This window comes from Podarcis melisellensis (genome assembly GCF_964234715.1).
Source record: "Podarcis melisellensis genome assembly, chromosome: 17".
In the NCBI taxonomy this organism is placed as follows: Eukaryota; Metazoa; Chordata; class Lepidosauria; order Squamata; family Lacertidae; genus Podarcis; species Podarcis melisellensis.
Window position 1 is genome coordinate 19,181,841 of NC_138534.1, and position 72,089 is coordinate 19,253,929.

Here is a 72,089-nt window from a genome sequence, read left to right on the forward strand (position 1 = left end):
GGAGGAGGAGGAGGAGGAGGAAGAGTAGTAGTTTGGATTTGATATCCCGCAAGGAGTCTCTACCCTAAGGAGTCTCAAAGCAGCTAACATTCTCCTTTCCCTTCCTCGCCCACAACAAACACTCTGTGAGGTGAGTGGGGCTGAGAGACTTCAAAGAAGTGTGACTAGCCCAAGGTCACCCAGCAGCTGCATGTGGAGGAGCGGGGAATCGAACCCGGTTCACTAGATTACAAGTCCACCGCTCTGAACCACTACACCACACTGGTGAGAAGAAGGTACAGTCATACCTTGGATCCAGAACACCCTGGAACTCAGATGTTTTGGCTCCCAAACAACACAAGCCCGGAAGTGACTGTTTCAGTTTGCAAACGTTCTTTTGGAACCTGAACAACTGACAGGGCTTCCACAGCTTCCTGCAGCCAATCAGAAGCCACGATTTGGTTTCCAAACATTTTGGAAGTAGAGCGGACTTCCGGAACGGATTCCGTTCGACTTCCAAGGTATGACTGTATATAAATATGTTTACTAAACAACAACAACAACTTGGGCTTAGTGTTTTGCATGAACTCGGATGGCATTTTGCTTCTTTGCTGCAAGAGGAAACTTCTATCCATTCTAGTTACAAAGAGAGACAACCAGAGCAGAGGAAAAAACAACTGAGAAAAATCTGGACGGGCTTCTGGTAGCTAATGGGTGGAACTCATTTGTGGGCCTCACCCATTCCATCTTGCTGAGACTATGTATCAGGCTACTTACGAGCGAGATAGGAAGTCAGATAAACATCCTTTCCTCTTAAGAAACAGACTTAAGCAGCAGAAATGCAGAATAATGCAGAATGCCTTACAATCTGTTCCGCTTCTGTTACAGTGGTATTCCAATTCTATTTGTGTATTTGAAAATAGGATACTCAGCTTTATTCATAAGTTTCCGGAAGGCTGACAAAAGCATACAATCAGTCAGCACCAAACTCCCCATCTAGCAATGCTACTATTATAAACAAGTAAAAAAATAAAATACTTATGAAGTCCTAACTGAACTGAACATCACTGAAATGCAAGATTGTTAGAAATGATCCGAAGCCTACAAGACCACAGATTCACTGAAGACTGGAGTAAATTTGTAGACTATTTGAAAAGTATATGCAATTTTTTTCCACAGAGCCTCTTGCAAACCTACAAACGTTATTTTGTAGGTTTGCAAGAGGCTCTGTGGAAAAAAAAAATATTAGAAATACTGTAAAAAAGGGAATAAGAGGGAGGAGGTTTTTAATAAAAGGCAATATTAAATTAAGAAATGCGGAAGAAGGATTAAAATGGAGGATTTGCAGAAGAGCTGAGGGAAGCCCCAAAAAATGTATTTGTGAAAAACTTTGTTGTGTGTTTTTATATTTTTGTATTGTAAAATGAATAAACATATTAAAGAAAGAAAGAAATGCAAAAGTTAAAAGTCTGCAGAGAAAGGAAAGTTCTTTTACCTCATTGCCTGAGATTTACATTTAGGTAAGCTTTGAGATGTATGGTTTGCAGTAAGATCAGAGAATGATAATGTCTAATTTGACCTAACTGTTTAGTGACTCTGTTATCGCAATAATAACAGAGACGAAGTCTTGGTTTTCATTTCATTCATTTAGGCAGAAGCTTCAACAGGCATTTAATCTAGCACCATATTTATGTTGTGAAATAGCACTAGCCACAGCGATCCAGCGTGCAAATACTGACACCCAGTTGGGTGTCTGTCATATGTGTTGAAAGAAGAGTGCGGCTCATTACAGTGGAGGGGACTGTATTTTGAAGTAGAGTCAAATTAATTGTTCTGCCAATGGAAAGCAAACACTGTCACCTTTCAAATGGGCATCATTTTTCCCTGCCAGTGTGCAGTAGCCGAGCAAATCAATTTTGCACTACCTTGAAGGAAAGTCAAAAGTTCAAACAGCATGCCATTGTTCTGGGGGAAAGGTCTGTTTTACATTTTCATAAAACAGCATAAAACGTGCAGGTGCCAAGACCAAGTTGTTCGGTTTTCTCTTGATATTGCAGCCAACAACTACAATGGGTAGAGTGATATATTATAGCTTTCTTTTAATAGCTCTTTTTTAAAAAGCACCGTTCATTTGTTTACTTTTTAGTTTTACTATTTCACTTCTCTCACTCTTCCTCACCCTCCTGGTCCTTATGTGCACTTTAAGGTGGTTTTTTTTATATTTACAATTGGTGCTCTTCATGGTTCCCCCTCCAGTACACACATGATGTCATGGGCATAAAAAAAAAAGCCAGCTCATATTTTCCTCCCATTTAATTGGGATTCAGTAAAAGGTAAAGATAAAGGGACCCCTGACCATTAGGTCCAGTCGTGACCGATTCTGGGGTTGCGAGCTCATCTCGGTCTATAGGCCGAAGGAGCCGGTGTTTGTCCGCAAACAGCTTCCGGGTCATGTGGCCAGCATGACTAAGCCGCTTCTGGCGAACCAGAGCAGCACACGGAAACACCGTTTACCCTCCCGCCGGAGTGGTACCTATTTATGTACTTGCACATGACGTGCTTTCAAACTGCTAGGTTGGCAGGAGCAGGGACCGAGCAACGGGAGCTCATGCTGTCATGGGGATTCAAACCGCCGACCTTCTGATTGGCAAGTCCTAGGCTCTGTGGTTTAACCCACAGCGCCACCCGCGTCCCTGGGATTTGGTAGGTCTGGGCAAAATCTGAGTTTTAAAAGAAAACAAACCTGTTGCCAGTGCAGTAGCTGAACAATCCAGTTGTGATATTAGGAGCCTTCTCATTATACCAAGTTCAATGAGGTTTACCTTCCAAGTATGTGGGCATACGATTGCAGCTGAGTGGCTTGTACCCTTGGAAATTAATCCACTGTTGCCATATCTATTGAGTATTGCAGGTATTAAAACTGTGCAGTTTGAAGTGACTGGAAGCATGAGAACTGACTCCTTTTGGAAAGAAATCATTGTCCGGACCCATGAAAATATTATGCAATTGCAGATCTCTTTGATACCAAACAGAAACATCAAATGAAACATCCAAAAATATGCTTACAATATATTGTGCTGTCCAGCACGAGCTCAGCATCTTAGAGAATATGAAATAATCCAAACAGACCTATAAGCAAAGCGCTCTCTCTCTCTCTCTCTCTCTCTCTCTCTCTCTCTCTCTCTCACACACACACACACACACACACACACACACACACAGCACCCATTTCACCTGGAGCTGTTTTCCTTGAGAGCTTTGTTTACATCTTCATGCCACACTGTCTTGAGACAAAAGACTCAAAGGCAACTCACTTCAAAATACCTTTGCAGCCCTCTATAGAGATTTTTTTTTTAATGTTGCATGTTTTATTATGTTTTTATATGTTGGAAGCTGCCCAGAATGTCTAGAGCAACCCTGTCAGATGGGAAGAGTATAAATAACATCATCATCATCATCATCATCATCATTTTTATTATTATTGAATAGGACATCCCTATTTTCATTGGATAAATGTTGGAGGGTTTGATGTTTTATCATTTTTAAAATATTCTGTTAAATATTCTGAACCGCCCAGAGTGGCTGGGGAAACCCTGCCAGGTGGGTGGGGTATAAGTATTTTATTTTATTTTTTTGCTGGTCCAGGGCTTGCAAGGCCTTGCCTGATGCAGATGTTATGGAGAAAAACAGCTGGGTGTCATCAGCATACAAGCGACACCTCACCCCAAATCTCCTAATGATGTGATTTAACCACTAACCTTCTTCCCAGGAAATGCTGAGAACAGGGGTCTCCGACCAGCTCTCAGCACCCTTAACAAACAACAGTTCTCAGGATTTTGGGGCGACACCATGACTGCTCAAAGTGGTATGTGCAGATGTGGCTGCAGCCCCAGGTCTCTTAGGCTTTAGGTCTCTTGACATCTCCCAGAGTTTGTGTTTACATCTCTTGTTTGTGATGAGTCCTTAAAGTTGAACAGAGGCATCTTGGCTTCACAGAAACCGCCCATGTGAAAGGAATGGCGATCGTTCTCCAGTACAGATTAAGCAATAGAGAGATGAGACCACAAAACAGACCTTGCTGCCTGACGTCAGAAGCCGCAATAGTCATTTCTGTACGGCTACAATTTCCATCCGAGTAAAGGGCAGCCAAGAGTATTTAAACATCTAAGACATAAATAATACTCATTTGCAGTATTGGAGGAAGTGTTTGTACGGAGAGGCAACCCTTAAAATAAAGAATGAGCCATGGATTTTAGCTATGTTAAGAGAGTCGATGCAAACATAATTACAGAGTACATGAACAACTTCCAGAAGTCAGTAGGTGGTTTCCTTTAAACTTGCTCTCCGTTTTCTTTTTCTGAGCCCCTTCCTCCTGCCGGTTGGCAATTTCCTTTTCTGTTTATGTATCTGTTCCTTTCCAGCTTGGTTTCTCTCATCCACTCACAAATGTGGGCTTTAAAAAAAAAAAAAACAACTGTGCCTGGCATCACCCCATGCCTTTTCCTTCTTGGTCTGAGCTCAAGATATGTGCCTTCTTCCTCTTGGCTCTGTGAGTTATATTGAGAACTGGCTCCCATTTGCTTGACTCCCTTTGTTCGGTGTCCCCTTCCTTAATTCCCCCTCCCCATTCTTCAAATGAAAAGATTCCCTCTCATGCTCTTGTCTCCTAGGGTTGCATTGCTTTGAAGTGAATGAATCAACCACAGAGACAAATGGATTAAGCCTCTAATGTCTTGGCATGGCAGTGGATTCCAGCAGCTGCCGCTGGATTCCATGGGCACAGCCTTCCCTAAGGTAGTGGAGCCAGCAGCGTCCGTAGCAGCCGCCTTCAAAAAATGCACAATTTGTCCATTCAAGTCAGTTTCTCAGCAACGGCATCACCCTACATCTCATTGCAGTCTTATTCGCAACCCACTTCCCAGTGTCCCCCTCCCCACCTCTGCTCCTTGAACAAGATTGTCTCAGCGGATGTACAAAGAAATATTCCTCAGCTAGTTCTCACAGATCCATAAAAATCAAATCAAGAGGTCTGTTAGATTGGGCCAAAGGTCCATCATACACACACACACACACACACACACACACACACACACACAGTGGTAACCCAGGTTAAGTACTTAATTCGTTCTGGAGGTCTGTTCTTAACCTGAAACTGTTCTTAACCTGAAGCACCACTTTAGCTAATGCCGCCGTGCCTCTGGAGCCCGATTTCTGTTCTCATCCTGAAGCAAAGTTCTTAACCTGAAGCACTATTTCTGGGTTAGCGGAGTGTGTAACCTGAAGCATATGTAACCTGAGGTACCACTGTATATTTCTTAGTTTTTTTAACATATCATTTTCAACAGTAATTAAACATACTTTTACATCTTACACAGTTTTTTTTACTTCCATCAATCACATATGAAAATTTTCCAATCTATTCACTTAATATACATTTCTTACTTTCACTATTACATCTAAATCTCATAACTAATATCTCTATTCTTTCTCTACTTTGCAATGTTTCATATATTTCTCCTTACAAAACTTCTTGTAGTCCTACTAGCTGTTGATTACAGTTGCTCTTCCCAAATGCCGAAAACCAAGAAGCAAGTGTTCAGCTTTTTGAACATTTTTTGGAAGCCAAGCATCCGATGCGGCCGTTGGCTATTGATCCCAGGGTGCCTGCATCAATCAGAAGCTGCGCCTTGGTTTTCTAATGTTTTGGGAGTCAAACAGACTTCTGGAACCAAGTTTGAGAACCAAGGTTCCACTGTCCAGGACTGCCTTCAGATGTTTTCTAAAGGTTGTATAGTTATTCATCTCCTTTGTTCAAGGGTTGCATAATTCCATGCCTTCCAACATTTGGGCGTTTCAATCAGATATCAAGGAAATAAACAACTACCTGACTTTTAGAAGACATCTGAAGGCAACCCTGTATTGGGAAACTTTTAGTGTCTAACATTTTACCATTTTTATGTGCTGTAAACCACCCAGAGTGGCTGGGGAAACCCAGCCAGATGTACAGTGGTGCCTCGCAAGATGAAAAGAATTCGTTCTGCGAGTCTCTTCGTCTAGCGGTTTTTTCGTCTTGCGAAGCAAGCCCATTGACGGATTAGCGGATTAGCGCTATTAGTGGCTTTTAGCGGCTTTTAGCGGCTTTTAGCGGCTTAGCGGATAAGCGGATAAGCGGCTTAGGGGCTTAGAAAAAGGGGGGGGGGGAAGGAAAAAAACCCGCAGGAACTCGCAATACATTTTCGTCTCGCAAAGCAAGCCCATAGGAAATTCGTTTTGCGAAGCACCTCCAAAACGGAAAACTCTTTCTTCTAGCGAGTTTTCCGTCTTGCGAGGCATTCGTCTTGTGGGGCACCACTGTATGGGGTATAAATATTACTACTACTACTACTACTACTCTGGTGAAAATAGGAACGTCCTAAGGAAAAGCGGGACACACCGGGATCAAATCAGAACTGGGGTGGCTTTTGTAAATCCAGGACTATCCCTGGAAAATAGGGACACTTGGAAGGCCTGAACTATGACTCCCATCGGTCCCATAAAGCATGGCCAATGACTAGGGAGGATGGATGGGAGATGTAGTTCAGCGACATCTGGAGGTTTGCCACCCTCGAGTGAGATACTTCTGAAAAGCTCAGGGCTTAAAGGCAGCGTTTCTTCTCTACCCCTTGTCTTCCAGCAACAGATGTTCCAAGGAACATGAGGTTCCACTGAGTCATCACGACAAATTCCTTGAGGATGAGGCTACAGCTCAGTGGTGGAGACCATGCCTCCATGCATTAGGTACCCTGGCACCAGGAAAGTTCAGCCTAGGACATTGTTAATTTGGGGAGATGGGGAATGTCTGACGGACTATTGTATTTTAATATTTTGTTAGAAGCCACCCAGAATGGCTGGGGAAACCCAGCCAGATAGGTGGGGTATAAATAAATCATCATCATCATCATTTGGTCCTTAGGCTACACCAGCTATCCCCTATACAGTATAATAAATGTTTTGGTATCATAAACATCTCCCCCTACATTTCCCAAAAAACATTGTGCAGCGTATAGGTTTCATGGCGTAAGATGCCTTTTAATTGTTCCACAAGCCAAGTGCTCTCTTTGCAAACATGTTTTCAAATAATACGTTTTTAATGTGTGCAGGTAAATTAGAATCAGCGCCATATAATATAATACAATAATATAAGAAGCCTTATTTCAGGTGACATTTCTATACTTCAAATTATAGCTGTTGATTTCCTCTGATTCAATGGCTTCCCTAAAACCAGTGCTTTCCCCAGAGGAAAATAGATGCCGGAACTCACCATAAAGTTGTTACAGTAAGTCGCCAGATGACTCAGGGTGACCCTGAACAGATGCCAGTTTGACAACAGCCACGTTCACCACCCGTGGAGGTACTAAAAACTATGCCAAGTGATCTCCCTAGTTGTTTTGTGGGTCGCCCTTGTTTCTGGTGCAGGTCAAATAAATGTACCCCTGCTCCCCTCATTCTCTTAGATTCAGGCAGATGACTAGGGCAGATCAGAAGCTTCAAGGCTGCCACTGCTACATGGGAGACAGTGAAGAAAAGAAAATATGAATCGGCCCTGCCCTGTAGCTTGACCAATCATGGCTAGGGGCAGCTGGGAGCTAGGTGGAGTCAAGAAACAGAGTGGGGGGCACCGGCCTACAATGGCGCCCACCTGAGAGGTGCCGGAACTGTGCTCCGGCTGAAAAAAAGCACTGCCTACCACCTAGTGAAGGAAATTAGTGGGATGACAAAGTTACATGGAAATTCGGTTGTTGGTGATTTGAATGCATGTGTCCTTCTCTTTATAAGAGACATCACCTTGCCAACAAAGGTCCGTATAGTAAAAGCTATGGTTTTCCCAGTAGTGATGTATGGAAGTGAGAGCTGGACCATAAAGAAGGCTGATCGCCAAAGAATGGATGCTTTTGAATTCTGGTGCTGAAGCCTTATGAGGCTTTGCCCTCGGGTGGGAAAAATATTGTGCCTGGGAAAGGGAAGTGGGAGTCAAAAGATACTCAAGGAATAGTTTCGGAGAAAAGGCTTTTATTTCTACCATCCATGAACTGGTAGAAGGAGCAAGTGTGATAAGTCACAAAAAGCATGCACGAGTTCACAGTCATGTGCACAAGCATATATGCCCCCTTCCAGTTCCCTCGTCCTTTCTCCTCCCTCAGGAGTCCTCTGAGCATGAACAGAAAGCTGTCTTGGGACTATTGGGACTCTTCCCAGGAAATGGTTTTCAGAGTTCAGATATGTTTCAATCTCTTGTTCTGGCATGGTTCCCAGACAGAAAGTAAGTTGCAATGTGGTTCTTTAGCAAGGCCAGAAGGCATCAGAAAGGCCTGAGAAACAATGGACTGTGTTCCCTACCTTTGTTGCAATCTTTTTAGTTACAGCAAGCGGAATATTTCTGATGCTTAGCTAATGCGTTTTAGCTGCTGAGAAAAATTATTTTGAAAAGGTCTGAGAAGCTTTGAGCCTGCTTTGGTGGGGGTGACTTTGGGCCTAGGTGAGGTCACCTGTCCTCACCTTCCTTCAGTGCTGGAGGAGACTTTGAGAGTCCCATGGACTGCAAGAAGATCAAACCTATCCATTCTGAAGGAAATCCATTCTGAAGGCAGCCCTGAGTGCTCGCTGGAAGGACAGATCCTGAAGCTGAGGCTCCAATACTTTGGCCACCTCATGAGAAGAGAAGACTCCCTGGAAAAGACCCTGATGTTGGGTAGGGAGAAGGGGACGACAGAGGACGAGATGGTTGGACAGTGTTCTTGAAGCTACCAGCATGAGTTTGACCAAACTGTGGGAGGCAGGGGAAGACAGGAGTGCCTGGCGTGCTCTGGTCCATGGGGTCACGAAGAGTCGGACAAGACTAAACGACTAAACAACAACAACCTGGGAGCAGAAACTTCTCAAATCTTCCTGCTGCTTTGTCGTGTCAGGTGCATGATGTGAACACATGGGAGTGACCTTTCAATGCTCTAAAGAAGAGAATGTCAGAAATCATGGCAGGCTGTGTGGTGGGGCGGTAGTTGATATAGCCCCCCTTCTCTTGATTGGCTGGTCATGGTGTCAATCTGGGCTTCCAAGGGTGGGGATTGGCCGAGGTCCAATAGTGGGTTTGTCCCTCCCTCGGCATCTCAGACCAGTTCTGTCTGTTAAACTGGGAAATTCAAAGAGAGCTTCCTCTTTGTCCAAAGAACGCTCAGATGCGGATGTTCTAACATCCGTTGATTTCTTGCTTTCCTACGTTTCTTTGTTCTGAGAGAGAGAGAGAGAGAGAGAGAGAGAGAGAGAGAGAGAGAGAGCGCATATGTGTATCTCTGCCTTTGGAAATGGGGATGACTCAAAGACCCATTACTGCAACCTGGTAAGCTGAGGGTGCTCTTGGACAAACAACATCATGGGCCAGGTAGTGTAGGAAGCTTTTTTTTAAAAAAAAAAGTATCAAATTTCGTTAAAGAAATATAAATTATTTTTTTAATTGTCTTCTATGCCATTCCCTCTCAGTCTGCCCATGACTACTTTAGCAAATATGCTACTGATTGGACAATGCATGAAACTCAGGGCTCTTTTTGGTTATTTTATAAAGACACATATCTCTAAATGTGTTTTTTATTCAGAAAACTGCTGTGTGCTGAGGTTCAAGCCTTGCAGCCAATCTCACAATTTAATTCCCAAAGGACATTACAGAAATATGGTGGGTCAGTGATGAGGCTTGCCTGACTTCTTGCCGAACCAAGTCCCATAAGTGGATATACCTATATATTTTAATTTTATGATACGCCGGCCATGCTGGGCAGCTTCCAACACATATAAAAGCATAATAAAACGCCAAGAATTAAAAACTTCCCTATACAGGGCTGCCTTCAGATGTCTTCTAAGAATTTGTAGTTATTTATCTCCTTGGGTAGTTATTTATCCCCTTGGCATTTATCCCCCTTGGCATCTGAAGAGAGGGTGTTCCACAGAGAGAGGGCCACTACAGAGAAGGCCCTCTGCCTGGTTCCCTGTAACTTCACTTCTTGCAGTGTGGGAACTGCCAGAAGACCCTCGGAGGAGAACCTCAATGTGTCCAGGCTGAATGATGGGGCTGGAGATGCTCCTTCAGGTATACAGGGTCAATGCCGTTTAGGGCTTCAAAAGTCAACACCAACACTTTGAATTGTGCTCGGAAACATACTGGGAGCCTGTGTACTGTAGATCCTTTAGGGCCAGTGTTACATGGTCCTGGCTTTCAATGCTTAGTAAAGTCCCTTCTGGTGGTGTGCCCATCCCAGCTGTGTAGCTCAGTCCCTGCTCCTGCCAACCTAGCAGTTTGAAAGCACACCAGTGCAAGTAGATAAATAGGTACCGCTGTGGCAGGAAGGTAAATGGCGTTTCCGTGTGCTCTGGTTTCCGTCATGGTGTCCTGTTGTGCCAGAAGCGGTTTAGTCATGCTGGCCACATGCTGGCCACTGGAAAGCTGTCTGTGGAAAAACGCCAGCTCCCTGGGCCTGAAAGCGAGATGGGCGCCACAACCCCATAGTCGCCTTTGACTGGACTTAACCTTTCAGGGGTCCTTTACCTTTTATCTATTTCATGACTGAGAGAACTGCAATGATGACCCACTGAGCGTTGTTACTGACATTCAATGCACAGGTCCCCTGCTAGCGTATCGTCAGAAGGGAAGTATATTCATGACAGCACAGAAACGGCTGCTGCTTAGCTAAGCACAGTGTCTTCTGGCAGACCGTGTTCTCCTTCATGTTGCAGTGGGTGCCGACAAGATACTCCAAAGTTGTGGGGCGGGCTAATTGATCATTGGCCACTGTTGTGATTGGGCTTCCCTTGTTGTTGGGAAGAAGTTAATGTCGCCATTATGTGATTGACAGCCAGAAATGTTAAAACTCCCTGCACGAAGCGTAGAGCTTCCTCTTTTCTCTCCGTGCATCGGATTGCCCCCCCCCCCAATATTTAGGGTTGTTCGCTTTGACCTTGCTATGCCTGTCATGGTCTGTCGTCTGCTCTTGGGGCAGGGGCCCGGTAGGAATTTTGTCCATCTGTCTGATTGGCTGGTGCCATTTGGTTTTTGCCTATTGCATAGCAAATCCTCACAACTTGTAAGGTTGCAGTTAGGCATTGGTTAATTTTTGGTTGGTGGAGGGGTATGGATTTGGCTGTGCCTGCCCCTCAAATTCTGCTGCTGCAGGGTATTCCGTTAAAGGAATACAGGGGCTCAACATTGCTTTTGTCCGAACCCTGTCAAGGGGCTAGGGCCACGCAAGAGACCCTGGTTGCATTTGGGGAGGGCTGAGGGCAGGTTCCCTGCTCCGTCGCTACCCCCAAATGTATTCCCCTTTTCTGACTTTTGCAGGCTTGCGAAATGTCAGTCTGTCCCCACTGGGGGCAGATAGTCGCAACCAATGCCTAAGCAACCACTCACATTTTTTTGTATTTTAATAAAGTTGTGACCAAAATTATGCCAAAAACCTTAAAGAAAAATTCTGTGTGATGTGTGAGTTATTTGGGGTGTCTTGGGGACCTCGACAAGCAAATGGCTTCCAGGTCTGGCGGAGTTTTGCACCGGAAAACTACTGTGCTCCTTCCAGCCAGCCCATTCATGCAGAGGGGGGCGGGAGGAGGAAAACAAGCTGTGTTCTGCAAGGATCCCACAGTGACTTCTGTTGTACTCTAGGCCTTGGGGGTGGGATGTCAGTCATCTTCATTATCAGATTGTTGTCATGTGGCCTGCTTTTCCACAAATGAGAAGGTAGCGCAGAATGTCATGCCCAGTCAGGGTCACGAGAGGACACCCCTTATCTGTACCCCCAGCTGCCTCAGCACTGGCTTCCTATATAGTCTTCTGAGAGGAATTTGAGTGGCTGGGTTTCACAGGCTCTTTCGAGGGATGAGTAAAGGGATCTCCAGCTGCATCTCTGCTGTCAGTGCCTTGCCGGTCTTGCAGCGGCCGTGGGGAAAACCTCCCCTCCCCCTGGAAGTTTGCTACTGAGCACTGGGCCTAGAGAACAAAAATGAAGCAGCGAAGATACTGGAAATGGCTCCTGGCTCTCTCTCTCTGTCTCTCTCTCTCTCTCTGTATTCCTTTTCCATTAAGTGGGAACGTGAAAGGATGAAATACTGCTGCATAGAGGAACCATGCGATCCTCAGACTAAACACAGCGGTCTGTCTCTCTTAATGGATTTGCCGGCTTTGTTTAAAGAACTTGAAAGCTCATTTGTTGCTGTAACCTAACCCCTCCACTTTTCATTTCCCTCTCTAAGTTTGGCAGAGGGAACCGGGTCCTTGAGGCTCTCCTCGATGCTGGAGAGAACAACCCATAGCCCTGCTACAGGCAGGTTGTGGTGTAAGTGGTTCAGAGCGGTGGACTCGTAATCTGGTGAACTGGGTTCGCTTCCCCGCTCCTCCACATGCAGCTGCTGGGTGACCTTGGGCCAGTCACACTTCACTGAAGTCTCTCAGCCCCACTCACCTCACAGAGTGTTTGTTGTGGGGGAAGAAGGGAAAGGAGATTGTGAGCCGCTTTGAGACTCCTTAGGGTAGTGATAAGGCGGGATATCAAATCCAAACTCCTCCTCCTCCTCCTCCTCCTCCTCCTCCTCCTCCTCCTCCTCCTCCTCCTCTTCTTCTTCTTCTTGGGAAGAACTAGGAGCACTAGCTCCTGGGGGGCTGAGCCCCTTTGCCCCCCAATATTTTTTGGGGTAGAGACCAGGACCCCCCAATATCCCAAAAGTGTGGAGGCAATGCGCAGAGCATAGCTGTCAATGTTTCCCTTTTTTAAAGGGAAATTCCCTTATTCCGAACAGGTTTCCTTGCAAGAAAAGGGAAAAGTTGACAGCTATGGCACAGAGTGGATACAGTGGCCAGCTTCTCCTCTTCCTCCTTCTGCCATGGAAGAGAAGGAGGGTGGAAGCAGCCCCCCCCCCCCCGCTGGTGGCAGCACCAAGAGGAGAAGAAGGAGGAGCCATTGAAGCTGTGCAACCATTGTGTTTGGCTCCACCCCGGCTCCTCCTGACATCTTGACATCACTCATGTGACGTTGGCCCTTCCAATTGCCCCTGGAAGCTGGTTCCTCTGAAAGGAACTCAATGTAAGCTGCCTGTTTCTCTTCAATTTCCAGTAGGCTGTTGTTGTTCTTACCAGTTTATGGAATGACCCTTAATGTTCTTGTATGGATATAATAAAGCTAACATACCCGTATACAGTTTCCATGACAGGTTATAAATTTAAAAAAAATATTTGAGGGGCCTCACAAGGACCAGGTGCAATGAATAGGATGGTCTTCTGTTCGAACATAAGACAAAACAGCCCCTAGTTTGTAGGATGAAGCAGAAGGCAGAATTAAAGAAAACAGGCCTATTCTTACTTGGAAAAGGAATATCTTAGCTCCAACCCATAGTAACTGGGAACAATGTTTAACTCTGTCATTACTCATTACTATACCAGGGTAGATGGTTTAAAAAATTAGACCTCACTGACATTGTTTGTGCATTTTGGAGTCCTACCTATTCACAGGACAAAATTAGAGGCGGTCTCTTTTAGGGCTGGGTGATATATCAACATATTGTCTAAAATCGGATTGAACTCCATATTGTGATATTGGTTTCATAATTTTTGACCTGGCAATATATTGTGTGAATCATGAGATGTGTGTGAATTTGTGCTATGCAGAAATCACGATGTGGGGGGAAATTGTGAAGCCGGCCAATGCCTCTACATAATTCTATCCTTATTTCAGACATTACAATATATCAGTATATCGCAATGTTTAGCTGGTGATGTATCACAATGTTGAAAACCAGATATCGCCCAGCTCTACGGTTTGCCTCTTATTCTTATTTTAGGCATCGTGGTATTTTGGTAGATCATGATGTTTAGTTGGTGATATATGGCAATGTTGAAAACCAGATCTTGCCCAGTCCTAGTCTCTTTAAAGGAGGAGGAGGAATTTGCAGTTAAAGCAGGGTGGGTGGGTTTCTTCCCATTCCCCTGTCCCCAGGACCTTTTCTGACACAGGTCTTAGCCAACTCTGCCTCCAGAGCAGATTGGAGATCCAGTGATGGCACAAGGAAACAAGGATCCAAAGGGCCAGAGGCAGATGGCAGGGTCCAAGGCAGTCCTTCCATACCAAGTTGGCAAGGTAAAGAAAGCAGATCCATCTTTGTAGCTCCTTATTGGAACTTTTTGCTCAGCTTCAACAGCTGAATGGACTTATAAGGGCTTATAAGACCTAGACAGCATCATAAAAAGCAGAGACATCACCTTGCCAACAAAGGTCCGTAGAATTAAAGCTATGGTTTTCCCAGTAGTGATGTATGGAAGTGAGAGCTGGACCATAAAGAAGGCTGATTGCCGAAGAACTGATGCTTTTGAATTATGGTGCTGGAGGAAACTCTTGAGAGTCCCATGGACTGCAAGAAGATCAAACCTCTCCATTCTGAAGGAAATCAGCCCTGAGTGCTCACTGGAAGGACAGATCGTGAAGCTGAGACTCCAATACTTTGGCCACTTCATGAGAAGAGAAGACTCCCTGGAAAAGACCCTGATGTTGGGAAACATGGAGGGCACAAGGAGTAGGGGACGACAGAGGATGAGATGGTTGGATAGTGTTCTCGAAGCTACCAGCATGAGTTTGACCAAACTGTGGGAGGCAGTGGAAGACAGGAGTGCCTGGCGTGCTCTGGTCCATGGGGTCACGAAGAGTCGGACACGACTAAACAACTAAACAACAACAAAGACCCTGTGTGTCTAATTGGCTTGTGGAAGCAGTTCTACCTGTACTTTTGAGGGAGAGTCGGCTAACTTGATTGACTAAGAAAATTTATCCTATACCCATTGAATGCTTTTGCATCAACGGGCGATTTAAGAACGACTGAAAACAAAATAAAACAGTCTAAGAGATTCTTGTACCATGGAAGGAGTGGCTTCTATAACAATTGGAGGAAATGTGCTCTGACAAAATCTGGAGATCAATCAAGACTCAAATGTCATATTGCGGTGTAATGTACCGTTCAATCCAGTGTGCCCCCCCCCCCGCCCCCATTAAACTAGGTGAGATAATTTCTGGACTCATTGAGTTTCAGTAGAAGACATGTGGCATTTAAATGCCTCTTCATTTCTGCATGGCGGCTTAAAATAATATTTGAGTAGGCTGAAAGCCTAGGGAGAAATGAGTAGTTTAGGCTGTTAATCTTCACTGAGGCTTGGTATTTGTCTATTTTGTTTGCCAACAGGTATTCTGATATTGCTTATTCTCTTAAAAGGGATTTTCTTTTGTGCATTGAACCCTACTCCCTCCTTCCACCTCTAGTGAGATATATATGATAGACGCGCTCGAGTGGATTCATTCCAGACACCTTGAGACGGATCTGACCAATAATCCTACTTCTCTAGAATCATGAGAAATTGGTTGGTTCAAAAGGATAGTTATCTTTCTTTAGGCTTCTATTTCACTCGGGTGACCTGATGCACTGTAGATTACCTGCTTCTGAAAAGCTCCGGCAGACTGTAAATAAGATTTTGGCGAGTGCTCTCGGGCATCTCAGTTTTCACAGAACACAGGCCCCCTTTTCAGAAATATCTGCCCTTCAAGTGACTGCAGTTTGGCATCATTTGGTTAGGGGGTAAAGAAAAGAAAAGAAAAGAACCACATGTTCACTTCTCCGGAGTGAGTGGTAAAGATATTCCAGAGGTAGCTGTTCCAGGCATAGTTCTTGGGGGAAGGGAAAAAATAATATTGGCGACAGATGATCTTTTTTCTCAAAGAAGTGCACTACATTTATAAATATAGAAATTGAGCATGAGGAAGCAGGCAAGCTAATCTGTAAAGTAGCCTTAATGCCTGCCAGACCAAATGTCCCACTTTTCCTCTGTTTTCATCAGGGAAATGTTCGAGCCTGTGGAGTTATGCAAGCCAAGGAGATAAGTAACTACACAACCTTTAGAAGACATCTGAAGGCAGCCCTGTCTAGGGAAGTTTTTTAATGTTTTATTATTATTATTATTATTATTATTATTATTATTATTATTATTATTAGTTGGATGCCTCCCAGGGTGGCTGGGGCAACCCAGTCAGATGGGTGGGGTAATAATAATAATAATAATAATAATAATAATAATAATAATAATAAATAAAAAAAATAAAATAGAATAGGATGTTCCTATTTTCTTCCAAGAAATCTTGGAGGCTATAATCTTGTATGATATATATACAGTGGTACCTCAGGTTAAGTACTTAATTCGTTCCGGAGGTCCGTACTTAACCTGAAACTGTTCTTAACCTGAAGCACCAATTTAGCTAATGGGGCCTCCTGCTGTCGCTGCGCCGCCGGAGCACGATTTTTGTTCTCATCCTGAAGCAAAGTTCTTAACCTGAAGCACTATTTCTGGGTTAGCGGAGTCTGTAACCTGAAGCGTATGTAACCTGAAGCGTATATAACCTGAGGTACCACTGCACCATGTTAAAAGTATCTTTAGAACACAAAGAATCCTGGGAACTGTGGTTTGTTTAGAGTGCTGGGAATTTTAGCTCTGTGAAGGGTAAGCTACAGTTCCCAGGATTATTATTTTTTGGGGGGAGCTGGGGGTTCTTGAAATGTTTGGTGTGTATACAGAGGTCCATTGAGCATCTGAACTGGGCCTAAGTAAGTTCTTTTCACCCCCAAAGCCACTGGTTTTCTTTACAGCCATGCTTGTGACCAAAACATTCAGTATTCAGCACTAGTTCTGTTTGCAATTTCATTTCAAGCCAAAATGGCAGGCTTTGAGGCAGAGGTGGAGTGAACAATGGAGGAGGAAGTTGGGAAGAAACGCAGAAAAATATGAGAAGGCAGAGGAATAAATACATTTAAGAACTCTGTGCCCAAAGAAGCAAAAAGTTTTCCATACACATTTTCGCGAAGTAACGTAGGATCTGGCTTTGCAGGCTTACAGCTGGCCTGTATTTAAACGATTAAGGAAAAAGCCGCTGATTAACCTCTCTTGGCTCAGAAGCTGACATACAAGCATATTTGTTACTTGTTTGAAAATGATCTAAAGTCCTGGCTCCGTGCAGAAGAAGCGCTACGGGGCGTGAGGCTAAGCTGGGGTCATGTGGAGTTACTGTTCCTCTTAGGACCGTAAGCAAAAACCGTGGCTGTGCATTCATCAGTGGAGAACGCTACTTGAGAGAGTTAGTCCAGGGGAAACCAGCCAATCTCTTAACGGGGTTGTGAGGGAAAGGAAAGGAGATATACTTTTTTACTATATATAGATAGTGATTTGCTAAAAGCAAGAGATACCCAGGTCCCTCCTCTGAATGCATAAAAACCACCTATATTTCCAGACCCTCCAAGGATCCCTGTTTTCCAGAGACAGTCCCAGATTTACAGAAGCCGTCCAGGTTTCTGATTTGATCCCAGAATGTCCTGCTTATCCTTAGGACATCCCTATTTTCATTGGAGAAACGTTGAAGGTTATGAAGTTATGCGACCCCTGAGCCAAGGAGATAAGTAACTATACAACTTTTAGAAGACATCCCCTGCAAAGGGGAATTTTTTATGTTTAATGTTTTATAGTGTTTTTATATCTGTTGGAAGCCACACAACAACAACAACAACAACAAGTTCCCAACAAGTTGTTGTTATTGTTGTTTAGGCCACTCCTATATTCACTTCATTATTATTTAAGGTGCTCCTCTTTCTCCCCCTTTCGATGGGAGAAGGATCCCGGTCCCTATACAGTGGTACCTTGGTTGTTGAACGGCTTGGCTCCTGAACAAATCAGCTCCCGAATGCCGCAAACCTGGAATAATAATAATAATTTATTATTTATACCCCACCCACTCTGGGTGGCTTCCAACAGAACACTAAAATACAACAACCTATTAAACATTAAAAGCTTCCCTAAACAGGGCTGCCTTCAGATGTCTTCTAAAAGTTTGTTACTATTTTTCTCTTTGGCATCTGGTGGGAGGGCGTTCCACAGGGCGGGTGCCACTACCGAGAAGGCCCTCTGCCTGATTCCCTGTAACTTGGCTTCTTTCAGTGAGGGAACCGCCAGAAGGCCCTTGGAGCTGGACCTCAGTGTCCGGGCAGAACGATGGAGGTGGAAACGCTCCTTCAGGTATAGTGGACCGAGGACATTTAGGGCTTTACAGGTCAGCACCAACACTTTGAATTGTGCTCGGAAATGTACTGGGAGCCAGTGTAGATCTTTCAAGACTGGTGTTATATGGTCTAGGCGGCTGCTCCCAGTTACCAGTCTGGCTGCTGCATTCTGGATTAGTCTTAGTTTCCCAGTCACCTTCAAAGGTAGCCCCACATAGAGCGCATTGCAGTAGTCCAAGCGAGAGATAACTAGAGCATGCACCACTCTGGCGAGACAGTCTGCGGGCAGATAGGATCTCAGCCTGCATACCAGATCTTCCAGTTTGCAAAAGTTTTTCAGAACCTGAATGTCCGACGCTGCTTCCGATTGAGTGCAGCCAATTGGAAGCTGTGCCTTGGTTTTTGAACTGTTTCGGGAGTTGAACGGACTCCCGGAATGGATAAAGTTAGACAACCAAGGTCCCACTGTTTCGTTCTCCCGGTGGCTGGAAATCAGATGAGAGGCACCCCAGTTTTTGAACAGCAAACAGCTGAAAGGGAGAGAATTGGACACCTTCTTCTCCTTGCTGTTGTGTCAGTCAAATTTGCAGCTTCCTTGCAAATTCAGGGGTGGGGGGAAGCTGAGAAGAGGCTGATAATGTAGCTCCTTGTAGCTCCTCTAGCCCGGCTCCTAGTTCCTGTTATAGTTACAGTTGTACTTATTGTTATTTCCTCAGGAGGTTAATAAAGGAACAACTCCCCCTGGCCTAAAAAGGTGATGATGCACACGGAGCCAAATGATTTGCTGCCTGTCTGAAATGCAGCAGCTGTCCAAAGCTGATCGACTCATCCTTCTCCAGCAGGTGCAGTCGCAGCTGGTAGAAATGGCAAGATATTCTTGGGTAAGGAAGCTCAGATACGTTGGAATAGGCTGTTCGTTCTTCCTCTGTGGGATATGCAGTGATCCAAGAATTTGTGCCTATTGAACAATTCTGTTCAAAATGATGTAGCATCAGGGAGAACTCCCCCCCCCCTCCGTCAAATACACTTTGGAAGCAATTGGGAAGGACCTTTTGAAAACGAGCTAGCAAGGCTTTTTCTTGTCTCTTTTGAACAGTTCATTGCTATGCATGTGTATTTGGACAAGAAACCCTCTGTGGGTACGTACTAGCAAATAATAATAATAATAATAATAATAATAATAATAATAATAATAATAATATATTATTTATACCCCGCCCATCTGGCTGAGTCTCCCCAGCCACTCTGGGCAGCTTCCAATCAAGTATTAAAACATGCAGAGGGTTAAAGCCTTAAATGCACTGTGTTTTCCACTTCCAGGAAAAGAATTCCCAGCAGTTTGGAAACTTTCCAGCTCTACTCTCACCTGAGTATTTCAGACACCTGTAGTAGGGACCCCCAATTCTCTGGGAAGATAATTCACTGTTTCTTGACTTTTAAAAACCATCCCCCTTGTTCGCCCAATCCCAGCCCCCAAACACAACCCCTTTCCCCTGTTATTCCCCCAAAGCCCAGCCGTAGCCATCTGTTTGGCAAATGAATGCACCTGAAAGGATATTACATAAGCACCTAGTTAGTTGCTAATCCTAGATTTTAAATTTCTTTTACAAGTGTCTTAAAATTACAAATTGTGCTTAAATAGGATTAGACCGGGGAGGGGGTGGGGAAATGAAGGAATACAGTTCTTTCCAAACACACTGTCATTGTATATTCATGCATGTAGCCCAAGTCATTGCATTTTTTTAACTTTTAAGTCCGGTTGATTCAATATCTTGGTGGATGAGTTACCCCAAGAGATGGACATTTGGGGAGTGCAACCCTGAATCTCTCCTTCTTGGTGTTGCATACCATCAACCATGGTATCCTTCTGGACCATCTCACAGGAGCATAAGAAGATACTTTGACAGATTTTGTCATTCCTGGGAGGCAGGTCCCAGATAGTGGTTCTCCTCCAGGGCTATTGACTTATGAGGTGCTGCAGGGTTCCATATTGTCCCCGTATGCTTTTCAGTCACTCTGCTGTCCAGAGATTTGGGCATCAGTAGACTGATGGCACTCATCTCTCTATCTCCCCTTTTCGCCAGAGCCTAAGGATGCATTAAAGCTATAGTTAAAGCTATGGTTTTCCCAGTAGTGATGTATGGAAGTGAGAGCTGGACCATAAGGAAGACTGGTCGCCGAAGAATTGATGCTTTTGAATTATGGTGCTGGAGGAGACTCTTGAGAGTCCCATGGACTGCAAGAAGATCAATCTATCCATTCTGAGAGAAATCAGCCCTGAGTGCTCATTGGAAGGACAGATCGTGAAGCTGAGGCTTCAATACTTTGGCCACTTCATGAGAAGACAAGACTCCCTGGAAAAGACCCTGATGTTGGGAAAGATGGAGGGCACAAGGAGAAGGGGACAACAGAGGACAAGATGGTTGGACAGTGTTCTCTCTTGAAGCTACCAGCATGAGTTTGACCAAACTGTGGGAGGCAGTGGAAGACAAGAGTGCCTGGTGTGCTCTGGTCCATGGGGTCACAAAGGATCGCACACGACTAAATGACTAAACAACAACAAGGATGCATTGGGAACCATAAACTAATTACCTATCAGCTGCGAGTGACTGGATGTGGGAAAACATAGGAAGTGAATCTGGTTTGAAAAAGGACTGCTGGATCATCAGGTAACCAGTTCTTCTGGCAATAGGTGTACAGCTTGTTTTTGACGTGGTCAGAGCCGCAGACTTGGGCTACAGATGTGGGTGCCCAGCGTGCATTTTGGGGCCTCTTCCTCTGCCACAGGGCCTCTGTTGGTTCCCGCCACCTTCTGCTGATGGCATTCTAACCTATTTATTTACTTTCATTTGGTTTTTCCATGTGCCTGTTTGCAACATTTATTGTTTGCTTCTGTTACTTCTTTGAACAAAACCATATAAAATTTAAAACATGCAAATAATAGGATTGCCGCCTTACTGCAAATCCCACAGGAGGAAAACACTCGGGTCCATCACCAATAGCCTAATTTTTCATCTAGTGGAAAGCAAGAAACAAACTTCTGCCCTGGCCAATGTGAGGAGACAGGGCCTGGGATGTGAATCTGCCACTCTGCTCTACACCAATTTCCTTGAGAATTGACTTCTCAGTTATTAATTTTTAAAAATTGTCACTATGCAAGTAACAGGTGTGCATATATAACAACAAAGTAAGGACTCAGCTACATTAGTGAAGAAACAGCAATTTTAATGCACTATAAACATTCAACATCAGATGGCGCAAGAGAACAGGAATTTTAAAATGTGTGATTTTCCATAGAGATTTTTTTTCTTTTGTTAAACTGATCAAATTTCTGACTTATTTATAGCAGGTTTTTCCCCTGTGTCTAGATCCACCCTAAGTTAGCAATCAATAGTAAAACAACAGCCATATCGAAAACCAGCAGGCCGTGCTGAGTGCAGTGATAAAAAACTTTTCACAAAGAGGCAGAGCTACCTGGCTCCCAAATGACAGCAGGGAGCAGGACTTTATGGATTTCTTTCAGCAGAGAGTCCTAGTATACCCGGGGCTGCTACTGAGAAGGACCTGTTTTATGTGGATGCTAATCGGGCCTCTCCATAAGAATTTGGAGCATGCCCTCACCAGATGTTTCTCAGATTTGGGGAAGGCAGAGGGGAGAGGATTTTGCCACAGAGCATACACTGAACTCTGGCCAACCCTGGCTCAGTGTTAAATGTCTGTGTATGTTAGATATGTTTCCAAATACCTGGACTGTCACATTGACACATTTAGGTGTATACCTAAAAACGCAGCACGTGAAGAGGCTTGGGATCAAACGGCGTATCACGGCAAGTTTCCTCAGAAATCATAATGCTCCTTCCCTCATCCCAGCAGTTCTCTGGCCTTCACCTAGCTTCACGAAGCTGAAATAGATATAAATACATACGAACAGCATGGCTCCAGCAGCAAGAAGCAAAAAGGCAGCTTCCAGAAAGCTTGGTTTAGACAGATTGGCAGATACTGTTCTGTAGTGAAGACCGTCTCCAGACGCCATCCATTCTGGAGCAGAGTTGAGTGCAGTCTCATTTTGCAGTGCTTTTTCAAAGAGCTGGTCTGGAGTTTGTGCCTTCCTTAAGAAGGGCGAGTGGCAGGACTCCTGAGGTTTTGTGAATTCACTTAGGAATGGGTTGTCTTTTGTAGGGTCCTTAGAAGGAGGAGGCAGGAGAGGTGTTTCCAAGTTGGGGCTGGGAGGAGCGGGGCGAGTGAGGCGATCTCCAGAACAGCAAGGTACAGAAGGACATTTTTTTGGGTGCTTTTTGGAACACAAGGAAGCATGTTTTCTTCTGTGGTGCTTTTTGGTGGGTGAAGAATCTCCTTTTGCGTTCCTTGGGGACGAGAGGTCTTCAGGGCGCCTTTTGAACTTTTTTGAGTGAAAAACAGAATGGAAAGGTTTCTTACAGCAAGGACATTCAGCCTTGGTTTCCAACAAGTCCTGTGTACAAGAAAAGCAGAAGCTATGTAAACAAGGGTTTACATATAGCATATTGCCAAAAGTTCTGAAACAGAGAGGGCACGTGGAATATTGAGACGCATCAGGCGCCTTTATTGTCTGGTGCAAATCCTTTGTGCCAGCTTTGGGCGAAGGGCTTTTGGCCTCTGCGATCTCCTCATTTAGTGACATTGGATCTGTAAGTGAGAAGAGGAACATTTTAGCATCAGCAGTGCTATTAAGAAGGTACAGAACAAGGGTGGGGAAACTGTGGCCCTCTGGTATGTTACTGCGTTGCAATTCCTGTCATTTCTGGACTTTAGCAATGCTGGCTGGGGCGGAGGGAAGAAGGAATCCAACATGGAGGGTCACAGGCTCCCTTCATGTGGTATTGAGCAATTTGGCATGTAACCTTTACAGTGACCTGCTGAACAACATCACTATTCCCAACTGAGGACCTGAAACTTAAAGATACAGTCATACCTCAGGTTGAATGTGCTTCAGGTTGAGCACTTTCAGGTTACGCTCCATGGCAACCCAGAAGTAACGGAGCGCGTTACTTCTGGGTTTTGCCGCTTACGCATGCGCAGATGCTCAAAATGATGTCGTGCGCATGCACGGAAGCGGCAAAACGCGACCCATGCACGCGCCATCGCATCTTACGTTCTATTCAGAATGTGAACGGGGCTCCGGAATGGATCCCCGTTCACATCCCAAGGTACCTCTGTAGTGGCTTGTTGAAGGGTGAGGCAAGATTTGAATCCAAAGCTCCCTGGTACATATTATTATTATTAATTAACAGAAATTAATTAATTTCAGTTGTTTTAAATGATAAAAAGTATCAAACCGGTTTGACAAAAGTAAAGCACAACAAACAAAAACAGTCTAAACCCAGAAAATTTTAAAACAGTGATAATACAGAAATAGAGTGGTACCTCTAGTTACGAACTTAATTCATTCCGGAGGTCCATTCTTAACCTGAAACTGCCCTTAACTAGAGGCGTGCTTTTGCTAGTGGGGCCTCTTGCTGCTGCTGTGCCACCGGCACATGATTTCCTTTCTCACCCTGGGGCAAAGTTCTCAGCTCGAGGTAACTCTTCCAGGTTAGCGGAGTTTGTAGCATTTGTAACCTGAGGCGTTTGTAGCTCAAGGTACCACTGTATACAAATGCTCACCCAGCAACATAACAATAAGGGCCAAGTCTTATCCACACCACTAAAAGGCAAGCGTCACCGTAGGAGGCATCATTTATTAACCAGTGGCCTGGATTAGTCTGGTGCCTAAAACTGACAAAGGTGTCACCAGGTGTGTCTCCCTGAGAGGACATCCCACAGATTGGGGAGCGCCAATGATAAGACTTGTTCTCAGATACTCACCCTTCATACCACTCTTGGACTAGACTCAAATCTCAATCTCTGAGAGGCTGCGCTACACTATTGCCACCCAACAGCATACCCTCCAACAATTCTCCAATGAAAATAGGGATGTCCCATTCCACAGTGATAATTTTACTATTTATACCCCACACATCTTACTAGGTTGCCCCAGCCACTCTGAGAAGCCTCCAACATATATAAAAACATTATAAACAGTAAACTTTAAATAAACTTCCCTATACAGTGGTACCTCGGGTTACATACGCTTCAGGTTACAGACTCCGCTAACCCAGAAATATTACCTGGGGTTAAGAACTTTGCTTCAGGATGAGAACAGAAATTGTGCAGCAGCGGCGCAGCGGCAGCAGGAAGCCCCATTAGCTAAAGTGGTGCTTCAGGTTAAGAACAGTTTCAGGTTAAGAATAGACCTCCAGAACGAATTAAGTTCTTAACCTGGGGTACCACTGTACAGGATTGCCTTCAGACGGCTTCGGGGTTGGATAACTCCATACCCTCTCACTTTTCCCCAAGGAAAACAGAGACATCCTAAGGAAAATCGGGACATTCCAGGATCAAATCAGAAACTGAGATGGCTTCCTTAAATTAGGGACATCCCTGGAAAATAGGGACACATGGAGGGTCTGCAATAGCACCCAGACAGAAATTCAGGACAAATGTTGACTTTTGTATAGGCAAAGCTTCTAAGGCCTTATTTAGCTTTATATGTTAATAGCAGCCTTCTGGAATTAGAGGAACGCAAAAACTCATTATAGTTTTGGAAGGTTCTGTCTGCCATCTTGATTCAAAATGCCATCTGATTGTATCCAAATATAGATGAAAAACAGCTCCTTGATCTCAGGAACCATCGAGCAAGATTTGGTTACAGTATCTTAAGAGCTGTCCGAACGCATAGAGAAGAAACAGCTTTCCAAAATGTACAGTAGGTTTGGTATTTAGTTGCTAACCATTACCATTGCAATTAAACAATTGCATGAATTAAACAATTCCTCCTCATGAGGCTGGAGGAACATTGCCTGGCTGTGAGTCGTGGAGGTCGCTCCCTGCAAGGCCCTTTCCACCTGGCCTAGAGGGTGAGGCCCACATTCACCAGCCCTACTAAAGAGGCTCCTCATGAGGCCAGAGGAACATTGCCTGGCTATTGTTTTATTGATTTAATGTGCTCTAAACCGCTTTGAGATTTTTATTAAAAATATAAAGCGATATAAAAGTAATGGTAAAGGGACCCCTGACTGTTAGGTCCAGTTGTGGCTGACTCTGGGGTTGCAGCCTTCATCTCACTTTATTGGCCGAGGGAGCCGGCGTACAGCTTCTGGGTCATGTGGCCAGCATGACTAAGCCGCTTCTGGCGAGCCAGAGCAGTGCACAGAAACGCCGTTTACCTTCCCGCCAGAGCGGTACCTATTTATCTACTTGCACTTTGACGTGCTTTCAAACTGCTAGGTTAGCAGGAGCAGGGACTGAGCAACAGGAGCTCATCCCGTCACAGGGATTCGAACCACCGACCTTCTGATCGGCAAGTCCTAAACTCTGTGGTTTAACCCACAGCGCCACCCGCATACCATAAAGCAGTATAGAAATTTTTAAAAATAAATATCAATAAATATCTTAAGAGCTGTCCAAATGCATAGAAAACAGACAACTTTCCAAAATGTACAATAGGTTTAGTACTTAGTTGCTAACCATTACCACTGCAATTAAACAACTTATCACATGTTCATTCATCCCAACTTAGTCTTCCATCCTCCCATCCCCTCCCCTTCAACACAACCCTTGAAATTTCAAACCCAACCTAAAATGTTCAGTTAAAACCTACATATTTGTTATTGAATCTGTTACACATTTAGGCCTCTACATATGCACAGCAAAGAAAGAAATCAGGAAAATTTGAATGAGAGGAAAAAAGCAGGGGGAGAAAGCATGTAAAGCGGGGAAGAGAGAAAGGACCAAATGTTTTTCAATAAAAACCTTTTCATTCTGCATATACCCCATAAGTCTTCTTTATAAGTCTCTTACATACAGTGGTACCTCAGGTTACATACGCTTCAGGTTACATACGCTTCAGGTTACAGACTCCGCTAACCCAGAAATAGTGCTTCAGGTTAAGAACTTTGCTTCTGGATGAGAACAGAAATCGTGCTCCAGCAGCACGGCAGCAGCAGGAGGCCCCATTAGCTAAATTGGTGCTTCAGGTTAAGAACAGTTTCAGGTTAAGTACGGTCCTCCGCAACGAATTAAGTACTTAACCTGAGGTACCACTGTACTTCGATTTTTATGTCACTGAAGTCTCATGAGATAAGCCAAGACAGTTTCATTAAGATCCAAACAAATTTATCGGGGAGTGGAATGGGGAAGGGGGAAAGTCATAAACCCTTAAGTCCCCAATGAATGATTTGAAAGCCCCATGACAGGTCCAGGAGTTCCAAAAGAATTTTGACCAAACAGGTGAAAATTTCCTTGGGGGTGGACAATGAGGGGACAAGGTGTTCAGGCCTACCTGAAAATAGCAAGGATTGTTCAAGGTGTTACATTAGAAATCTGGGCCTTACATGGAATAATATGTTCTTTAATTTTAAAATAAATAAGCAATCACAATATACACAATAATTTCTGCTACATTGGGGGGACTTCTGGCTGGGAAGGACAAACGTACATTTTAATGGTGAAGTGAGTTGCTCAGTGAGTCTCTCAGGAGATGCACATGAGATGATGGAGGAGGAAAGATGCTCTTCAAGGTTCCAAGACGGTTAGAGTTTGTGAAAGCTCCAACTGTCACTCCCAGTCCCGGCGTCCCTATTTTCCAGGGATGTCCCTGATTTAGAGAAGCTGTTTCCCAGATTCTGAATGTCCCTCTTTTCGTATTTTCATTGGAGAAATGTTGGAGGGTATGGAGTTATCTGACCCCCGAGCCGCCTGAAGGCCATCCTGTATAGGGAAGTTTATTTAATGTTTAATGTTTTATTATGTTTCCAAATATGTTGGAAGCTGCCCAGAGCGGCTGGGGAAACCCAGTCCAGGTGTGTGGGGGCATCAATAGTAAAATTATCGTTGTGGAATGGGACGTCCCTATTTTCATCGGAGAAATGTTGGAGGGCTCAGCGCTTTTTTTCAAAGAAGCCATCTCTCACTGCTTCTTGCTGGCTATCTCTCCTGACAGACCTTCGGGAGTAATGGCTTCCAAGCAAGGACAGCTATTAGAAGACAGCCTGGTCCTGATGCGGGCAGCATGAGAACTTTTTAAAGCAAATCAAACAAGTTTGGCAGGCTTGGGGAATGGAAAACTCTGGCCCTTTCAATAAAGTTCAGTAAGGTAAGTGGGCAACCTTCTCCCAAAAATTCAGAAGAAATATATTTTTCTCTCCCAGTATATATATATTTTGGGGAATCTGAGTATCATTTTGCTATCAACCAACCAAAGTTTGAGAGCTAAAAAATATCTGCACAGCTCTAAAAATTACATTTTTGGCTAATAGGTAAGAAAAGCCCTTCTCACTTTTATGAACGCAACCCTTATATAACCCAAAGGTTACGTTAGAATATTGTCCCAGTTACTTGAAAAATTGGGGAAATGACTTTCTTTTGAACCAGGAGCAGCCTTTTTCTGGCACTATCAAATCAGATAGAAGTTTAGAATTGATTATTATTATTATTATTATTATTATTATTATTATTAATAATACCATGCCCATCTGGCTGGGCTTTCCCAGCCACTCTGGGCGGCTCCCAATAGAATATTAAGAACATGATAAAACAGAAAGCATTAAAAACATTTTAAAAATTGGGCTCTGCACTTAAGAACTTAAAAACATAATAGGAACTATAACGATGTACCTCTCGGCTTATTGAAAGCATCAGTCAGATTAGGAAATGTTTGATTCAGGTATAAGATGAGACTAAGAAATCAAAAGAGACACATCTCTTATTTTTTTAGATTCTGTTAACATTTATGTAGATGTGGGAAATGTATTCCTTTGCCCCTCCCCCTTCCAAAGTATATTGAATTAATTAACATTATATCTCTGGCAATAGGCAAGAAATTCAGCTCTGGGAAACAGCAACGATGGTGCTTCATTGGAAACATATTGGTCACTGGAGGAACACAAAACCAAATTCAATAGATCATTAAAAACAAACAGCCAAGGAAACAAATGCATATTAAAAGCTTACTTCCCCAGGCTGGTAATGCTGATCAGAAGTGTATCCAGTGCCAGATTTATGCATAAGCTAAACAAGCTGTAGCTTAGGGCCCCACTCTCTTGGGGGCCCCAAAAAAACTTAAATGAAAAAAATCTGGATGTACATTTCCCAAATATAAGATAAAAAACAAATAAAATAAAACCTACATACAGCAGCAGTGTTTTGTGTTATGTAGGCTCCTATGATGTAAGTCATAGGCCCCGCCTGCTAGCCTGCTCCCTAAAATATCACTGGTTTGCTCATTTCTATATATAGGGTGCCTACATTCTGCATGGACTCGTTATTTTTTTATGTGCAAATGGCTTTAGATACCTGTTAGGTCCATAAACTGAAGGGACGTGGGTGGTGCTGCGGTCTAAACCACAGAGCCTAGGGCTTGCCAATCAGAAGGTCGGCGGTTCAAATCCCTGTGATGGGGTGAGCTCCTGTTGCTCGGTCCCTGATCCTGTCCACATAGCAGTTTGAAAGCACGCCAAAGTGCAAGTAGATAAATAGGTACCACTCTGGCGGGAAGGTAAACGGCGTTTCCGTGCGCTGCTCTGGTTCGCCAGAAGCAGCTTAGTCCTGCTGGCCACTTGACTTGGAAGCTATCTGCAGACAAACACCGGCTCCCTTGGCCAGTAGAGCAAGATGAGCGCCACAACCCCAGCCCAGAGTCGTCTGCAACTGGACCTAATGGTCAGGAGTCCCTTTACCTTTAGGTCCATAAATTACCATATAGCATATATTCAACACAAAAAACAGTGACAATTTGTTGTTGACAAAGGACAGCTGGACATATAAAGGGCCCCATTACCTTCAGTAGCTTAGGGCTTCATCAAACCTCAATCTGCCCCTGAGTGTATCCCCACGCACAATGTTGAGTTAAGACAAGGAAAGAAAAATGGGACTCTTCTGATTTTGCAGCTGCCATACCATGGGACTGAGGTGCAGAAGAGAAGCAGTGCAGATACAATGGGGTGGACCTGCGCTTTTAAGACGGGCCTGCTTTTCCAAGGCAACAATCCAATGCCAGCTAAATTCCACAAGGAGAGAGATCTTAATGGGCTTGAGTGAGCAGGAAATTAGACAGAAAGGTAATTTCAGAGCCTTTTTTAATGCATGTCATGTGCCAAGGAACTGCTCGCCTCCCTGTCTTTGAGTTGGTTGTTTTTAGATGTTAAGAGAACTTCCAGGCTGTCCTCGGTTTTGGGTCGGATTCAGCCACATCCTGGCAAATTCAGGCTGCTCAGTTAAAGGTGATTTCTCAAAGGAATAGACTTTTCACAACAAGGAGATTCATACCGGAAGGAGTGAGGCAACTCTTCTTCTTCTTCTTCTTCTTCTTCTTCTTCTTCTTCTTCTTCTTCTTCTTCTTCTTCTTCTTCTTCTTCTTCTTCTTCTTTAATTTTGTATACCTATACCTGTAGATCTTAGGGTGGTTCATAACACTTGCTTGACATGACATTATCTAATCTTCCCACAAACGAATCAGGACAAATCCTCCTTAAATAGCCAGTGGCATGTCTTCTTTCTCCAAATTGGCATATATTATCTCTGCAAACAAACCAGACTGTCAATTTAAGCTTTTGTGTTTCTCTCTCAAGTGATGTTTCTATATTTTGAAACGTTAACAATTCACAGGAAGTATTTTTTAAAATGTTGGTGTGTTCAAGGGGGCATTTCTTAATGAGAACCCATAGTAATATTTCTGAAATAGTATCTTTTGTATTGTGGGGTTAGGAGTGAGATGTATATTTATGACTGATATTGATTTAAAGGTATAAACCGAACATGGGTTTTTTGAGGGGGGAGGTTGCCTTAATTTTGATCTGAGCTGGAGAAGAATTTGGGGGAGAAGAATCTGAGCTGGAGAAGAATTTGGGGGCTTGTAAAGCTTGCTTTGAGGTGGGCTTCACAATCCCCTGAAACTAGGGCTTTTCCCCTGGCTGGAACTCAGTTCTGACACCTCTCAGGGGGGCACCATTGCCATTATAAGAGAACAAGGGAGGCATCCGTGGTGGGTTTTGGCACCTCTTTTCCTAGAAAAATAGGAAATAATGATTCTCCAATGCCGGGAACTTTGTTGACAATGGTGGTTGTCTGAGGACAAATATGTGTAGAGCAAGGAGAAGGCCTGAGGCAAAGGAGGAAACAAAGTACAGGAAGAATATGACTTAAGGAACCTTGAATTTGCTGTACAGAAAGGAATCTGTCCAGAGACCCAGAGCCAATCTCTGCTAAGAGCTAGCCTAAACAAACACTAGATCACATGGTAAAAATGTTCTTGGTCTGAATGACTTCAGGACGTAGGTGGGGGAATCACATGGTTGAATGTATTCCCACATTACCAGCAAAATCCCTTCAAGATCCAGGGGGAAGAGATTTTCTTGCCTAAAAGAAAATCTCTCTAGCATTATAATGTGCAGGATTGTTTATTTATTTATATCCATTGAGGGTCTCCAAGCCATTTGGCCCACCACCTGCAGATCGAAGGGGTGCACTCTCAGTACAGCTACTGTTTTGGAATCGAAGATGCTCTTTTGCCCTGGTCTGTGGTACCCCATCCACTGGAATCACAAGCCTTCCGAAATCCCCTTGTGTGACCTTGCAGACAGTGGAACCGGGGAATGCATTTCGCCAGGATAACGAGGTGAAGGGAGGATAATGCAGTCCTCACAAATTTCAACACGCAAATGAGGCCAGAGGGATGGGAAAGATTTGCGGAGCAGGTTGGATGCAGGGCGATGGTTTCTCTCTGTCTTTGTGGAGAAGCACCGCTTCGTAGCGACGTATCCTAGCAATGTCTGGTTAGTGCTAGGTATATGATTTAATTGACAACAGACAGAAATCTAATCCTGACCTCTTCCCACCCCCACCGCCTGCTTTTAAACAAATGGTTCTCTACAGTGAAGGTCTGTGAGGGTCAAAGGAGAGTTAAGGGGGTGATGGGAGCGAAATGATAGGTGCCATATGGTTTTCAAATGTGAAACAGATTGGAGGTGAAACATCAGCAGGAATGCCACATGCTAAGCCCTATTTGCATAGCAATTTGTTGACCACCATTGCAAGGCTTGTCTGGACCACGGACACTTTTCTGGCTTGCCACTATGATGCATCGGAGAATGCGATATCACAACTCAGAAGAAGAAAATCAAATATACACAATCAGTTAAAACTGGTGGCGCTGTCCCTTCTCTGGCATATTTTGTTGTTGTTTAGTCATGTCCGACTCTTCATGACCCCATGGACCAGAGCACGCCAGGCACTCCTGTCTTCCACTGCCTCCCACAGCTCGGTCAAACTCATGCTGGTAGCTTCGAGAACACTGTCCAACCATCTCATCCTCTTTCATCCCCTTCTCCTTGCGCCCTCCATCTTTACCAACATCAGGGTCTTTTCCAGGGAGTCTTCTCTTCTCATGAGGTGGCCAAAGTCTTGGAGCCTCACCTTCAGGATCTGTCCTTCCAGTAGTGCTCAGGGCTGATTTCCTTCAGAATGCAGAGGTTTGATCTTCTTGCAGTCTATGGGACTCTCAAGAGTCTCCTCCAGCACCATAATTCAAAAGCATCAATTCTTCTGCGATCAGCTTTTTTTATGGTCCAGCTCTCACTTCCATACATCACTACTGGGAAAACCATAGCTTTAACTATACAGACCTTTGTCAGCACGGTGATGTCTCTGCTTTTTATTTTTATTTTTTTAAAAAAGAATTTTTATTGATTTTTCAAACACATAATAAAAAACAAACAGATTACAAAACAACAACATACACAACATTAAACATATACCGACTTCCCCATACCTCCCTTTCGCTGCATCCTTATTCCAAAGTTCTTTAGCAACCCTTTGATCAGATTATCTGTTGATTCCCTTTCATTAGATTTCCTTAAACTTAATAGTTACCGCTGTATTTCTCTACTTCTTACCCCTTGGCATCTCAACACTCCTCAATTTTACAAGATGTCTCTGCTTTTTAAGATGCTGTCTAGGTTTCCCATTGCTTTTCTCCCAAGGAGCAGGCGTCTTTTAATTTCATGACTGCTGTCACCATCTGCAGTGATCATGGAGCCCAAGAAAGTAAAATCTTCCCCTTCTATTTGCCAGGAGGTGATGGGACCAGTGGCCACGATCTTAGTTTTTTTGATGTTGAGCTTCAGATCATATTTTGTGCTCTCCTCTTTCACCCTCATTAAGAGGTTCTTTAATTCCTCCTCACTTTCTGCCATCAGAGTTGTCTCATCTGCATATCTGAGGTTGTTGATCTTTCTTCCGGCAAACTTAATTCCGGCTTGGAATTCATCCAGTCCAGCCTTTTGCATGATGAATTCTGCATATAAGTTAAATAAGCAGGGAGACAATATACTTCACTATAAACATCGACGACTGTTGGCTCTGCTTACAGTTCCCCACAAAATGCCCACTGTAGTTGTTGACCAAGGGAAAACCAGAAAAGAGAAAATAAAACCAATTAAGTCAGGGGTAAATGTTTTTAATAGGTTGATCCTCTGTATTGTAGAAAGCTGAATTGACACAAAGGAGGTTTATCCAGAACTCATTATAGAACTCACGTTAATGAAGGATGGCCAAGAACTTAACATTTTAGAGCACAAACTTAAGCATGTCTACTCAGAAGTAACGTGAGATTTTCTCCTAGGCGAGTGCATGTAGAATTGTGAGATTTGTAGTATGGAAGCCACCAATCGAAGAGTACGAAATGTGAGCATTATATTTCTAGGGAGATTGGAGCCAGCAGAACTTAGAGCAAGCGAAGAGCAACAGCCACAAAAACCTGTAGATATTGCAGGCAGGATGGAGGTTGTAGCTCTCAAACATCCTCTGGGACCAAGCCAACCTTTCATGACTGAAAAAGTGTCTGCTTGCCTGCTTTTTTTCTTTACAGGCTGGAGTAGCAACGAACAAAGGACTGGCCTGTTCCCAATCATGATAGAAGCCAGCCCTGGATGCATGAACCTTTTCAACTACTGTAGGAATACGAACCCCTGTCTCTCTTTTCCCCGTCCCCTAGATAAACATTTTATCCAGCAGTACCAATTATGCACCCCAGAAATGCTTCTTTCAAAGAAACGCCCATTGTTTGGTGAGTTTGCCTTCCTACCCAGATCTTTCCATTGCTCCCTTGTCCCTCGTTGCTTGTTATTCCCCCCTCTTTCTCCCCCCTTCCCCCCCTCTCTCGAAGCTTTGAAACATGTTGTTTCCAGATGTAGGCCCCAAGTGCCCTGTCAAGAGCTTCCTGTCCTGTTGAGTTCAGAGCGGATGGAATTACACAAGACTTGGCTGAAAGAATCCAATGCTCCATCTCCTTAATTAAACCCTGGGATTGTACAGAGGCTGCCCTATTCCTGGCAAGGACCCTCGCGCACCCCCACGCCACAGCGTAGTAAACTAGTGGCTCATTAAAACCATGACATCCCTGCTGACGAGGTGTTCGAAACAAACATTTTCCCCTAAACAAATATACGGGCGACCTCCCCAATTAATTCTGCTGCCTTCTCAGAGCAGCCATTGAGGGCGGCTCACTGTTTGCACACTTGCTGAGTCAATGGGGCTTTCTTGTATGGCAGGACCTTAAGTTAGATGATAATAATAATAATAATAATAATAATAATAATAATAATAATAATAATAATAATTTATTACTTATACCTCGCCTGTCTGGCCAGGCCTCCCCAGCCATTCTGGGCAGCTCTCAACAGAATATTAAAAACACAATAAAACAACAAATGTTAAAAACCTCTGGAAACAGGGCTGCTTTCAGATGCCCTCTAAAAGTCAGGTAGTTGTTTATCTCCTTGACATCTGATGGGAGGGCGATCCATAGGGAACCACTCGGGCACCACTACCGAGAAGGGCCTCTGCCTGGTTCCCTGTAACCTCACTTCTCACAGTGAGGGAACCAGCAGAAGACCCTGGAAGGAGGACCTCAGTGTCTGAGCTGAACAGTGGGGGTGGAGATGCTCCTTCAGGTATACTGGGCCACGGCCATTTAGGGCTTTAAAGGTCAGCACCAAGACTTTGAATTGTGCTCAGAAACGTACTGGGAGCCAATGTAGGTCTTTCAAGACCGGTGTTATATGGTCTCGGCGGCCGCTCCCAGTCACCAGTCTACCTGCTGCATTCTGGATTAGTTGTAGTTTCTGTTTTACCTTCAAAGGTAGCTCCACATAGAGTGTGTTGCAGTAGTCCAAGCGGGAGATAACCAGAGCATGCACCACTCTGGGAAGACAGTCTGCGGGCAGGTAGGGTCTCAGCCTGTGTACCAGATGGAGCTGATAAACAGCTGCTCTGGACACAGATTTGACCTGTGCCTCCATGGACAGCTGTGAGTCCAAAATGACTCCCAGGCTGCGCAACTGGTCCTTCAGGGGCACAGTTACCCCATTCAGGACCAGAGAGTCCCACACACCTGCCCGCCCCCTGTCCCCCCAAAACAATACTTCTGTCTTGTCAGGATTCAACCTCAATCTGTTGGCCACTATCCATCCTCCAACCACCTCCAGAATAATAGGAGGTTTGATAGGCCCTGTGTTGTTGTGCCTTCTTCACAAGACAGCAATATCTCTCTGGGTAACCAAAGTAGATTCGGACAGCATTTCCCCCCAGGGACGTTCCTTGGTTCTTGCCTGGGGCACAAACCCATGTGGCGGAAAGATGCCTAAAATTTGCACGTGCTGGTTTACATGTATAGAGATGCTTCTGGGAATTTAAGACTGTGTGTGACAGGGGTGATGCCGCCCACCTTATAAACAAGATTTGGAAAAGCGTGTTAAGTTTTCAAAAGTGGGGGGTGGGGCGGGGGGAGAGACAGATGCAGATGACCTGGGCCCCTCTGAGCCATCGCCTAACAACACCCCTGATTTCTCATGCTGAATACCTTTTGGTATTTGTGGCCAAAATTAAGGGTTTGTGTGTCGGTCAGAGCTCAAGCCATATATAGTGTTGCAAAAGTTGGGTACCTCCCAGTGCCCCTAAAATTGGGTGGGTGTTGGTGGTCATGAGAACTTTGGGGAGAACGGGGGACTATCATTCTGTCTGGTTTCATAATCCCTCTGGTATAAATTCAGGTGTTGGTGAGGGATCCCCAAACCCTCTACCCCAGAAAAGGGTGCTTAAATTGCCCACAGACTATAATAGAGCAAAGCCACATCACTGGGATGTTTTGGCAACTTAAACCCTCTGAGCTCTGGGAAATGGATGTGGGCAGTAAGGTCCTTTTGCCCTGGCAGCCTGGTCCCCTATTGAAAGCAGCAGGTAGCAAAAATAACATGAAACGGAAAAAAATAAGCAGAAACAAATGAGTAATGAACTAAATGTGATTTTACCAAATGAGTAACGAAGCCATTCCCCCCTTTGATATTGTAAATGAATGGAGCAACAAACACATGCTGAGGACCAGCTGGGAAGGGGGAAAAGACAATTCCTCTGAGCCACATACCAGTTTCTCCCGGGATTTGCAGCTGTGCATGTGTGAGAATAGGTTGCCCCTTTGATTTTTAAATGTTTTGAGAGCTGCTTTTCAGCCCCTGTTAAAGGCCAGAAGGTGAGATAATAATTCACTAAATAAATAAATAGAGTGGGATTCACTTAAGGCGTCCCATCAGCGGAAGCCCTGTGCAAAGTTTTGTGCTTGCACAATGAGGATTCTCACTTCGGCAGTGTCCCCAAAATTGACTCAGTGGTGGTGGTCAAGAGAACCCCCAAAACAGCATATTGGGGGGAGGATGAGGGGCAGCATTCTGTCTGGCAAGCTGAAATCCTTGCGCTGACGGAACTTAGTGTGACATTGAATCCCTTCCATAATCTCCCCATTTCTGCCTTTTAATAGAAACCCGCTAAAACGTTTACACAGCTTCTACAATATGTATGTCCAGGCTTTGACTCGAATGCAGTTGTGAAGGAGAGGAAGTTTCTGATTTAGAGAGCAGCCATTGGGAATGTTTATCAATGCGTGTCTTTGTGAGTATAATATTATATAGAGGACTTTATCAAGAAGTCAGATGTGTTGCCTTTGAAAATGGCAACCAACAACTGATCTCGGTGATCTAAGAAGCAGTCCTTGGTTTTTATTATTTTCAAATCTTTGTGCATTGTGGCTACTTCTAGTTTAATTAAAGGTTTTTCATGAGATACCTGAAGCTCTAGAATTTTTATTATAATACATTCTAAGTTTTTAAACTGTGTGGTTGAGCACATTAGATAAGTAGAAAAATATTAGATAATTACCTTTTAAATGCATTGGGCGCATTGTATAAACCTCTTTCGTGCCCAGTAAATGTGGGATGCCTTTGCCTGGTGGCGCTGTGGTCCATGGATTGTAGCAAAATACTGGGCAAGGTTTTGCCCAGTATCTTCTCTGTGTGATGGGTTCATGGGAAAAAGCTGTCCCATGAGCCCTTGCAAAGGGGAGGTGAAAACCTATATAAGGCTGCTTCCCCTAGAACTCATGGCTATTTTGCTTGAGAGCTTCCTGCCTTCCCACCCACAGGATAGAGGCTTCACTGAGCAATTTTGGGTCGCTGGTTGACCTCATTGGGTCATCCCCCCCCCGCCTTTCCCTCAGTGAAATTATGGCCTTCCTTTGTTAGGCAAATGACGTTTGTACAAGGGTGAAAATGGTATTGGGCAGGATCAACATAGTATGGGGGGGCCCCATAAGGGACCTGAGAGAAGGATTGACCACAGCACCCCCAGGCTTGAGGTATCGGCCTGGTAGGAATCTGCACCTGGGTCACCCAGTGAGAGCTTGCTTGGCTTGCACCACGGCAACGTTCAACCTTGGTTGACTCCCACCTCACAAGCTTGAAGCGGTCCAAACCCAGTGGATCCATTCCATTAACATTCTAGAATGATCAACTGATCCTGGCTCCAATGCCATGCCAACCCATGCCCTGCCCACTGTTGTTGTCAATGAAGATTTGGCCTGATTTTACTCTATCACTGTTATACAGTCTGCTTATTTTGCTTCTCTCAGGGGTCACATAATGTGTCTGCCTGGGCAAATAAAGATCCTGTCCCTTTGGGGGCACTTATGAGATCTGTTTCTTTCCCTTTTTGCATGCCAGAAATGGCTTAAGCTTGCTGTTTTTGTTGTTTTGCAGCTGATATTTGTATTTTAATCTTTTATTAATACTGTAAGTAACTTATCTAGAGATCAATGTAGTTGATGGTGACATATGACTGTCGTAAATAAATCAATATAGCCACATGTGATGGGGACTGATGGGAAAGGAAGTGATCCCTAAAGAACAAAGGCATTGATCCATTTAGGATTCTGTGCTGCTATGACCTGTTTTGCAACATAGCAACTTCAAAAGTTGCCTTTGATTATTTTTTGTGCAGACATCTACTCTCCATACAGAAGGAAATGTACTGAATGTTCCTCCACAATTATTGTTCCACTAGGAAATCATTCACAGTAATACCCTGCAAGGAGAGTAATTACTATTTACAAAGATCTGATAAAGATGCACCGGTCTTATATTTTCCATTAGTACTGGACTATAGTAATTTCCCGTCTTTTTATAGTGTAGGCACTTGGGATTCCAACTCATTCTCAGAACTCTAAAACCATGAGTGGTGAAGAGGAAAAACACCCTTTTTTCTAGGATAGATGGTGGCTCACACTTCATCACAGGAAATTCCAGGGCGATGGAGGCAGGCCATTATAAAGCTTGGCTACCCGGTCCCAAAATTCTAGACTCAGCAGTGCCCTGGAAAATGCTGGGAAATAACTGGGGAATACCAGTTAATCCTGAAGTCCCACGTGCGTGGGGAAGTACAAAGAAGAAATGGCTGCCTGCCTGAATTCAAGTAACCATGCAGGGCTTGACTCACTCTTCAGCCAAAACAGCTCCCAGCTGAGTGTAAAACACAGATCTATGCAGCAAGGCACGGGAAATATAGATTGTTAGACCTTTAACGTTCCAGTGTTAAGGGCTTAAAACGCTGCTTCTCCTGCCTTTACTCCTCTCAAATAGATCACAAACTTAAGTAAGTTTAAATGGTTTACTTACAGTAGCCATAGGCATCTCACTCATGTATCGTTCAATGCTTACAGCAGAAACAACGCAGGCAAGATACTCTTGGTTACAAAATACAGAGGTTGGTCTCAGACACGTGGTCTGAGTCTGAGGTCCCAGCCGTGTGCTCAGCTTACACGGTTCAAAGCGGGGTGGGGGGTGGGGGGAGAGATGAGAGAGGAACCGGAAACAAACAACACTTCCTCCCTAAAGGTAAAGCTCCTGCCAACCTAGCAGTTCGAAAGCACGTCAAAGTGCAAGTAGATAAATAGGTACTGCTCCGGTGGGAAAGTAAACAGCATTTCCATGCGCTGCTCTGGTTCGCCAGAAGCGGCTTAGTCATGCTGGCCACATAACCCGGAAGCTGTATGCCGGCTCCCTCGGCCTATAAAGCGAGATGAGCGCCGCAACCCCAGAGTCGGTCACGACTGGACCTAACTGTCAGGGGTCCCTTTACCTTTACCTTTAAAGGTAAGGCGCCTAGCTGCGCCTTCTTTAACAATTTACAGCTCTGTGGTCCTTAAACCCTTTCTTATTGGCAAACACAGTTGTGTTTGACGGCATGAAATCTCCCACAGAAAGGGGAGGTGAAAGCCATCAACAAAATCAATCCTAAGGGATGGGATGAGAATGATCTTACATAGAAGACTGAACAGGAGTGAATGAAGTGGCAGATCTTCCTTTCTGCCACCCGTTTCTCACTCAGTGGCTCCTAGATGAAAGATGCCCGCAGGGCTGCCGTTTTAGCAGTCCTTGTGTTATTAGTAACCAACGTCCCACCGGCAGGAATTGGCTATGAATTATCCACAAATAAGCTTAAATGTGACTGAACACCATTGTTTGTTTCTTTTGATGATGGGAGAATTCTGTGAAAACAAAAAGATCAGAAGACAGGACTGAATTGCAATTTCCAAACTGGTTGATTTCCGTTTAAATGGGAAGTCAAAATCCCACTGTCCCGAGGGGAACAAGATCTAAAAAGCAAAAAGTTCAGAATTACCTCCTTTTGTGATGGTTTTGAGCTTTCCCACAGGTAGTGATTACCAGTGACTCAGTAGACAGAGGCCTCCGGTCTGAATTCTTTATTACATGTTGCTCAAGCAGTCCAAACAAACTCATCAGTTCTGGTAATATTACCTCTTCTGAAGAGCTAAGCTTTTTGGAATCATGCAAATTGAGGCTTTTAAGAGAGAGATCAACAGACCCTTGCTTCTGAGTGGGATTTCTTCTTTCAGAATGCCGTTTTTATTCATTAATTTCCAACTACATTCACATATTATAGGGATCAGAGGGGGAAGACATCTGAGTACACATAATATCCAAGTAATTGAAAAAGCAAATGATTCCACCCATCTTTAAAATAGAGCATATATTGTCACATGTATAAGAACCTTCAAGACAAGTTTTCTCTTTATTTCTTGGGAAATGAGGTATCTATTTTAGACGGAAAGGAAGGGTATCAATATGTGTTTGCATCAATAGGAAATAGCAAAGGAGTGTCATAGGGCTTCTTTATGCTGATGACAACGTAGTGTGTGCGCACTCGGAGGATGACCTCCAGAGCATCCTAAATATCTTCAAAGAAGCTTACGGAAAGCTTGGCCTATTGCTCAGTATCCAAAAAACCAATGTGCTGCATCAACAAACACAAAACAACCTCTTTGCAGCACCACAAATCCAACTTAATGGTGTAATGTTGGAAACAAGGGCCGGCAATGATGCCGAAATCCAGCAATGCCTGAGCTCTGCGAGTGCAGCTTTCTCCCAATTGAAGTGCAGAGTGTTTGAGGACTGGGACATTTGCAGGGAAACCAAAATGCTTGCTTACAAAGCTGTTGTACTATTAATTTTACTGTGTACTTGTGAAACATGGACCACTTATAAACTCCATCTCCAACTCCTTGAAAGATTGTGGGCCCCCACAGTCACTTACAGATTCACTGTTAAAACTGTGTTCGTGGAAGACAATCTTCCTCGACTATGAAGAAGAAGAAGAAGAAGAAGAAGAAGAAGAAGAAGAAGAAGAAGAAGAAGAAGAAGAACCCAAGAGGTTAGCACTCATGATTTTGGTGCAACTCTAGCAGGGACTTGGAATGAACAGCAAGAGCTTACGCTTTGAACATACTCAAACCCCACAATATTCTGTTACCTTCTTTCCTCTAGTTCAGCGTAATGTACTTCTGGTTGTAAGGTAGAACAGTGAACCAGGAGTTTCCTGCGCAGACATTCGCTTAGACAAGATTTATAGGGTCTGGTTTTCCTGCTTTCAATCATTCATTTCCTTTCTAAAGGGTCCATTCCCCTTCCTAGTCAGTTGCTTAAATTAGGGCCAGTTTGTACCCTAATATAACACTACTTTTCTCCTCTTGCCTGTGACCTGAGTGTTTCAGTGCTGTTTTCTTTCCTGAGTCAGGAAGAAAGGGGCAGCTGGTTGCTGCCTTCCACTCATCGCTGTTATTTAACATCCAGTATGTTTGCTTTCCTTCCACAGCTGCAGTTCTGTTCTGCCTGCATTCAGTCTCTGACACCTTTGCTGGGAGCCAAATCCTGCTCATTTGCATGTGGGCAGCTCCATCAAGCTTTGAGATTTCCCAGGCATCCACAGAATTTCTCGGTGTCCCTCCACCATAATTTCTCTTGTTGGGCAGCCTCATTCCATGAACACATATTATTGGCACCCTCAGTTGAAAACAAACAAACTTTGCTGCAGAAAGATTAGCCATTTCATTTTAGGACCATACGTTTGGTTGAGATGAAACCACAAGGTATAAAGTCAATTTATCAGGATTCTCCTGGCTTCAGCTAACCTCACATTGCACCAGTTGTGCAATGCTGGCTTTGTGCTGGTTCACAGCACACATGTATGTGCTCACAGTGGTGCTAAATGGATCGTCCGTGCCATAGATTCATGTTCCCAGGGTTGGCCTTGGATAGACAAAAGTGGTCATAGATGCAGGTAAAGTGCCCCTTTGCCATTTGACCAACTTTTAAATACCTTTGTTTTTATTGCATTTGTAGCCCATTTTACAGCTTAGATGCATGATCCCACCCCCACCCCCGTCATATAAGACAGTAAATTAGAATCAATGGATTTGTTAATAACCATTCACATATGTGCTGTTTAATGGATAAGAACATATGTTTTGAATTTTCTCACGGAGAAAAAGAAATGAAGAAATGTGAACATAATGCTGGCCTCTCAGATCAGTCTTGCCAGTTTTCAAGTGAAGATGCAGTATTATTTGTATGCCGCCCATCTATCTGGGTTCCCCCAGCCACTCTGGGCGGCTCCCAACAGAATATTAAAAACATGATAGATGCAGACAACGACCGTCAGCAAATGAAATACGGTTGCCTGACGTTTAGACCTGGAGCTGTTGCACTGAGAAAAGACAGCTGGGGGGCCCTCTTTCCTACCCTTCTCCCGTGTCTTCCTCATCCAAGCTCCAGGAGAAAGGCAAGAACCTTTAGAACAAGGAAAGAATGACTTTTGAAAACAATGGCGTATGTGGAACTGGCAAGATTAACAGCAAAGATTGGAGACAAAAGTGACGAAACATTCCTTGAGGACTTTACAGTACAGTACTTTAATAAAGTACTGTATTTTTTGCTCCATAAGACGCACTTTTTTCCTCCTAAAAAGTAAGGGGAAACGTCTGTGCGTCTTATGGAGCGAATGCATGGTCCTTGGAGCCGAATTGCCCGGGGGCAAAAAGCAGATTGTGTTTTTGTTTTTTTAAGAAAGAAGGAAGGGGGTGTTGAAATGAAGCCGCTGAGCAGCTGATCTGCAAGCGATTGGGAGGGAGATAAGGGACACTAGAGAGGGAGAGGTAAAAGCACATGGATCCTCAGGATTTTTGCATTGGGTCACCCCAATTTCACCATCAGATCACATACCATGTCCATGACTATAGCCTGCACCAAAAAAATCACACATCCACTGTTTCGTGGGGCTGCAATGGCACAAAAATGTGGTTACAAAGCACGGGTCCACATGGATTCTCATGATTTTTGTATTGGGCTACCCCAAACTCACCGTCAAATCACATATCATGTCTGTGGCCACAGCATGAACCACAAAAATCATACATCCACTGTTTCATTCAGAATATTTTTTTTGTTTTGTTTTCCTCCTATAAAAACATTACAAATGTCCTTACATCCCCACCAAAGATTTTAACTGTTTACAGTGGTCTTTTAAGTAAATTACAAATTTACTCCAGTCTTTAGAAAAAACTTGATCTTCCTGGTTTTGGATCTTCCCCATAATTTTCACCATTTCTGCATATTCCATCAATTTTGTCTGCCATTCTTCTTTTGTTGGTATTTCTCCTTCCTTCCATCTCTGGGCTAGTAGCATTCTCACTGCCATTGTTGCATACATAAAAAGTATTTAATTTTCTCTTGGAAACGCTTCACCTATAATGCCTAGTAAAAAGGCTTCTGGTTTTTTTTAACAAATGTATTTTAAAACATTTTCTTTAATTCATTATATATCATTTCCCAGAAAGACTATACCAATGTACATGCCCACCATATATGGTAAAAAGTGCCCTCTTTCTCTTTACATTTCCAACACAATTTAGAACTTGTTTTGTACATTTTGGCAATTTTACTCGGTGATAGATACCAATGGTACATCATTTTCAGCAAACAGCATGCAGTAAATTTTATTTCCTTTTCCCATAATTTTTCCCAAGATGAAAGTTGGATATTATAGCCAAAGTTTCTAGCCCTATGTATCACCTATGTTTCACCTATGTATCACCACCGTCTTAACTTCTTCATCTTTTGTATGCCATTCTAAAAGTAATTTGTACATTTTTAATAAGACTTTCACGTGGTTTTCCAACAGATCAATATCAAACCTTGATTTCGTGTCAAAACCTTTCTTTCTGTCAACCTTAAAAACATCATTTAATTGGTGATACTGCAACAAATCCATTAACAATTCTCTAAAATCCTCAATTCCCCCCCCCCCCCCAGTTTTAATTGGTCTCCTGCCTCTTTTATTGAAGGGCATTCTCTGCAAAGGAAAACAAGACACATATGTGGCTGGCTGAACAAATCCAGCTGAATAAAGGTCTATGTTGAAATTTTTCAAAGGTTTTTTATGGGTGAAAAATCAGTAAGATTTATTTTTTATTTTTTTAAGGAATTAGAATAAGGAAAACGTCTATTCTGGCAAAAAAGCGGCATGACAGCAATGGGGAATTTAGATGTGAGGCCTTTGCGTCCAGCCTCCTCGCAAGGGGATGAAGAAACTGTGCCAGTTCATGGCCTTCTGTAGCTCATCATGTTATGAAATGCAAATTGGCAGAGGCGATGAAGAAAAGGACTGACACGCTGGCAGGAATCTCCTTGTTCGTACCTCTTCTCCTCCCTTCCACCGTTCTTTTTCCATTCTCTCTCCAGAAATGATTTCCCACCCCCTCTCCCCAGCCGCATGTCTGGAGGTACCTTTCGTCTTTCGTTTGAGCAAAGGGCTTGTGGCGTTATTCATATCCCAGAAAGTCCGGGAGGGGGGTGGAAGAGGTTGGAACATCTGGATTGCAAGACGTCTCTCTTGCAGCACGGGCCTTTGAAGAGGGAAACATTCTGTTTTCATTTTGCCCCCCCCCCGGCGTCATGTGACGTGCTGCTCTTTGTTAAACTTTCTAGCTTCTCTATTGGCTGAAAGTGTTGTTTCGCTTGGAGGTGGAGAGGGACAACCTCAAAAGGCAGTCGTGGGCCATTTGGTTAGAAAACTAAAACAAAGAGCTTCAGCCGATGGTTTTCTTGGGTCCAGATCCAGATGTGAGGCCGTTGCATATGCAAAGCACAAACACAGAAACCCCTGAGATGCACTTAGCATCTCATCAGAAAATAAATCAAGTGTAGGAAGGGAAGTGAAAAAGGACATTTGTAAGGCTATCGAGCAAAAACCTGAACTATCTAAGCTTAAGGTAGGGAGAAAAGATATGAATGTGAACCAGCTATTCACCATAAAATGTCTTAATGTGGTATGAATTATCACCATCTATCAGATGCAAACGCACACACCAATCAAAGTTAAGCACATTTAAGGGCCTTTGAGTTCAATAGTGGGAATCTAAGCCCTTTTGAAACTTCTGTTTAAATCATTGGACTTCAAGGTACTAAACTTTAATTGGATTGTGCCGGTAGGCAGGAATCCTGTGTAAGGAAATAGGGTGGTTTAGTTATGCGGGATTCATGACTCATTTTAACTCTTACAAATTCCATGAGTCACTCTATTAAGACCAGTGAATTAGTAACAGACAAAAGCATTAGTCAGTACACATGTGGCTATTAATTTCTGGTCATTAAAATGTGTCATATTGCTTAAATGTGTGTGTATCAGTCATCTGAATAGTGTGCCATGATGCCGAATACCTGTATCTCAGATGAGTGTTTGATGATGTTTAATGCTCATTGTGAGTTGATTGCCAAACTGGACTTAAAAAAAAAGTCTGCTTTTCACTGTGTGAGTTTGTCCTTATTCCTTTTTATTTATAAGAGAGAATTCGATCATGACACAGAAATTTGCATTTTACACTATCACTGTCATCATTGGCATCATTTATTAGACTTGCTATCCTCTTGTATCGTAGAGGCCTCCAAGTGACTTAACCATCATACTAGTCCTTATGAAGTCTGAGGTGTGTGTGTGAATCTTCTGAAAAGATATCAGTGAAAGTACTGTGCAGCCCCCACTGGGGAGATTTTCCCACAGATTCATCCGCAACTGAAATAGTCCTGTCTTATCTTCCTCTAAGTTTCCCTTGAAGAATTGCCTGGCCTCAGATGATGATCTAAGAATCTGGGCAGGTTAATATGAAGAGAGGCATTCCAGAAGATCTTTCTATCATAAAGAGCTTTATACTTCAAAATCGGCACTTGCAACGGGACCTGGAAGATAATATTAATTTTGCAGTGCTTCCCTTCTTCATTAACTTTCTGGCTCAGGAATGCTGCTTTTAGCCACTCGCCTGCACTGGGAATCAGGCTTTATTTATTAGCTCAGGATTTTCCACGGCACTTCAGGGGAACAAGGATTGTGGTCTCCAAAGGTTTTTCTTCGGAGAGCCAGTGAGAGAGAGCCAGTGTGGTGTAGAGAGCCAGTGTGGTGTAGTGGTTAAGAGCGGTAGTCTTGTAATCTGGGGAACCGGGTTCGCGTCTCCGCTCCTCCACATGCAGCTGCTGGGTGACCTTGGGCCAGTCACACTTCTTTGAAGTCTCTCAGCCCCACTCACCTCACAGAGTGTTTGTTGTGGGGGAGGAAGGGAAAGGAGATTGTTAGCCGCTTTGAGACTCCTTAAAGGGAGTGAAAGGCGGGATATCAAATCCAAACTCTTCTTCTTTTCTCAGCATGCTAGCTTTGTGATGGAGGACTTACAGGGACTTAGGCAAATTGATCCTTTCCTTTGTTCACTGAGCCAGAACAGGAGGGTACACGATCAGGCACATTTTCTGCCTTTGTCCTAACCAATGAGTCTCACTCGTTTTTATTTGCTTGTTTTCACATAACAGAAGCTCATTAGCATTACAAGACCCCATGGTTCGTGTTTCCAACCCAGCAAATTCAGAAGCACCTTTTGCTGCAAAAACCGACAAATGGCACATCCACACCACAACCAGCTTGAACAATAAGTTCTTCTTTCTGGGGTGATTCTGCAAATTGCAGTTGTGTGAGGATGATAGCAGGAGTCTACCAGCCATTCTCAACACCCTTAGCAAACTACAGTTCCCAGGATTGGCGTAGTGCTGAAACTGTTTGCACGTTTGCAAAGCTAAACAGGGTCTGGTCTGGTTTCAAACTGGATGGGGGACCGGGTGTTAAGATTCCTGCATTGCAAGGGGCTGGACTAGGTCCTTCCAACTCTAGAATTCTATGATTCTTTGTGGAGGGAGCCCTGATTCTTAAAGTTGTATAAAAATTATAGATTCAGGTAGGTAGCCGTGTTGGTATGACGGAGTCGAAATATATATAAAAAATAAAAGAATTTGTTCAGTAGCAACTTAGAAACCAACTAATTTTGTTCTTGGTATAAGCTTTCATGTGCATGCACACTTCTTCAGATACCAGTGTGGGTATCCCTCTATCACGAACCATGAGTTTTCCTAATATAGTCCTCCTCCTAGCTGTAAAATCTTCACAGTTAATGGACCCCAGCATAGCATTACATGCAAATATGTGTGGACACTTATATCTTGTTAAATAATAAAAAATATACTTATACCCCGCCCATCTGGCTGGGTTTCCCCAGCAACGCTGGGCGGCTTCCAACCGAATATTAAAAACAATACAGCATCATACATTAAAAACTTCCCTAAACAGGGCCACCTTCAGCTGTCTTTTAAAAGTAGAATAGTTGATTATTGCCTTGACATCTGCTGGGAGGGCATTCCACAAGGCAGGTGCCACTACCGAGAAGACCCTCTGCCTGGTTCCCTGTAACCTCACTTCTCACAGTGAGGGAACCGCCAGAAGACCCTCGGCGCTGGACCTCAGTGTCTGGGCTGAACAATGGGGGTGGAGATGCTCCTTAAGGTATACAGGACTGAGGCTGTTTAGGGCTTTAAAGGTCAGCACCAATACTTTGAATTGTGCTCGGAAACATACTGGGAGCCAATGATCTTTCAGGACCAGTGTTATATGGTCTCAGCTACCACTCCCAGTCACCAGTTTAGCTGCCACATTCTGGATTAATTGCAGTTTCTGAGTCACCTTCAAAGGTAGCCCCACATAGAGTGCATTGCAGTAGTCCAAGCAGGAGATAACCAGGGCATGCACCACTCTGGTGAGACAGTCCGCGGGCAGGTAGGGTCTCAGCCTGGGTACCAAATGGAGCTGGTAAACAGCTGACCTGGACACAGAATTGTGTGAAATGATAGGCAAATGACATGTTGGGGCACCTGAAACCAGAGAAAATGGTTTGGGGGCTGAATTTGGTCCACGGGGCTCCTGGTTATCCCTTCCTGCATTGATAAATGTCTCGCGTGCTTCCTTGGGGTTCGACCCCAGGGGAAGCGGCGCAAGTTATTGGTGTTCCATTTCTGCTCACGTCTCCCTTGAGTTTGCGCAGATTTCAATTTCCTTTTGGTGCTTCTCGCACCTGATTAAACATTCACAAGGAGGGGGAAGTGTGCTTGCAACCCCTCTGGGTTTCTACAGGATGGGTGATTGGTGGAAAGAGAGGCTAGGTGAAAGCATCGAGGTGCTGAGCAATTTCCATCACACTTCATTTCGGGACTGGGTTGCTAGCGATTAAATGTGACCCTTCAGCACGGCAGCATGCGAGCTAAGTGAAAATATTGCACTTTTCTTTTAACAGGCAGGCTTCATTTCCTGTAGCTTGCGGAAAGATGCCCGTAGCTGCCCAGCTGTGACTTTAAAGGAATCCAAGAGCTCTGGGTGTCTTAGTCCCCTGGTCGTAAATGTGCTAACGTTTAATGGAGGCATAGAGCAGAGCTAAGAATTTTCTCAATGGTTCCTTCCCTTCCCCTCTGTGGGCTATGGCTGAGAGGCACCAGGAACATGCATCTCTAATGAGAACATGAGAACATTTTGAAAAAGGAAAAGGAAAAGAGCAGCCGGCCTTCTCATTGTTGAGATAGCAGCTAGGCTGGCCAGGTCTGCCTTCCATCTGAGCTTGACATGGGTTGTTCTCATTTCCCTGCTCTCCTTTCTCTACTAATCCTTTCTAAAATTTCCCCCCTCTGTTGAATAAATTGAACCTGGTGTTTCTAATTGGTATCTTCCTGCTTTCCCCATTCATAAACATGCATTAAAGGGGGGGGACCCTACAGAGCCAACTGGTTTTTACATCTCTTTGCTGTCAACGAGCATCATATTAATACAGAACGAAATGAAGAGCACTCAAAGCGTGCTTCATAAAGTACTTCATAAAGTATTTCAGGACCAGACTCTCTGCAGTGGGCCTCTCGCTAGCATAGCTGAGCGTGTTGTTTCAGGATTAGGGTGGGAATCAAAAGAAGCACATTACATCTTCTGTTTTTCTTCCTTTCTGTTTTTCCTTCCTTCCCTCATACTGAGGGAAGAGCATGATTCAAATTTAGCATTCAGATTTGGGTATGATTATTGAGGGAGAAAGGAACGCCATTCCTCGGTGGCGCTGTGGCTCATAGATTACAGCAAAATGCTGGGCAACATTTTGCCTGGTATTCTCTCTGTATGATGGACTCACTGGGAGAGCCAGTGTGGTGTAATGGTTAAGAGCGGTGGACTCATAATCTGGTGAACCGGGTTCACTTCCCCGCTCCTCCACATGCAGCTGCTGGGTGACCTTGGGCTAGTCACACTTCTCTGAAGTCTCTCAGCCCCACTCACCTCACAGAGTGTTTGTTGTGGGGGAGGAAGGGAAAGGAGAATGTTAGCTGCTTTGAGACTCCTCCGGGTAGTGATAAAGTGGGATATCCAATCCAAACTCTTCTTCTTCTGTATGATGGACTCGTGGGAAACAGCTGTTCCATGAGCCCTTGCAAAGCGCAGAGCCGTCTTTCCCATAGGGCTTAGTGGTGCATCACGCCAGGGCGCCGGCCTCTCAGGGGCGCCCCAGCAAGTGGAGGAGCTACATGGCTTTGCCGGTGGCCTCCCCTTTCCCTGCACGCCCGCCAGCTGTGCCCCACCAACCATAAGGCTGGCAGGCGTGCAGCTTCCCTCCCAAGCCTCATTGGGAGGAGAGCGATCCCCGCAGAGACTTAGGATGGAAGCTTCGCTCTGCCAACCATATGGCTGGTGGGTGCGCATCTTGCCTCCCAAGCCTCTGCAGGGATCGCTCTCATCCCAAGGAGGTGGGGGAGGGAAGCTGCATTTTCCTCCCAAGGAGGTGTGCTAGTCCCATGGGTTAACCATGAGGCGAGGTCTGAGTCCAGTCCGAGGTCGAGGGTGCAGGATGGAGGCAGTCCGTCAAAGCTGAAGCTGGGTCCAAGGCAGGGAGTCGGGTGAGCTTAGGAGCTCCGGCAGAAGAGCAGGACAGGGTGCACGCAGGAACAGGCTACCAACAATGTTGCTCCTGCAACCTGGGACTGGGGCTGGCTGGCTTTTATCTGCCCCAAGACATAGGGCGGCCCCAGTCCACAGGTGACTCACCTCTCCTGGCCTGGAGGCGAGCACTCCTCCTGCGGGAACTTAGTTCCCTCCGCCTCTCTGCCCTAAGCCTCTGCAGCTCAGGAGAGGCTGGAGGGTTACCGGACCCAGAGGCAACCTCACCTTCCCCTGACGGGGCTGAGAGTGGAGCACATGCAGGCAATGGGTCCTCCATCACCTCAGGAGCCAGAGCAGACTCAGCTGGTGCCTGCACCTGAGGATCCAGCACAGGTGAGGATCCTTCGGCCTCATGCCCCAGCCCCGGCTCAGCTGGTTCTGGAGGCGGGGAATCCTGTGCAGGCTGGGATTCTTCAGGTTCAGCCTCCGAGTCCGAATCCCAGGCCTTCACAGGAGGCTTGGGAAGGGCACAACTTCACTCCCGAGCCTCTGCGGGGATCACTCTGCCGCAGCGACATGGGGGAGATTTGCGCGCCCCCAATGGCTGGCAGTGCGTAGCTACGGCCACCCCAACACTATCTGTGGTAATTTGGGGGCGTTGGGCTGATACTTGCACCCTGGCACCGCATCTGCTAAAGATGGCCCTGGGGAGAGGAAAGCCTATCTAAGGCTGCTTCCCCATGAGCTCGCGGCATTTTGCCCTGAGAACTGCTCACCCGCCCACCTCTAGGTTAGAGCCTTCGCTGAGCAAATCTGGGTCGCTGGTTGACAGGACCAGAAAGGATTTCCCCATCCTCTCAACCTGATTGGCACTTGGTTGGGTTTCCCCCCACCTTTCACTCCGTGAAATTATGGCCTTTCCTTTTTTAGGCCAAGAACATTGTTTGTATGAGTGCGGAAATGGCATTGGGGAGGATCAACATAGTAAAGGGGGCTCCCCATAAGGACTGACCACAGCACTCCCAAGCTCAGTATTGGGGCATCTGCCCGGTGGGAATCTGCACCCTTCCGTTCTTTCTAGTCATAAAAGGTAAAGGGGTCCCTGACCATTAGGTCCAGTCGCGGATGACTCTGGGGTTGTGGTGCTCATCTCGCTTTATTGGCAGAGGGAGCCGGCGTACAGCTTCCGGGTCATGTGGCCAGTATGTCTAAGCCGCTTCTGGCGAACCAGAGCAGCTCACGGAAATGCCGTTTACCTTCCCACCAGAGCGGTACCTATTTATCTACTTGCACCTTTCAAACTGCTAGGTTGGCAGGAGCAGGGACCGAGCAATGGGAGTTCACCCGGTCGCAGGGATTCGAACCGCCGACCTTCTGATTGGCAAGTCCTAGGCTCTGTGGTTTAACCCAAATCCACACCAAATATGCAATTTAAGATCTGGGAGAGCAAAACCACCTCTTTCTTTTGTATCTGTGAGTATCTTATGTTTCATTTTTGGCCTTTTGCCCCCCCCCCCAACAAACTTAGAGATATCCTTTTGCCATCTTTTGAGGCAATCATCTTTAACCATTACTGGGACTGTCTGAAAAAGGAAGAGCATTTTTTGCAATACATTCATTTTTATCGCTGCTATTTTTCCTAATAGGGAAAGGTTCATTCTGCTCCATATTTCGAAAACCCTTTTTATCTCAGACCACACTTTTTCATAATTGTCTTTGTACACATTTATATTTCTTGATGTTAACCATATCCCTAAATATTTTACTTTTTTATGAATTTCTATCTCGATGCTTTTCATCAACTCTTTTTTTCTCTTCTTCCTTCAAATTTTTAACTAATAACTTAGTTTTGCCCCACTGGGGCAAACTGGGCGTAAATGAGTAGGCCATGAAACTTGCTAGGAATTCCACCTTCATTGTCACCTAAGCCCAGCATGGCACACTTAAAATGACGAAGAAAGCTTCACCAGCTTAATTTCTGTGTGACAGGCTAATGTTACAGGCCCAGAAAAGAAGTTGAAACTGTTTTCTATGCAGCTCTTCAGGAAGGAACAAGGGCTCAGCATCCAGGGTTCGTCTGCTGAAAATATCTTTCGGGCAGAATTTTCGAACATTTGTTAAAATGTCCGGGGGAACCCTGGTGCATGGTAGCCCATATTGGAAGTGTTGGGGTGTTTTGGGGTGCTTTTCCCTAAAAAGTAGCTTTAAAAGTTCATTATTATTTTTTAGATTTTGCAGAAAAAGCTCAACAAGTTTGCTGCCCAACCCCCGATTTTTACCTTTTGAAATATGACAACCCTTATCTGGAAGTAAGTTGTGAAAAACAGCTCCTTTCAATAGTTCTACGCCCCTTATTTAAAGGGGCAGGGGCCCGGACATCTTTTGCATCTGTCCACCCTCTTTGAAATAGTGTATTGCTTAATTTCTCCTTGCCTGGCAGAAAGAAGCCGGAGAGCCTGAAATATATTTTCCTTTGGCATAAAACAATCTGAAAGTAACCGAGTGCTCAGGAAGCCCTCTGCCCTGAACCAACGAAGGCAATCATTCTCTTGAAGAAAACGAAGGGAAAAAAGGCAGGCATTTTTGGAATCGCTGTTGCGATGCTCATTTTCGTAGGATCATTAAATTGCCCTCTTCCTGAGACCCTCTTTCAACAAAATGTCAGTCGGCGGCACTTGTAGCTAAATGTCTCATTAGCATTCCCTGACCTTCTTGTGTGGAGGGGATCCGTCAGGGTCCCTGCTGTCACAGAGCAGCTGGCCTTGACTTTTCGGAGGCCATCGAAATAGGACTCTGTTTCACTGTATTCATTGTAAACATTAGCATATTTATACAGTACATGCGGTTGGGAAATAGATTATTTTATTGTTCACATGCAATACACAACAAACACGGGACTGTCTATTGTTAATCACCATCCCTTAACACAGGAAATTCCTCCATGGCGCAAATTTTGTTGAACCCATTAGCAATGTGAGAAACCTTTGGCAAATCGCTATGCCTTTCTAATGCTGGATCTAAGACTACTGGGGCTCCTTTGTTTGTTGGTAGTAAAGAAATTAATGCCAGACCAGGAATGCACTGCAAATGTCATATATGCACTTAGTATTCATTTGTTTAATTCACTGCATCTTCATTTCTACTTTGGGAGCCAGAACAGCTAAGATTAAGGTTACTGGGGGTGGGGGGCAGGTGGGGGCAGAGTTTAGCTATTGTAAACCAGGGGTCAGCAAACTTTTTCAACATGGGGCTGGTCCACTGTCCCTCAGACCTTGTGGGGGACCAGACTAGATTTTTTTGGGGGGGGGATGAACGAATTCCTATGCCCCACAAATAACCCAGAGATGCATTTTAAATAAAAGGACACATTCTACTCATGTAAAAATACCAGCAGGCCCCACAAATAACCCAGAGATGCATTTTAAATAAAAGGACACATTCTACTTATGTAAAAACACACTGATTCCCAGACCATTCGCGGGCCGGATTGAGAAGGCGATTGGGCCGGATCTGGCCCCCGGGCCTTAGTTTGCCTACCCATGTTGTAAACAGTCCTAGGGGTGCCATAAGTCTGGGAAAACCTGGACATGTCCTCTTTCGGAGGACCAACATGCCCATCCGTCAGATTTTTACATTTTAAAGGAAATGTCAGGTTTTTCGGGCTTGGGATGGTCTGAATGCCAGCGTGAGCCAGGGAAAGAGGCATACATGTGCAGTTGCCTGTGCCCACATGCCTCTCCCTAGCCCAGGCTGGCAGCAGGCTTGGGCTGTTCTCTTTTTTTTTGCTCTTCAAGATATGGCAACCCTAAACCGTCCAGTCATCAACTCAGACACATTTCAATAAAAGTGTCCAACATTTTGATATCTTTAATGTTGTATTATTTTTATTATTATATGTTGCAAGCAGCCCAGAGTGACTGGAGCAAGCCAGTCTGATGGATGGGATATAATAATAATAATAATAATAATAATAATAATAATAATAATAATGGAATAGGATGCCCCTATTTTCATCGGAGAAATGTTGGAGGGCATGCCACATCCTTCGGTGAACAGAAGCCAGGGCTGATGGCCATCCATTGAGTTTCAAGACTAGAATGTAAATCTAGGTCTTCTTTGTTCAAGCCAAACACTGTCCACTAGTCTAGACCACACCAACTCTCTGACTTGGCCTTATTTATCAACTTAGGCAGCTGTTTTTATCACCTAATGAAACAGAGGCTCTCTTCTGAATTCCATGTGATGGCATGTCAGCATCTAAATTGGTTTGCATACTGATCCCAAACACATTTTTGAAAGTCTTGTTGATTTCACGGCCATAATTCAGAAGGGCTTTTGAATTGGGAAATGATCCATGTGTACAGTAGGGAATCCCAGAGCTGACACAGCACACTTGCATTTGCAGAAGAGAACAAGTAATCTCTCTGTCTGCTGGGCTCTGGGTCATTTCCAATATATTTCAGATGTCTCACTAACTAACTGCAGGAAGAAGAAAGGTTTTTGGGGAAATATATCAGGTTAGAAGTATTACTGGAAGGCTTTCAAGTTCTGTTCATATTTGGAAAATACTTTTTTATCCTATTAATATAAATGCTATGCTTATTTTGTTTGTTATACTGCTCACCAAAGTCCTTTCCCACTTATAATAGGGAAAGGAAATGAAAATGTCCCATTGTGGTTAAGATTCTCATCACAAGTCCAATTCATTTTATATGGGCTTTGCAGCCATTTTGTTTTCAGATCAGGGCCCTCAAGTCTTATACCTAGTTTATATTAGGCCATAAGATGAAAGCTAATACCTTTTTTGTAATATCTAGGCAGCTATGGATGGAGTATTGATGACCACACTTTATGGATGGTTTGTTTTTACTGCCAGCTTGACCCTTGCCTTTCCAGGTCAATGATAAAAGAGCTAGTATTTAAACAGAAAATTGGTTTGGGGGCAGGTTGCAGAGGAAACGATAATAAGCATAAGCATCAGAATAAGTTATTAATTATACCCCGCCCATCTGGCTGGGCCTCCCCAGCCACTCTGGGCAGCTTCCAACAGAATATTAAAAACACAATAAAATATCAAACATGAAAAACTTCCCTAAACAGGGCTGCCTTCAGATGTCTTCTTAAAGTCAGATAGTTGTTTTATTTCCTTGACATCTGATGAGAGGGCGTTCCACAGGGCGGGCACCACTACCAAGGAGGCCCTCTGACTGGTTCCCTGTAACTTTGCTTCTTATAGGGAGGGAACCACCAGAAGGCCCTCGGCCCTGGACCTCAATGTCTGGGCAGAACAATAGGGATGGAGACGCTCCTTCAGGTATACTGGACCGAGACCATTTAAGACTTTCAAGGTCAGCACCAACACTTTGAAATGTGCTCGGAAATGTACCGGGAACCAATGTAGGTCTTTCAGAACCGGTGTTATATGGTCTTGGTCCCAGTCACCAGTCTAGCTGCCACATTCTGGATTAGTTGTAGTTTCCGGGTCACCAAGATTGGCCCTCTGAGTTCTTGAAGAAATGTAAACTTCTTCAAGCTCCTCGCCATTGGAGCAGAGGTCACACGGCAAGATGACACATTCCAAAAATGAGATCATGAATCGCCTCATCTGAAAGGGAGGATGAAAGCTAATGGGTGAGGTGAGCCAAAGGGCGGACAGATGTGAGTCAGTGAGAGGAAAAACAGTGAGAGGAAAAATGATGGAAGGAAGCCTGAGATGGGCATTGATCACAAAACCCCTGAAAAATGCTCTTCAGAACTGCCAGGCTGGGGGGTGGTTCCTCACATATCGTTAGCGCAAAATACACCTCTCATCCAGTATGAAGGAAATATGGGGGAGCAATTTGGAGTTGTGTCCCTTAAAAATCTTTAGAAGACTTGTGGTGATAGGAATGTTGAAAATGTTAAAGGAGAAATGTGCTGGATGTGACATAAGGACCTCTTCAGATCTTGACGAGATAGTTGTGCCTTGGGATCTATATCAAAGTACAGAATCTGAAATCAGAATTAAGAGACTCTTATGAAATTATCCTCCTCGCCATTTCTCCCCAGATTTATAGCGTTCTGTGATCTCATCTTGCTTTGGGAGTGCTGTCAGTATTTTAGTGATCTGCCTGTTTTCTGCTTTTCATCCCATACTTTGTTCACTCAGCTGTACATGTACGGTTTGCCACAGAGATTTCTCTTTCTTTCTGCTCCCCCTCCCCACCACAATAGTGGATGTGTGTATGGATTAAATCACAGCACATCAAGGAATCGTGATGTGATCGCATCAATATTTTGGATTGCACCGATTTAATCTGTATTCACCTTGGCAGCCTGTCAAGCGTCAAGCTTTCAATTAACTCCGAAATTAATTCTAGAAATTCCCCAAAGTAGAACTGTAAGGTACACTGAGCAGAACATGAAGCAAAGTGAACAGACAGAATCATAATGGAATGTGCTGGAACGCAGAGATCCAGAATTGGCTCTGGGAGGAAGTATACTGATGGCTCAGCTGGAGATGGTGGAACCAGACCAGTCTCTAAATGCAGATGGCTGCCAATCAGCTGTAAAGCTGGAGGGAAATGGGGGGTGATTTCAAGCGGAAAAGTGGGAGGTGCTGAACTCTTCTGCCCTGCAGACCTCACCCTGCCAGCTGCTCACATTTTCTGAAGTGAGCTCCAGTGGCTGGAAGTAAAACTTTCTAAGAGAACAATGTCGAGAGGTAGGGCAAGCGGTTCAGCACATCTACTTTACAGCTGATTCACAGCAAATGGCCTTGGAAGACACATGCCTGCAACCATCACGTTAAGTTCTGCCAACCCCTGCATTCATCATCATCATCATCACTTTTTATTTGTATAAGGTAAAGGGTAAAGGGACCCCTGACCATTAGGTCCAGTCGTGGCTGACTCTGGGGTTGCGGTGCTCATCTCGCTTTACTGGCCAAGGGAGCCGGCGTAGAGTTTCCGGGTCATGTGGCCAGCATGACTAAGCCACTTCTGGCGAACCAGAGCAGTGCACAGAAACACCGTTTACCTTCCCGCCAGAGCCGTACCTATTTATCTACTTGCACTTTGACATGCTTTCGAACTGCTAGGTTGGCAGGAGCAGGGACCGAGCAACGGGAGCTCACCCCGTCGCGGGGATTCGAACCGCCGACTTACTGATTGGCACGTCTTAGGCTCTGTGGTTTAACAATACTCAAGGCAGTTTACAAGCTGAAGAATCAAAGAATGTACACCTTATAACAATCTAATGCAATACAAAAATGTGATAATAAAACAGCTTTAAAATAAGCAATCTACATCAGATAAAGTAACACTCAACAATCATTAGAATAGTCTAGAATAATAATATCAGCATATAAAAATTAAACAGAAACCCATTCTTAACAATTGCAATAAATAATTTCGAAACTACAGTCAATGAAACAACAGCAAGCCACGGTGCATAAAATAATACAATATTTGCTCTGAGAAGCAGAGACTGGAGGGTGGGGCAAGGCAGGTGGAAGAAGGCCTTGCCTGATGAAGTCTCTCCCCTCACAGTTCTTCCTCCAGGACTAGCTTCCTTCGATTCAACTGTGTATCGAGGCCCCGCAACCACCCTGTTCTCTAAGGTGCAAATAACTAGACACCACGTATTGGATTGAGATCAAATAAGGCCACAATTTTATTGATTACAGATGTGAAGGTTTCACCATAGACATTGAGGTAAGCAACTACATATGCCATTCCCACCCATCCACTGGGAGTGTTACTAAGGGTGAAGCCAGCAGGTAGGAGGTGCCCTATGACCTAGGTCAAAGTGGTTCCCATTGGTTACAGCCTCCCCTCCAAGCAAGACTAGGCTTACCCAACGCCTATCCGCCTTACAAATTTGTGACGATTGCTACGAGTAGGAAAAACCCAAATGGCAGTGCCAATTTGCCAGATGGGGAAAAAATCCTGCCTGGCCCCTGAATCCAGCGACTGACATTGTCCCCAGCAAGGTCGTACCATCCGCAACACCCTAATCTGAGGGAGGGTGGGTGAGAGAACTGTCACGGCGAGTGAGAGGCCAACGGCCCTGGGCGCGGGGCCAAGCGCTGATATATATATATACAGTATATGGTTAGGCATTGGCTTATGGTGAATGGGGGAGGGGAGGTCGGCCATTGCCTGCCCCTCCAGTTTCAAGGGTATTCCGTTAAAGGAAGCCGGGGCCTGGTTCCTGTCTGAAGTCTGCTTGAAGGGTGAGGGCCATGCCAGGCCTTTGGGAACGCCGGAGCAGATGCAGGCAGGTTCCCCGGAAGCAGTTTCCCTTTGGGTGGTACCCTTACAGACTTCCTGCAAAGGGGGCAGGAGGCAGATATAGTCTTGCCAATACCGCTCTCATTCCTGTAATCAATAAAGTTGTGGCCAAATTTTTGCCCAAAAACCTTAAACAAAATATCATTGTCTGTGTGGATTTATTTACCCTAATGGGCTTGAGGGTCTTGCCATGCAATTGCATCTCTTCCTGGGGCTCCGAAGTCTGAGACTTGGCAGGTTTAACTTGTTGCTGACTTGAAGTATTTGTGAAAGTGTATCTAGTCTCGGAGAATATGTTTATAGTCAAAGTTACCAGCGAACCATAAATTTGCTAGTAGCCAAGTTAGATTTGCCAGTTGTCCCTAGACATCCCATCTTGACAGAAGCATGTAATCTTGACAGCAGTTTCTGGCTTCCCTGGTGGGAATAGCAGCACAAACCTGAACTTCTCAGGTCAGCCTCAGATGTTGGCAAATTTGCAGTCAGGATATATGCTGTTTTTGTTTTTCAGCTGCCCAGTCGTATCTTCCTCTTCATCTTGGCGAAAAGTAACTTCTTCATTTGGTTGAGGTGTGTGGATCGCAAGCTGAAAATTAGTAGATACGGGTGCATGCTCTAGTAATCTCCCCCCCCCCCAAAAAAATGTTGAGACATTTTATTGAATAGTTGCTTTTCTTCTTTTCAAACCTGAGCGATGGAATCCAATATCACACCTTTCTAGTCGTTCTGTCTGCAAACGCTTTGCAGCTTGCCAGATAGAATGACACCCCCCTCACTCTTTTCCCCACATGCTGTTCTGGGGGGACCCTCTCCAGAGCCTTTTTTGTGGGGTGCAAGAGGAGGAGGGGCAAAAATCTGTGTGCAGGACTTCCACCGATGCAATGGCAAAGCATGCGGGGAGGGACCAAAGGGGCAGTTGCCCCCGACACAAAAATGTTAGGGGGCACAAAATTTCAACACCCGGTTGAACCCTGCCCCCTTTCCAGCCCCCTTTAAAATAAATTTCCACTTTTGTAAAGTTGAATAAGCGCAAGTTACCGTAAATGTGCATAAGGTGCAAGCTTGCCATACAGTATTGTTCACTGAGCAGGAGAGTCTTATAAACAATACCTGCAATGAGCGGAAACTAGCTTTTTGCAACTAGTCTGTTGGGTTTTTTTTTTAAAGGCAAAGCGGGCCTTGAAAGTTATGAAAATTCAAAAAGAAGCACTTTTACTTTTAAATAGAGTTGTTAAAAAAAAAAAGTCTGGCACTCAGTGAAGCATGGCTCAATATTCCTACCGGGTGAGGTTCGTCCAGTGAGGGAGAACAATAAGTCCCTTGTTGAAAACCCCACTGCTCTGCTGCTACACAGGAAGGGTATGTGAAGGTCACGTAGAGCACACAACTGCCCAGCTATATTTTTACTGAGGGGAGACATAAACCTGATGGATGACAGTGCCATTATGTTCAGCCTTACTAGGAACCCAAGTCTTATGGAATAACAGAGCTTTTAAATGTTATTTCTAAATGTTATTTTTCCCGGTTTGGTCAAATAACCCCACTACCTCCAAGTAGCGACTGAGTTTCTCAACCAGCGTAGTGAACTGTTATTTTGCTGGGCAACCATGAAGCAGAATGATGTGATGAAGCATAGCAATTAACATCGGCTCGACGGTGTGTATCTTGGTATCTTAGCAAGTTGGCACCATGACAGACAGCTAAAAAAACCAAACAGTGGTAGCAGAAAAATAAGGCTATACCTCCATGGATGTGTGTGTGCACCAGGAGATTGGCAAAGGACCATGCTTTTTTCCAAGAAAAATAGGTGCCGGAACTCACCATGAATCTGTTACAGTAAGTGACTCAGGACAGCCCTGAACAGATGTCTGTTTGGCAACAGCCAAGTTCACTACCTGCGGAGATGCTAAAAACTATGTCTTCCTAGCTGATTTGGCGGTTGCCCCTGGTTCTGGTCAAATAAATGCCCCCCCTTCTCTTAGATTGAGACAGATGGCTGGTGCAGCTCAAAAGTGGCCACACACAAACATGCACAGATGAATTGAAGAAAAGGAAATATTAATTGGCCCCACGCCGTAGGTTGACTATTCATGGCTAGGAGTGGCTAGGAGCTAGGTGGAGTCATAGATCTAAAAAAACTGTGTAGACTTGCACACACTGGCCAGCTTCCGCTTTGACTTGAAATGTTCATTTTGGGCTTCTCAGAAGTACACAAAGGCGGGGGTGGGGGGGCTGTTGGCCTGCAATGGCACCTACTGGGAAGACGCCAGAAGCCTGCTCCAGCACGCTCCAGCTGAAAACAAAAAAGCGCTAGCTTTGGGTGAATAGGTTGGATATGGTTAAGCAAAAGTGAGAAAACTGCAAACAATGAAATTCAGAATGCAGTTATTAAAATCTGGAATAAATGCAAGTACAATGGTACCTTGGTTCCCAAACGGCTTAGTTGTCAAACAAATTGGCTCCTGAACACTGCAAATCTGGAAGTGTTCCGGTTTGTGAACGTTTTCAGAAACTGAATATCTGACGCAGCTTCCGCTTGAGTGCAGGAAGCTCTTGCAGCCAATCGGAAGCTGCGCCTTGGTTTTTGAACAGTTTCGGGAGTCGAATGGACTCCCTGAACAGATTAAGTTCAAGAACCAAGGTACCACTGTATAGCCAATAAGAACTTAATAGTATCGCTTTAACTTTTCCCGTGTTTGTCTCCCTGGAGAAAGAGTAGGATAGAAATTTAAAATACAAACAAACAACTCTGTTACATTCTTGGGCCTGTGTGGAATGATTGATTACCCAGCTCTGAAAAATCACCAAAAAGGGCTGGATGGTTTTTTGTGGGGGGCTAAAACCATTTTGCGAAATACACCTCTTCCCTGATTTTAAATAAGCACTAATGCACAAGGCAGAATTTGCATGGGCAATCCAAGGCAGTTTTCTTTAACGTCAAAATATCTGTTGAAGCAGATGGAAAGAGCCAGTATTAGGGAGATTGTGTCCTGCAAAGTGGACCTCTGGTTTAATCTGATCTGGCAATTCCGGTAAGTTACAAGTGGGAAGGTCAAAAGAGAGCCTAATACTCTTGATGATGAAAAGCACAGCTTCAAAGCATGACACAGGGCCAGGACACCAAAAAGCAGATCTTGAGCTTTCTGAAGGCCACGTGGAAGCTTGCTTTGAAGTTTACTCTAGCATGAAAGTAACCATCATTGTTGCATTTCTGGGCAATTATTCTGTGTTTCGCTTGGTTAGTGACTGCAGTCAGTGTGGCAGGGCAGGACTTCTCTCATGAAGCCAAAATTATGGAAAAACAAAGGAGGGAGAGATGCTATCTAAAGACACAGATGCATTATGGGAGCGTTGTGACTGCAATGCCCATTATTCCCTTCTGGGTGTTCATTCCATCGCCACTCTGCAAGGCCAGTTTCCCTGTGTGAAGCAGCTTACAGGGAATTATGGGTTGCTGTTTTTTATTATCAATAAAATATGCCTGCTTATCTACAATGCAAAATGCATAATATGACAATGAGAGAGAAAAGGCAAGCACACAGGCAGACATCCCCATATCCTGCAAATGCAAGCAACAGATCCCTGGAGTTTATCCTTCAGCCATCTTGCTGCTAAACTCAGATTTCTTCTTCTTTGCTGGTTTAATTTTCTGGTTTCCTTCTAGTGCCAAGGATTTTAGATATGTGCATAAGGCACTAGCCACCAAACCATTTAACATATTTAACACTCTTAAGCAGACAACCTCTAGCCATCAATGAGGAAGCCATCATAGCGATTAGAATTAGAATTGCTGATTTGCACAGCCTTTAACAAGATAAAAAGGTAAAGGACCCCCGACACTTAAGTCCAGTCGCGAATGACTCTGGGGTTGCGGCGCTCATCTCGCTTTACTGACCGAAGGAGCCGGCATTTGTCTCCAGACAGTTTTTCCGGGTCATGTGGCCAGCATGACTAAGCCGCTTCTGGCGAAACCACAGCAGCTCATGGAAATGCCATTTACCTTCCCATGGGAGCGGTACCTATTTATCAACTTGCACTGGTGTACTTTTGAACTGCTAGGTTGGCAAGCGCTGGGACAGAACAACAGGAGCTCACCCCATCGTGGGGATTCAAACCGCTGACCTTCCAATCAGCAAACCCAAGGTTCAGTGGTTTACATCACAGAACCACCCGCATCCCTTTTAACAAGATAGAGAAACTAAAATATCCATAATAAGGATGGGTGTGGATGCTCTAGGCATAAGACAGAGAAGTGATATGATTGCCTTGGGGATGGGCGAATCAGTCAATTTCAGTTTCTCTGTTTCTTCTTGTTTCCATTTTAAAATTCACCAAATCTCCACATCAGTTTGCAATTTTTAAAAAAAGTCCTGAAGAAAATTCACCAGCATTTTTTGTCTGAATTTTTCTAAAATTACATTATTGTATGCAATTTTGCCCAATGCATACGTTTTCCCAATGCAATTTCCCCAAACAGAACACATTTCTGTATGTTATTTTCGGTAATATAATCATCCTTATTCACATTTTGCCCTAGTATATGTACAGTTTGGAGAAATGTGATTGTCAAAGGTTCACACACTGCTTTGGGAAAGAAATGATTATCTATGTTTGTCTTGAAATGCAAAGTGCATATAATTTCTTCCGCTACATTACCTATGATATGGCTTGGCTGCAACGGGATAGTGGAAAAATCTTCCATTTTTTCCCATTTCCATTGGTAACATGAATGGATGCTAACTGTGTCCATTATACGAGCTTGGCAGTTTAAGAAGTTTTGCTTCTTAAAGTAAAACAAACATGCTAAACTAGATCACTTTCTAGGACTCCAAACATTTTCTGATGCAAATCACCCTGTGCATGTTAGTCTTCATCTGCAATAAAATAAAATAAAATATCCATATTTTTTTCCAATTCCATGTTTTCCAGGAAAACCCACATCACTGTAGCTGGGAATTCCTAGTGTTGCTCAGAGCTCTGCCCCAAATTAGCCTTGTGCAAAGGAATTATTTCCCACAATTAACTGTGCATTTCACAGTTAAAGATCCCTGCTCGGTGTTACTGAATCCAGAGGGCTATTTGTTTTCCAAAATGAAAATAACACGCAGGCCAGTTGCCTCTGTTTCCCCTCTCCTGTTCCAACATGCCACGGAGCAGACAGCCAAGGACCATAAATGTCAGCTTGATGCCACTGAAAGAGATTGGGGGGCGGGGGACAGCAAAGCATTCAGGACCTGTTTCCAGCTTTCCTGGAAGAGGAAACACTGGAAGCTTTGTGAGTTTCCCTGCTGGATCCTTGCCAGCACACTCAGCTTTCCAAGAAGTTGTATTTCAGTATAAAGTTGCCTGCATGCCTGGTGGGTTTTTAACCTCTAGTAAATTATGTGGGTGAAGGAACTGGGGTTAAGATGGGGGGTGGGAAGGAGGGGATGTCACCAAAGGGCAGACCTTACAAATAAAAAATAATATTGTCCCAGTGCCAAGCATGCTCAGAGTTGGCAAGACCAGCCAGGACTTCAGGTTGCAGACATTTCTAATTTGTACAATAGGCTAGCTTTCAAGGATGTGCAGGTCTGCAGATCAAAGAGAAGGCTCCCCCACTCCCTTTCCCCAACTGAGGGTTACAAATAGCAATTGAGCACATCATTACCACACATCAAGTGCTGGAAATCCTGGCTGTGTGGAGTCAGTGGAAACAGCTGCCAAGTCCATAAGGAGGATCATGAGAATGCTTTGCTGCTTCCAGGGGGAGTTGGAACGCACTGCAATGAATGGTTATGAGCTGCCCTTTGATAATTTGGAGGGCTGTCTCTGGTTCTCCTTAAAGCCTGGCCAGATGAACCTATTAGTTAACAGGGGTGGCCAACTCCCAAGAGACTGCAATCTACTCACAGAGTTAAAAACTCAGGTAGGTAGCTGTGTTGGGCTGATGCAGTAGAAATAATAATTAAAAAATGTCCAGTAGCACCTTTAGTTTGTTAGTTAGGGACACGGGTGGCGCTGTGGGTTAAACCACAGAGCCTAGGACTTGCCGATCAGAAGGTTGGCAGTTCGAATCCCCGCGACGGGGTGAGCTCCCGTTGCTCGGTCCCTGCTCCTGTCAACCTAGCAGTTTGAAAGCACGTCAAAGTGCAAGCAGATAAACAGGTACCGCTCCGGCAGGAAGGTAAACGGCATTTTCGTGTGCTGCTTTGGTTCGCCAGAAGTGGCTTAGTTATGCTGGCCACATGACCCAGAAGCTGTACGCCGGCTCCCTTGGCCAATAAGCCGAGATGAGCACCACAACCCCAGAGTCGGCCACAACTGGACCTAATGGTCAGGGGTCCCTTTACCTTTACCTAAGGTGCTACTGGACAGAGTTAAAAACTGGCAGTGATCTACCCCCTTTTGGGGGTTCAGGTCAAAGTTGTTAAGCTTTCTTTAAGGGAACCAAAGTTTTTCAGGGGAGTCAAAGTTGCTTCTTTGGGGGGAGCCAGTGATCTACCAGTGATCTACCACAGATGTCCAGTGATCTACCAGTAGATCATGATCTTCCTGTTGGACATGCTTGCATTAGTAGATACCAGACCAGACCCTCCAAGTGTTCCTATTTCCCAGGGACAGTCCCGGATTTACAGAAGCTGTCCCAGTTTCTGATTTGATCTTGGAATGTACCTCTTTTCCATAGGACACCATTTCATCTTAAGGCAAATTATTTTGAGGGAGTATTGGTCCTCACTTCATGCCATCTTTTTTATTATTAATATTAACCTGAATACTTTTCAACTGTTGCAGGAGAAGGTGACTAGTTTCCTCACTTTAATTAGGGGTATTTGGAAGAACTTAGGCCCCTGCCTGGCCCTGCTCTGATTTACAGCCACATGGCTTCCATTAAACGCTGAGCACAGAATCGGAACTTCTCATGTCATTTCCAAATAGAAACCAGGTGCTGCTCTGAAACTCAAAAGATGCCAGGCAAACAGCTCTTGTTGTTATGTTTTGTCTGGAGATGATGTTACCAGAAGAAGAAGAAAAGAAATGTGCAGAGGAGTATTTGATTTCTTTCCAGGGCTTTGAAAACAAAGAAAAGAACCTACTCACTTGGTATTATTTGAGTTCCATGCAAATTAAGGTAAAATAGAAACTATATTTTTACTTAAAGCCTAGATGATTTTTTTATTTAAAAAAAATCTCATCAAGCAACATTTTTAGCTGGATTCTGCTTTTATCTTCAATCTTTGCTGAAGGCAGGAAAAATATTTCAATGTGGAAATCGCTTGAGCAGTGATTAGAAGTGGGCAAGGAAACAGTCATACAACAGAAGATTGCCAGTCTTGAAAGAAATGGGATACATCAAGGCAAAGTAATTCTTAGATTGCAATTCTATACGCCTTTACAAATTCAATAGGACTTGATTCTGAATAAGACAGGTATAGGACTGTGCTGTTAGGCATCATTCCAATGTACATTATTCAAAGATATGGGCACTTACTGTTGTAAATTTCTTTGTAAATAAACTCTTAAGATAAATTAAAAGTAAGGCTCTCTGAAGTCCTGTACTTTTGTTCCTTATTCGAGAACATATATTTTTTTTTTGGTGGGATTGCAGATGATTGATTAACTGAACCTCAGCATTGGTCACCTGGAACTTAAGTCTTTCATTGGACTTGCAGTCCCCATTTTGGCTTCTGCTCCTAGTCTTAATTGACTGGTAGCACTAGCAATGGAAACTGCGATTTAAACCTCAGTCCTGTAAGAGGAAGTACTTCTGCAATGATATGATTACTTCTGTATTTCCTGTTTGCACTGTTCGTAGGAATGTGTAGAAGCGCCTCCCTAGAATATAATGCATATCTATTATCACCACATTCCCCCTCTTCCAGAGAACAAACAGAAATTCTTTTATGCCCAAGCTGCCTTATATGTTATACTTGCCGCATGTATAACATGGAACGCTCAGTTCCATAACCAGTGGAACTGAGCGTCAGCAGTTGGATTCCTTTGACAAGAGGAGGGCTCACAGATTCAACGCTGTCTTTTTCTGAGAGCATCTTGTGTACGGCACAACAAGCAAAACTAAGGGCAGAAAATCAGCAGGTGGCTTTTCACGTGAGGAACCCGGTCCTGGGGGAAAGCTTCGCCTGCTGAACTTCATAGGGCCATAGGAATCTGCCTTGGGAGACCCTGGGCCCATCTATCTCAGGATTGACTGACTGGCAGCAGCTCCAGGGTTTGGGGCATGGGATTCTCCCAGATCTTCCTAGGTCCACCAGGGATTGGACCTGAGACCTTTTGCATACAAAGCATGTACTCTGATATCGCAATGACAGCACATCCACACAGTATCTCTCCATTCAATGGGATTTATTCCCAGGAAAGCATGCATAGGATTGCAGTGGGAAATTGTTGGCCATTATTATTATTATTATTATTATTATTATTATTATTATTATTATTATTATAATATACCGCCCTATACCCAGGGATCTCAGGGCAATTCACAGAATACAATCTAGATATAAAACCACAAAATAAATACTGAAAATAAAAACAACAACCCAATAGCCCCCCTTCCCCCAAAAAAAACATTTTAAAAGGGCATGGGATGTCAATCAGATCAACCAAAGGCCTGTTTAAAAAGGAACCAGGAACCTAAAAGTGTATAATGAAGGCACCAGATACCACAGACTCTGTTGCTTCTGCTGCTAAAGATTTGCAACACAGCAAATTTCATAGAATTACCAACAGTCTCCATTGTTCAGGTTGATTTATGTGTTTTGTTCAGCAGGTTCCAGTGCCAACTGAAAGCGTGAAAATGAGAGGAAATAGGCAGGCTAGACGAAGGACAGAATTTTGCTCCTGGGACCGAGTGCTCCCGTTGACATTGACCGAACAGCTAACTTTAACCCCGTCATTCTGTCCTGCAGGAAAGGGACACAGATGCATGGATAAGGGCTTGCAAAATGTCGATGGGAAGGTCAAGAACATGGCCCAACAGCTGCAGTCCAAGAAGTGGTAGCATTCCCAGGATGTGGGTTTGCTGGTTTCAGCGTTTTATGGTATGCACTGAAAAGCTTGGTAGAGAAGCAGATTTCAGTGTTCAGAAGATGCTTGAGTTTTGTAGACCTTGGAATAAGCCGGATGACTGGTGCTCCAAGCACAGTGTTTTGTGGGTGCCTTTAATCCAGCCCCATGCTTCAGAGCGCATCACAACAGCATCTGTTGACCTGTCACAAGGCAGCCACCATCAGATGATGCATGGAGCACTGGGGACGGCACCCCCCAAGCAATTGAAAGTGGGGATTAGTTCTTCCACATAAATTATGCCACAACACTCCCCAAAGGAAAATAAAGCCCATAGAAAGTAAAGCCTGCAAACAAGAAAGGCAGTGTAATGAGTGGAAACGTCAACTGTGGCTCTGCTTGTTCAACCAGCATCTGCTGTGAAAGAAATGTCATCAGCAACCTGCCAAAATTTGTTGACATTGTTACTGTTCTTCTGAGTGGTTGGTAACACTCTCAACTGCCGAAGAAGGGGGACGTAATTCTACATGTCAGAATACATTTTCAACAAATACTTCTGCAGATCATTTTGCTATGTGCTGCTTGAGCGTCACCAAAGTAAGAAGCACTTTCTATGGGTGTGCTGAGAACAACTTTTCTTCCAGCACTCAGAACATGCAGCATTGACTGAGTGAGAAACCATCTTGTTTTCCAAAAGCAAACATGCAGCCTGGAAATAGTCTTCAATTCTTATAAAATAATAATAAATATTTATTATTTATACCCTGCCCATCTGGCCGGGTTTCCCTAGCCACTCTGGGCGGCTTCCAACAAAAGATTAAAATACAGTGGTCTGTTAAACATTAAAAGCTTCCCTAAACAGGGCTGCCTTCAGATGTCTTCTAAAAGTCTGGTAGTTGTTCTTCTCTTTGACATATGATGAGAGGGTGTTCCACAGAGCGGGAGCCACTACCAAGAAGGCCCTCTGCCTGGTTCCCTGTAACCTCACTTCTCACAGGGAGGGAACCACCAGAAAACCCTCAGAGCTGGACCTCAGTGTCTGGGCTGAACGATGTGGGTGGAGATGCTCTTTCAGGTAAACTGGGCTGAGGCCGTTTAGGGCTTTAAAGGTCAGCACCAACACTTTGAATTGTGCTCAGAAATGTACTGGGAGACAATGTAGGTCTTTCAGGACTGGTGTTATATGGTCTTGGCGGCCACTCCCAGGCACCAGTTCTGTAGAATGACCTTCCCTCTGCCATACCATGAAGCCGCAACAGCCAGTTACTTCACACACCTTGAAAAGATTTGCCCACGATTTCCCTGTCCCATAAGACTGAACCCTATATTATGTGTTTGAATCTCCTGAAACTATTTTCTTTGCTTTCATGTGTTTGTGCATGCTTTAACGCTGAAATCTTCGTTAGATTTAGGTTGTATTTTTGCTTTAATGGACACTGATTTTATATTGTACGCTGCTGAGAGATTCTTCAGATATTAAACAGTATAGAAATGCTTTGAAACAAATAACATAACCTTGAATTAACGTATTGGGAGCCAGTGCAAATCTCTCAGCAAGGGCGTCCTTGCAAGCTTCAGACCAATTTTAGGGTGGCCCTCACACTGAACACATTGCAGCAACCCAGTCTAAAGATGACAGCTCTTCAAGTATCAATGTTAAGCATATTGGTTATAAATTCTTTTATGAGCAACGCTGGAAGGAGTTATACCACACTGAAGTTGGCACCGTTAATAAAATGACCTCATCTTATTTGTTGTGTTTAAAGGCTTAGACATTTTAATGGGGGCTGGGGAAGGAGCAGACATGACTCTTTTGGACATTAACTCAGAGTTTGTTTGTACTTCTCAATTCTCTTGAAAAATATCACTTAAAAGGCCCTGTCTTGAAAGCCCCGAAGCCAACACAAATAATATCCCAGATTTCAGTAGTGAGCATTGGGCTGTTTTAATACTCTGTGAAAAGCTCAATGCTGAATTGAACAGGGCTTTCTCATTTAACTGGTGTCTGCATTTAGCTTTCTCAAACATCATTTGAAGCTGTCTCATTTGCCCCAGAACATTTTCTTGCAGCTTTAGCATGCCAGGGACACTCCCATTGGTGTGCTAAACTGACCCACACGGTAAGTACATCACATCGTGGCAGGATGTGCATGGAGGCCTTACCCACATGGTCTGCTTTGACCATTATATTAAGGATATTGGAGCAAATGTTATGTCCTGAAAACACATAACAGGCACACAAAAATTGCCAGTGTAGTTTTCTCACAGCTCTATGACCAAGCACACCTGCTCTCACTTGTAGCTGAGGTGCACTCCAGCGCATAGACATGGGTTATATGGCTGGGGAAGGGAAGTATAAGGCCTTTGACCATAGCCAATATTCTCAAAAGTGGGACGCGGGTGGCGCTGTGGGTAAAAGACTCAGCGCCTAGGGCTTGCCAATCGAAAGGTCAGCGGTTCGAATCCCCGCGGCGGGGTGTGCTCCCGCTGCTCGGTCCCAGCGCCTGCCAACCTAGCAGTTCGAAAGCACCCTCGGGTGCAAGTAGATAAATAGGGACCGCTTTCTAGCGGGAAGGTAAACGGCGTTTCCGTGTGCAGCTCTGGCTCGCCAGAGCAGCGATGTCACGCTGGCCACGTGACCCGGAAGTGTCTTCGGACAGCGCTGGCCCCTGGCCTCTTGAGTGAGATGGGCGCACAACCCCAGAGTCTGGCAAGACTGGCCCATACAGGCAGGGGTACCTTTACCTTTACCTTTTAATATTCTCAAAAACTTTTTGATGCTATTACAGAGATACAGCTTGATTCCAGACGATTTGCAGTTGTTTTTTAAATCATCAATCTTTACTTGTTTGCACAAAATTTACAGGAAAGTTGCATGAAGTCCACCTATTTATTGAGTTTTTCTTCTGATTCCCCTGTGGGGAGCTTATATGATGCCGTGCGAAGCAATTTCCCTGACACTTGCATTACCGCAAAAAAACACCCCTTGGGTTTGTTGCACAAGAAGCCAGATCCACAATCATCGTGCAGCCTGAATTTGCCAATAAATGATAGGATTGCTCCTGCAAAATAGAGAAGTCAGGAAGCAACTCTAGAAACACGACATACAACCGACATACATAACAAGACTTCTTGTTTCCAGAAAAAAAGCGTCCTCTGGTTTTGTTTTGTTTTAAAAATCCCTCTCCTGCTACATCAGACAATTCTGTGGCAAGGGGAAATTCTAGCTGGAGGATCTAAAAATACTATTGAAAAATATATTCATGTATGCGACAATGGTGACAAGAGTCTTAAGAGCACAAGGATGGAAGAACGAAGAAATCCCGACTAAAGAATTACGGCAAGAGAAACTGATGGACTAGGCAGAATTGGCAAAAATGACACATAAACTACGGGACAAAGATAACTGTGACTTTAAAGATGCATGGGAACCTTTCACAAAATATTTAAAGAAGCAACAAAGTGAACTGGACTCCTTGGCAGGTTTTGAATAAACACTCACAAACTTTTTCTTGCTATTAATCAGTTAGATAAAATAAGGATTTATACAATTTTGTAACATGCAGAGAATAGCATTTACAGAGAAACCAGAGATGGGAACTGAGGGAAGTCAGGGGGAGAGGGGAGGGGGGTGTTTGGGGGGGGGGATAAAAATACTATCTAGTTCTGCCTTCTCAGAGAGGAAGATGACCTCCCTGCCGACCTGTCCTTGACCCTCACTGGATGCACCCCTTAGCTTTTCCAAAATGGCAGACCGCTCTGATGCACAACCCGTCTACCCGTGGCTGACGTTGCCAGCCTTCGTGTCACATTTTCAGACATCTGCGTAACACGGAGTTGGTCTGTCAACGGGCCTGGTGCCTGAAGCCAGCTCCCCATAGAACACATCCTTGGGGATCCTGCCATCGCGCATTCTGTGTACATGGCCAAGCCAGCATAGATGTTGCCGAGACAGGAGTGCAAACAGGCTGTGACACGTGGGCTTTGTTTGAAACTCTGTCCCGCCCAAATCTTCCAGATGCAGCGCTTGTGAAAGGTATTGAGGCATTTCTCCTGATGGTTGTAAGCTGCCCAGATCTCACTGCATACCATAAAGTAGTGTGCTCAACACATAAGCCCGGTAGACCTTGCCAATGCTGGGTTTATTCATAGCCTGGCAGGAAGAGAAAAATAGTGTCTTATTTCAGATGTGTATATTGCTTTCTGGAATACACACACACACCCTTGTTTTTTCTTATAATCACAGTAATTCCATATGCTAAAATTCTGACAGGAATGTTCACGCAGAATCATAGCTGGAAACTGAGAAAGTTACACACAAAGAAAAGCTGCTGCAAATGTTCCATGACTGAACAGTTCCCCCTAGTGTACTTGGCTACGACAAGGTACATTTACTGTGCTTTGAAATGGCAAAAGATACTCAATGATCACTGGTTCATTATGCTTTGGGACCCTTAAATAATCTACTTAGCATTACTCCAGGTTGCAATAACCCAGTTGTATTACATTATGCTAGGCTGTCCCATAAGCATACTTAAAAGTAATATAATGAAGGAACTAACGCTAGAGCATATTCTGTCAGGATACAGCCATTTAGAACCGCCAATTTTGTTTTTGTTCCGTGAGAGGTGCACGTGGCCTAATGCATGCTCCGAAACCCCAAAAGGGATGAATGTGGAGCAGAGTACTACAAGGAGATGAAGGGAGAACTACAGAGCCCGGACTTTGCTAGAGCTTCCTCAACACAAATCAGTCTTCACACACCAATATATCTTCCGCACATATTTACCTTCAGAACACACAGATTTGTAACCCTGTGTATTTGGGGGGAGGGGGAATTGGTTTGGGGAATTTGAAGTGGAGTAGTGGCAAGTGATGGAAGTGAGAGTTGGACCATAAAGAAGGCTGATCACCGAAGAATTGATGCTTTTGAATTATGGTGCTGGAGGAGACTCTTGAGAGTCCCACGGACTGCAAGAAGATCAAACCTCTCCATTCTGAAGGAAATCAGCCCTGAGTGCTCACTGGAAGGACAGATCGTGAAGCTGAGGCTCAAATACTTTGGCCACCTCATGAGAAGAGAAGACTCCCTTGAAAAGACCCTGATGTTGGGAAAGATGGAGGGCACAAGGAGAAGGGGACGGCAGAGGACGAGATGGTTGGACAGTGTTCTCGAAGCTACCAACATGAGTTTGACCAAACTGCGGGAGGCAGAGGAAGACAGGAGTGCCTGGCGTGCTCTGGTCCATGGGGTCACGAAGAGTCGGACACGGCTAAATGACTAAACAACAACAGTGGCAAGTGGGGAAAAGGAAAGGGCACCCCAGCCCCCTCTCTTGTTTCTCTGCTCCTCCTAAATTGGATTGAGACACACACACACACACACACACACACACACACACACACGGTCATTGGGATTCTGTTGAATGTGTCTGCATGCAGTATTTCACTAGGCCCAAGCACTGAAGAGAGAATTTTCACTTTTCACTTATAATTCTATAAGACTTGCCAGTGACACATGTTATGCCAATATTGAGGTTTTGGTAGTATACAAAATAATTCAAATGTGCTCCTGCTAATTAAATGCACTTACGCTATTTCACTATGCAATCAATCAGTTAGAAGTCAGGTGATTAAACAAGTAGAGCAAAGCTTGCCAAACTGTGTGTCACAACACATTAGCGTTTCGGCTGCAGTGTGTTATGCAAACACTCCCCA

The 72,089-nt window shown here is 44.4% G+C and overlaps 2 long non-coding RNA genes across 3 annotated transcripts; one reads left to right on the plus strand and one right to left on the minus strand.

Moving 5' to 3' along the window:
• The first annotated feature begins 8,881 nt into the window (after positions 1-8,881).
• Positions 8,882-38,294, plus strand: LOC309360341. Of its 2 annotated transcripts, XR_014164011.1 has the most exons (9): positions 8,882-9,352; positions 18,786-18,950; positions 19,166-19,208; positions 27,089-27,241; positions 29,035-29,204; positions 32,846-32,901; positions 33,011-33,208; positions 35,954-36,084; positions 37,654-38,294. It is a non-coding gene; the product is annotated as an uncharacterized lncRNA (long non-coding RNA). The 2 variants fall into 2 exon arrangements; XR_014164012.1 differs by lacking the exons at positions 8,882-9,352; positions 18,786-18,950; positions 19,166-19,208; positions 37,654-38,294 and adding an exon at positions 26,691-26,816 and having other exon boundaries at positions 35,954-36,257.
• LOC309360381 lies at positions 21,274-26,715 on the minus strand. The gene is made up of 2 exons (XR_014164079.1): positions 26,585-26,715; positions 21,274-22,734 (listed from the first exon to the last, which is right to left on the minus strand). It is a non-coding gene; the product is annotated as an uncharacterized lncRNA (long non-coding RNA).
• Positions 38,295-72,089: the final 33,795 nt, after the last annotated feature.